The 50,771-nt window shown below is 38.1% G+C and overlaps 1 protein-coding gene and 1 long non-coding RNA gene across 2 annotated transcripts; one reads left to right on the forward strand and one right to left on the reverse strand.

Moving 5' to 3' along the window:
- Nucleotides 1-6,022: 6,022 nt before the first annotated feature.
- LOC309435615 lies at nucleotides 6,023-7,365 on the reverse strand. The gene is made up of 3 exons (XR_014183201.1): nucleotides 7,196-7,365; nucleotides 6,361-6,433; nucleotides 6,023-6,250 (listed from the first exon to the last, which is right to left on the reverse strand). It is a non-coding gene; the product is annotated as an uncharacterized lncRNA (long non-coding RNA).
- Nucleotides 7,078-46,656, forward strand: NSMAF (neutral sphingomyelinase activation associated factor). Its single transcript, XM_082044075.1, has 31 exons — nucleotides 7,078-7,406; nucleotides 17,560-17,649; nucleotides 17,748-17,826; nucleotides 17,920-17,987; nucleotides 18,075-18,111; nucleotides 20,925-20,975; nucleotides 23,328-23,399; nucleotides 23,777-23,824; nucleotides 23,958-24,010; nucleotides 24,521-24,650; nucleotides 25,587-25,658; nucleotides 26,535-26,643; nucleotides 29,165-29,341; nucleotides 30,269-30,348; nucleotides 31,761-31,851; nucleotides 31,946-32,009; nucleotides 32,130-32,181; nucleotides 33,197-33,317; nucleotides 33,610-33,741; nucleotides 35,572-35,614; nucleotides 36,110-36,273; nucleotides 37,406-37,514; nucleotides 38,864-38,922; nucleotides 39,622-39,689; nucleotides 41,312-41,379; nucleotides 41,613-41,736; nucleotides 42,487-42,570; nucleotides 43,584-43,734; nucleotides 44,123-44,225; nucleotides 45,221-45,330; nucleotides 46,294-46,656. The coding sequence occupies exons 1-31, from the start codon at nucleotides 7,354-7,356 to the stop codon at nucleotides 46,386-46,388; spliced, it is 2,757 nt and encodes a 918-aa protein (XP_081900201.1). The 5' UTR covers nucleotides 7,078-7,353; the 3' UTR covers nucleotides 46,389-46,656.
- Nucleotides 46,657-50,771: the final 4,115 nt, after the last annotated feature.

Raw genomic sequence — 50,771 nt, forward strand, 5'->3', positions numbered from 1 at the left:
TCTGAAATAAAATCTAACTCTACTGACTGGTGACAGAGGAGACAGCATTTTCCAGTTAAGAAAAAATCTGGTCTTGCATTCAGAAATATAGTCATATGACATCTGTACTATACATCATATAAAATATGTCAAGTTTCCTACATGGGAATGAAAAAGAAAGGGCCTTTATACATTTTTTCTGTTCTTCGATATAGGGTAAGCAGTCTGATTTGCTTATTCAGGCTTTGGCTGAGCTGATCTTGTATCTCCCCGGTTCATCACACAGTATCAGCTTTTATACAAAACTTGAGTTATCATAGTTTGCTCTCTATCTTTGTGGCTTCTGATTTACGGAAAGCAGGATATGGTCAAACAATAATTTAGCATATAGATCAAAGAAATATTACATGCTTGCATACATGTCTGAAAATTAATCTAAATTATGTTTTTTACTGAAATAAAATGGAAGCATGAATACTATTCTATTACATCTCTTCTTTGCAGCAAGAATGTTGTTGGATACAGAGTAGAAGTAGTTAACAAATAAATGGCCCAACATACCTGTTACTATTACCTATGGAAAAAATGTGGGCATTTAAAATATTCTTAGCTACCTAAGCAAATTAAACAGTTCAGTCCTGCAGCTCAGTTCTTCTTTTGCTTTCTTTTCCCTCCCCCACATCTAAGCAAACCACCTCCTGCCAGGGAAGGTACTTCCCAGCAGAACACTGAACCTGTTGACCAAGAAAGGGAGACTTGGGATTTTAGCACTTACAGAGTGGGATTTAAACTTCTGTTTGTCATAGAGTTTTATACATATGTATTCTTAAACATAATAGTCATATGCACTTGCTTACAAGGAAATAAATAAAACAATGTATGAATCTGCAAACTAACGTTCTGCCAACAACTCAACTTCGCCCATGCACAAGTAGGGAAAAGCCAATATTACAAGTTACTTCTAAAATTTCCATTTAAGCGATATATTATGGTTATGGATAAAATGGAAATCCGAGTTTAATCTGTAAGGCTGTATTTGTATGGTACTTCTGCATAACGTATCTCTCCTCAATAGATGCTCTCTTGCTCTTTCAGACTTTTTGGGTTTCCTCTCACCATCACTATCCAAATTTATTGTCATTATTGTTATATGAAAGACAGCTCCATTGCCTTGTGGACTATATATAACCAGTTCACTAAAAGAGTTTACTTAAAACACTGGCTATACAGAGAAATAATTCAACTGCTCATCCACCTTTCAAATTAACGTTTGTGGTACCATATTTAGTACCCCTACAGCAGAGCAGAGTGACTCATGCATCTAATGACATGAAGTATATATGGGTGTTGGAGGGGAACCAAGTCATCAGCTTGTTAAAGTAGCTGGGACAGCAAACGTGTGAGGAGGGATCTTACTTGACAAACATAATCAGCTGTTTTTCCCAGTATAGTTAGTATGAGTTCTAAAGCTGATTTGATAAAGAAAATATACTCTTTTCTGCTAAAATGTTGTTTCTGATCTTTTGATCTCACATGCCTTTAGAGAGACTAAAATAGTATTCGCCAGCAGTGAGGATATATAAAAGTGTACCAGATTATTTCTGGGTTACCATACACCCTGCGCTATTTTACATGTCCTCTTCAGGACACTCCTATAATCAAGGTCTCAGATCTCTCTGAGCAGTGTATTCCAAACCAGAGGCTGAGAATGCAGCCCTCAAATTCTGCATGGCTTAACCTATGGAAAAGAGCTGTTAGTAATGTTAGCAAAGGACTGCAGAGACGTAAAGGAGGTGTATTAACTACACAATCCTTCAATGTGTATGAAAATCAAATTAATTTGTAGTCAAGTATTTCATTTTATCATGGGCATAGTTCAGAGAGATTTCACTAGAAACATTACTTTTACATAAAATTGTCAATTTAAATTGCTGTGTAAAATAATTTTACAAAATTCTCTCTTCCTTGCCGTCACAGTTTTACTTAGAGAAGACCTTTAAATGCTGACACTGCAAATCCGCCTCCAGGATTGTTTTACTTCAGGTAAAACTGTAAATTATGCATTTGTTTATTGACAAAAAGTGGTTTAATTAAAATTGATTTTAGATAGGTTCAAAACAAACTTATTTGTGCACACATATAAATTGATTTACAACTAGCTCAAAAAAACTTAGACTTTAGTAAGAATAAGCTGATTACAAGCTAGTATAAATGTGTTCACAATGGAGCTTGCAATGGTCTGATTAAGGTAAACTTTACATAGAGATTATTTTTAAATTAGTGGAATTTCTGCATGTACCTCCAAGCCATCAATCAGATCAGGGCAATAAGTAAGCCATGGCACATCTAATTATTGTTGTCGCTGATGTTTTAGATTCTATTATCGTTACTACGGTAGAAGCAAGATTTACCAGTTAAGAATCTATTATTCTAGGCTGTGAATACATACACAATTAAAAGATAGCATGTGCCACAAAGAACTCAGAGTTAGCATCTCTTTTGCAGAATTTAGCCTGCCCTAAACTTTTGCTGAAAGCAAAACTATTAATCTTTATCTTTAGAAAAATGCTAACTTTACAAAACTGCAGACTTATTTTAAATAGTTTAAATGTCACTGAAAAACAGTGAGAGGTGGCTGTTATTTTCCATGAAAAAAATGCTTCTGTTTTCTGACTAGCTCTGGTACCAATAAACAAAAGTACTCTTTACCAGCTCTGCTTTTGGTTAATGTGTCATGGGTTGGCCATTGACATATCTTGCAGAATAAATACATTATTCGATGAATCCTTGAAATACACTCAGGAGTCTTTTATGCCCCCAACAATTCAGTGGGAACTTTACCACTGACTTCAACAGTTGAGGTTAAACCTATTCTGAACACGTCTGAAAATTCTCAATAGAACGGATTGACATGGAACACTTGAGCATTGTATTTCATGAAGCTTTTTAGGTACCTGGCAGACAGAGCTTTACCGGATAAATACTCTGAAGAATATGTGCTAGAAACCCACTGCTGTAAAAACCTTCACTAATAAAACTGTTGCACAGTAAGTATAGTACTACACCTGAGACATGAATCCTGTATTCACAATGACATTAATGCATATAGTGGGTAATATACATTCACACGTACTTCTTTGTACCCGAAAGAAAAATCTATGTACACCTTTAAGGTTGTGCTGACATGTGGGCGTTGCCTGATTTTAACCCTTTATTTATTTAAGATGGCACTAGCAGTGTGAAAATGTAATAGTTCTAGGTCTTGTCACTCTGATTCTTCCAATTATTTGTTCTCCATCAGTTTCACCAGAAAAAGGAAAATAAGCAGGGGTGCTTACCCAAAAAATACAAGCAAAGATGAAGACATCACTAGCAGGATTCTGGCAGAAATCAAGAATGGAAACTAGCCAGACTGACAGGATTATAACAGCACTTTGACAGAAGAAAGACCAATATTTCTATGAGGAGGATTGGTTTTTGGCCACTCTGTGACAAATACCAGGGTTAACGGCACAGATTTGTGAATGATTTGGCCTTAAGACCATGGGGTATTGTTCCATAATATTATTGCGAAGAAATAACGTTCATTCAACAAGGTTATGAAAGAGCATTTGAGGACAGTGACTCACAGACATGGGGAGGTGACCTTTTAAAAACATAGAAGGGGGCTTTGAAAGCGACCCGTTACAAAAGCTAGAAATAAGGAATCTTAGAGAGGAAGACAGGGTAAAGAAGTAGGCATTAAGAGACAAAACAAAATAATGAAAAAATCTTGGGATATTTGAAGTCAAATGGAAGAAAACATTGTTTCAGTAGCATCCCAGAGGTGCGGTGGCACACTTCAGTGATATTTGTACATAATAATGCTAAGGAAAATGGGCACAGGAAATCAGGGGAGGATGATTCATCTTGTATTGAATCCAGGAAGGGACAAAAGTTGCTGTTCTTGGTGAAAATGAAAAGGAGGAAGTAAAAGTATGTCATGATTGGGGTCTATTTTTCATAATAGATTATAGCTGTATTCAAAAGGAGGAAGTTGATGTTTTTTCTGACTTATTCTGAGCAACCAATAAAGGTATTCGAAAAGTTTCCAAATGAGGTAACAGTGGATTTCAATTACTTGGATACCAATTAGAAAAACAATATGGCAGGACAAAAAAGGTCCACCAAGTTCTTGTAATATTTTAGGGATGGTCTTTTGCTTCACGGGACAGAGGAAGTAATCAGAGGCATTAGCAACTCGGATTGCATGACAAGTAGGGAGGAAATCATTTCGATTTTAAAGGCAGAAGGTAAAGTGGGTGAAAGTGATGATGACACGTTTTACCAAATAGGCTTCCCTGCTCTAAGAGAAAGAGGAAGAAAAAGCACGATCACCCTGCCAACTATGGACTGCATTGTTATATAGAAATAGCTAAACTAGCTTTAATCAAGCCAGTCTTGGTACTAAAATCATGCTCATCATAACAGCATGCCATTCTATATGAGTTAATTAACCTCCTTTCTGTATGGTCTAGGCCTGAGCTCAGTCATTTAAAGCTAACCTAGATTTTCTGCAGAGAACAATAGACTCATTTTTAATTAAACATACAATAGCAAGCTATCTTGATGAGAACAAAAGGAAGCAGGGGAAGCTTAAGTAGACTGTGTTAACATCACATTAAGAGCTCTTCAAGGACTTGGAAAAAAAAAAGTCACAATAAGCGGGCACAACTGAAGAGTAACATAAAAGAATATGAATAAAAGAATAAAATTACAAAGCCTACAGTACAAAATGAGTGACAGGTAAAAAGGAGTATAAAGGGCAACAAGAAAATTTTCTGGAAATACATTAGAAGTGTCCAGATGCTTAGTTAAATTTATCTTACCATAGAGTTTAAAGAAGGATTGAGTTTAATCTATTTAAATTGTATATATTCAAGTTAGTAGGGCCTGAAGAATTTTACTTAATAATAGAGCAAAAATAATTTCTGAGTTCCTAAGATACTATATGGGTTCAAGGAGACTAGAAAAGGATAAAGAAAGTAGGTCCAAAGCTATCCAGATTAATTTTGATCCCAGTGGATACTCTAGGAGAAATTCTATGATGAAGAGGTTAGCATAAGTTGGTCAGGAACAGTTGCTCTCACACTAGTCCAATGCCTTCTTTTTTTTACAATCAATTTCACTCATTCAGTAGAAAAAGATAAAACAGTAAGTATCATAGATCTTGAGTTTAGTAAAATTTAGACACTGTCCCATGACAGTTTCATTAAAACAAAAATCAAAGGAAATACAGTCTTAATGAAACCACCCACCAATTGGTGTCCTGCCTTCAAAAATCAAAGTTGGAGAGCATTTTCTGTGAGATCCCATAAGAATCTGTTATTATTTCAGTTGTACTGAATATTTCCATTAGTGATCTGCAAGACACAACAGAATAAAGACATATGAAAAAATCTGGTTTTCACCAACCTGGGAGCTAGAAGACAGAATCAGATTTCAAAAGTAGTTTCATAACTTGATAAACATCTAAAGTTAGCAGCATGAAATCATCAAGGCTAGGACAAGCATTATACCTGAGAAGAACTTAAACATACAACATAAAATTCGGAGAGCTAGGTGGCAATATGTTAGAAGAGGTTCTAAGAGGAGGCTTCTGTCATGAGAAGAAAAGCAAGTTATTTCTGGGATGTATTTATAGATGCTTCTGTCATGAGAAGAAAAGCAAGTTATTTCTGGGATGTATTTATAGATGTTTCTGTCATGTGCAATACATGCGACATAATTACTGCGTTGATGCCTCAACTGGACAACTATAAGGGGCTTAATACCTTAGGAAAAAGGTCATACTGGAAAGAAGTCAGAGTAAAGTTTTAAGAATAAACCACTTACGAGTGCATTCTGTGAGGAAAGTGAACAAAATTGTTTAGCCTATGAGAAGATGACATACATATCTGCACATACAAACGATTGTATAAATGAATAAATACATATTTACACATGCATATTTATTAAAATATATGTGAACAAAGTAACAAATATTGTCTGTTTCCACTGGGAGTATGACAACAAAGAATGCGGCAAGGAAAATTCAGGTTGGATACTTGACAAATATATATTCATAAATACAGTTAGACATTTGTACAAGCTACATGCAAGTGTTGCAGATTTCGTTCAAACAGGTGCTTTTACAAATGGATTAGACGAAAGTTCTTGCAGATGGTACCACTGGTTTTCAAATGGTGATCTGTTGCCTCTTTAGATTCTGTGAACTACTCCTAAGAGGTCTCTGAAAGACAATTACCAAAAGCAAACCTCTTCTCAGTATATACACTTCTTGTATTCATGTTTATGGGTTCACAAATTGAAAATGTTTGAGTAACACTGATCACCACATACCTGATTCAGTCTCAGTGCAGAGATTGGATTAGACAATCTCTTGAGGCCCGCAAGCATATAATACTTTTTATTCCTATGTGAAAAATTACATCCCATCTGTGAATCGATTTTTTTACTTATAAAAATGCAAATAGCAGTATTTTTCTACCTCACAAGAGATCGTGTCAGTAAACATATTATAAATTGTTCAGACACAGTGGCAGTTATATGAACTAAAGTGTTTTATATGAACTAAGGGATTTTATTTACCTCCCCCTCCCATGGAAGTATTTTTAGGGTTTGAACACCTGACAGAACTTCACCTCCTGCCCGGGCAGCATCTGTCTCACGTATTACAGGCAGAAGCAACCTCACTGCAACATTATATATACGATTTTAATTTAAATGCAGGTAAATAAGGCTCTTTCACAAAGTAATGACGTGCGTCCTTCCCTCTGCACACACACGATGGTTTCTGGGCGGGCATCACCATCGCTGTCCGTCCTCGGACGCGGCCCACAGGCCGGGCCCCCAGTCACCCCGGGCCCCCAGGGGCCGCGTTTCCACACCCGGCCCCTGCTGCTGTGGGCTGAAGACACGGGTGGCACCTTCGTACCAGCAACAATAAAACCAGAACGGCAGAAGCTTTAAGGAAAGGAAAGGAGGGAGGGTGTGTGGGCGGCCGCGTTCCCGTGGTGAGCCCCCCCCAAGGCAGCCCGGCTGCCCCAGCCCAGGCCTCGCCGCCCCGGAGGCCCTAAAGGGCCGCAGAGACGTCGCAAGCCAGGAAAAAACGCAGAGTTCTTGGTGCCGTCCGGCTCCCTTTCCTCGACTGCTTGTGCCACCTTCCCCCGCCTACCCGGCGCTAAAAACAGGGCGGGCGCCCCCGGCCGGACCTGCCAGACCGGCTGCCTGCGGCCGCGGGCCGGCCCGCTCTCCCCGCCTCCCTGCGGCGCGGCGCGGCCTGGCCTGGCCTGGCGTGCTGTGGCGGCGACGGCACCGAGGCCGGGCGGCTCCATGGCTTTCATCCGCAAGCGGCGGCTAGAGCGGGAGCTGTACTCCAAGGAGAGGTGAGCGGCTCGGGCCCGGCCTCCCCCCGCTCGGCCTCGGCCCCCGCGGCAGGGGCGGGGGGTGGGGGCACCTCCCGCGGGGCAGCGCCGGCCTCGCCCGCTCCCTCGCCGGGGAGAGGGACCCGCTTCCCCTGAACCCCGGTCTTCCCCCTCCGCCGGGGCGGCCGGGCCCTCCGAGGCGGGGAGGCGGAGGGCCCGGCGGGGCGCCGCGGGCGGTGGGGCCGCCTCCAGGGAGGGAGCCGGCCCCGGCGGAGCGGCGGGACCAGAGGCCAGATACTGTGCTGGGCTTCACCCTCCTTGTTGTTACAGTTGTAACCAAATGGCTGGTGATTCCTGAGAGTTAAGGCTGAAACGGCTGTAAAGCGGACCTTGGAACATGTGAATGTCTCTCGCCTTGTGTAAACTGCATGAAATAGCATCTGGAGATTTTTATATATTTGTTCTCAGTTCTGTTAGTGCCATGGAGTCAAAGCTCTGCATCACTGTAGATGGAGTTTATTTTTTTTTTTTTCCCCTGAACATTATAATCAGCATATTGTCATCCCTTAAATTGCGGACTGTGCTGGCTCTTCAAAGTGTTAAATACAATAACCCCATTCCTGCTTTCTGACTGTAATCTCTATTTTGTGTTGCTGTGGCTAACCGAACATACAAGAAAGGCGTATCACACATGCTTGAGTACCTTGTGAATTTGCTCTCTTATTTTCAGCCACTGTCTGGCTTGCTTTTACATGGCTTATCTGCATCTGGGTTGTCACAAAGTTTCAAAACCCTTTACAATATTAATATTGCCATGTAGGAAGTTGGTATGAGGTGAGAGCAATAGGTCAGCGTGGGTCACACAGTGGAGGGACACGGGTGGTTTCTCTGGGGGGAGCAGGGCTCCCCATTTGCCTCCTGCTGCAGGAATTTGGGAGCCAGCAGCAGAGGGTCTGGACTGCGGACTGGTCCAGTTCCAGCCCTGGGCAAATCCCTGATGCAGGTCTGCGCAGCGCTGTTTCTTGTTGCTGAGAAAACCGCATGACAAAGAGCTCGGCTCACTTTGTCCATATAAATTCTGATTCATAGCCGTTCAGCCTGTAAAGCTGTTACAGCTTTTGAAGTGTTTTTGAACCACAGGCACATTCTGGATCACTTTTTGTCTTGTATATCTTCTCCTTGTTGCTTTTGGGAGCTGCTGTGGTTTCAGTCATGTCTGAGGGGCTGGAGGGAGAATGGAAGAACTTGTTGTATAGAAGGAAAAGAGAAGGATTTTTAATTTTGAAGTAAAAAATCTTAAGTATAGTAAAAGCTAGAAGAATGACTATAATAGCTCTGTTAATAATTTAATATAAATAGTTGTTTGTTTTTTGTTTGTTTGTTTTTTTTTAAGGTGAGAAAAAGGTCAAAATTCATCAGACTTGTCCCAAAGAACCCAAGTGGGATCAAAATCTCTTCTAAAAAGCCCTGAAAACACACCTAACATATCAATGTCTGCAGATCAGCATTACTGCAATTATTGAAGGTCTCTAATGATAAATATTTTTCTTTGCTCATATTTGGAAGCATTTTAGGATCTTATTATTTGAGTTTGTAATTTGAGCACTTCATGAAAGATGAGTCTTGTTCTCATTTGCACTGGCAGCTTGTCCTATCTAAAGTTCTGCAAACTCATTTCTGTGTTTATTTCTCTTGCCTAACTATCGTTATTTGTGTAAAGGAAAAGCAAATTTTTATATGTTTTGTACCCTATATGAGGTCTTTTCCCCTCCCACTCTTCCTATGCTTTTCTAGATTAGGCCATCTTAAAAACATTTAAGGGATTTAAAAGGTTTTGGGTTCTGAAGTATCAAATGAGAAATATAAAATTCTATTTCCTGTTTTCCTTAGTGTCCTGTCTTAAACAGCAAAAAAAAAAAAACAAACACCAAAACAACCAACAAAACAAAAAAAAAAAAGAAAAACAACAACAAAAAACAAATGACAATCACAAAAACAAACAAACCCAAAGCAAACAAAAAAAAATGAGCTCTTTATATCATTTAATGGAAGGAATAGCCTCTGAGAACTTTTCTCTTTGCCTTCTTGCTGGGTAGTTGTTAGAGAAACACCAATTCTTGCTTCAGAGCTTCTCTTGATTTTCATAATCTTGGTGTAAATATTTCCAAGTGAGATGATCAGGACTCTCTGAGGCTTTTTGGCAACTGCATTTCATGTGTGGTTTGGTTTTTTATTTGCTTGTTTGGGTCTTTTGTTGTTGTTATTTGTACATTGCTTTCTACAAAACTGTAAGCTATGAAAGTTCTGAGAGTACTGTGAAACTTAGTAGGCAAAAAGTTAATCTTCTTATGCAGTTGCTTTGAGGGGAAGGAAGATCAGATTGGTTTTAAGTGACCTGAAAAAAATCATTTCCTCTTAACTAGTTGGACTGCTATAATGTCTGGTTACATAAGCCTGCTTTTCTGACTATATGCAGTTTTTTAGAAGAAAACAAGAAAATACTGAAATGTCCTCTGTGTGCACACTGCGAACACGCAGCAGGTTGTATTTTACATGTGATGGAGCAAATCTATGTCCCTACTGAGCAGGGTTCATCCTGGCAGGAATTTTCCCTTCAAATTCATCTGATTTGGTAGACATTTATTTCACTTTGCCCAAGTGTTCAGAGTAAAGAAAGGTGAGTTATTATGTCCCTTTTTAATTAGTGTTGTGTGCATGCTTACATAATTTAGTCTTCAAAATATTCAGTATTCATGAGTAAGAATCCTTTTTTAAAAGCAATTTTAGTTGCAAAACTTCCAGTTAAATTATGTGGTGTTTGACTCAGGTTGTTGCTTTCTTTACTAATCAAGTTCTTGGTTCTGTTGGCACTGTGCCCAAGCACGGCCAAGTCAAACACTTGGTACAGAGACTCTCTTTATAATGTAGTTCTGCTGGTTTGTCTTGCACGCTGCTGGGATTCCTATTCGAGGGGTTCATCTCTTCTGGGAACGTTGCTCATACAAAGCAACTTACTGGCAGGATGTGGGTCTTGCGGGTGGATCTTTTGCATGATGGTCACTTGGGTGTTTTGGTAGTTAGTTTTTTTTTTTTTAAATCTGTAGCCTGTTTTTGCGCCATTGGGACAAAATATACATAATGAAGGCTTTTATTCAAACATCAGCAAATGAGTCCTACAGCTGGTCTATAGAAACTTTGCTCTTATTAGTAGGGGGTTTAATTTTAGCATTGGTTTTACATATCTATGGGCTGCTGCTGTATTAGGCTGGCCTGCTTTTTCATCCCTGGCAATGTCCTTCCCTTAACAGGGTTGTATTTTCAGTGTCGTGTCAAGTGGTTGTGTAGTGTGTTGGATCAACCACTTGAAATCCTTGTGTTCCAGTAGATTTCCAGCATGTACTTTTCTGATGAAGTGATGTAAATTATAAAAATTCAATTAAAGATTAAGAATTTAAAGCAAGATCAATGGAGCCCCTTCTCCTCTGAATGGTATAAATGGGATTTTTCCAAGACACTGGTTCCCACACATCAATGCCTGTGTCTGATTTCAACAAGTTTAGTGCTCCAGTTGGTGGGTGATGTTGGTATATAAAATAAATTGTAGGTTTGTTGGATTTTTTTTTTTTCCAGCCATGTTGTTGGATCTCAGATGAGATCTTTTCAGACTGAAGTACAGAGGGGCATGCACATCAAGCAAAGTAACAAGAAAATTCTAAAGTAGACTAAGCCTGATATAACCCTCTTTACTTGGAGTACATTTTATAGCATCTTGGCAGGACTTAGAGAACCCAGGCTGTCATTTGTGAAGTATGATTCACTTCTTTGTTGTATCCTATGAACAATGCTAGGAATGTTTGGGTACCATTTGGGTTCCCAAACATTGTGTATAGGGGATGACAATCTATAAGGTGAAGTTTTGCATGTGTTTTCCTGCTACTTAGTGTTATGCCTAGTTTTGCTATGCGTCTTGGGTTCTTGACTCATATTCCTCAGCCCTTTCCTGATTGGCAATTATAGGGGAGCTTTTTGAAAAAGCAAAAATAAACAAGACACTTTTAACTTTTTATTTAGAAAAGAGCAACCTTAGTTCTTCACTGCTTGGTTCATTTACCAGCCTTACCTGCCTTACCTGTGGTAACCCTATCTTTCTGCTGCTGTACATTGTTTTTGTTGGCAAGGTGCTTGCCTTTTTGGTTTTTTCTTCCCCTGAAGCTGCTTCTCAAACCAATACTGGTTCCCTTCACAAGAAAATACCTTCTATATCAGTTCCATATGAATTTTTCAGGTTTTCTTAATACATTTTTTCTAGGACGATGCAAAGACAAGAATTTGAAATAAGTCTTCAAGCAAAATTTTATTAGCATGGTTTAATTTACCTCTCACCTTAAGTGCTGGTCCTTACCTTTTAAGCTCAAACAGCTCCATCATACATTATTAAGAGATTAACTCTTTACCAGGTTTTGTATACTTCCAGCACTGGCTGGGAATTGAAGATGTTCCAACACAGAAGCTTTTAGGGCCTTCATGAAAGTTATCTGGGAGATGGGTATGACCATGTTATACTGATTATCCACAGCCTCTCCTCTGCCCCCAACATACACCACCAGACGGACTGACACAGCTGTGGCAGAACAATCTTACTTCTCTTTCAGACCTGGGAAAGTCCTTGTGTTCTTTAAAGTTGTCTTGTTTTTTTTCCATCTATGTGAGTTGTTATAACAGAGTTCTCTTACATACCATGCTCATCTCTCCTCCCCCCCCGCCCCGCCAGCTTCTTCTGCTGTCGATTATAGAATAGATACACAGTTTGCATTGAGAGCTGTAACATCGTAAGTGCCTTTACAGCCACCCAAGAGCTCAAGGCTCTCCCCTGGTGGCAGCGGTGCTACCAATTCACTTCATCCTGGAAAGTGAAACTGCTTCATTCTCAGCGTCTCTGACAGCAGAGCTGCTGCTCAGGCTTGCTGCCCTCTGACGGGTAAGGTCTCGTTTCTTGGCCACCTTGTTCTGCCTTTGACCCCTTCACATTGTGCCACCTCTGGTAGTTCTTGCTTTCCATGGACTAATTGAGGTTACTAAACTCCTGCAGAACTGTCTTGAGGAAACTCCACAGCACTGAACAGAAGCTTGTGTTCTGATCTGTCTGCTAATGTGGAAACTGCTTCAGTCAGAAGGGGGTGGTCTCCACAACTCTGAGTAGTTTTTGAGGCATTACGGGTTGGTAGGCTGTGTTGGGCCAATGAAGCTACTGAAATATTATTTTTTTCCTTAAGTTCCAATTTTCAAGTGATGACATGTTTTAAGAAAATAACTTCTCAGAAGTTTTCTGAAAACCTGTTTGCTATTGGCAAGACTTTGAGGATAAAAGAGCAGACTGTTAAGAAGAAATAATGTAAGGCATTGAACATCTTTTGAACTCTTACCCTTTGCAGGTGCTGTCATGGGGTTTGAGCTTTATTTGAAAGTCTTGTCTAATTTGTCTCTCTTTGTCATTTTCAAAATAATATATTGTTATGTTTTTTTAAAAAAGCAGTCTAGTATGTCAAGTTCAATATACAAGAGAAAATGATAAATGATCCCTGAAGACATGACTCTGGCTTACTAACCTGATAAGTATGTTGCAAGCTATTAAATAGCATGGTGACCAAAAAATTTGTGAACATAAACCTGTGAAATGTGTCTTTATTAGGAAGCTCGTGTGAAAGTATCCTGTAATACACTTTAAGATGGGAGTTTTATTGCTTGATTTCAAAGGTTTTTGCGTCAACAGATAATTCAGTTTCTTTCCAAGAGAACATATAATATTACCCTTCTCTAAGTAGATTTTTAATAGATGCTGATTAAATAATTTATACTTGGGAAGTTTCAAGTAACAATTGGGTTATACATTTTGAAAATGGATAAAAATGAACCACCTGATGATGCTAAGAAAAATATCTCAAACTTTATTCTTTTCTGTTTGCCTGAAACAGAGTAGTTTCTGATACTTGATTATTACTGCATTATAGGAATAAAGTGTTGGAGAGCAGCAGGCACATGCAGGAGATCCCTTTGCTTTTTTATTAAAAACCATGACTGTTTGTCTTAGAACCAGAACTGTTTTTTTTCAGATATTAGTTCTTGCTGATAATTTAAAAGGACCAAAAAACAGACTTTTTCATTTGAGGTATGATAGTATTTTAGTACATTTCCCAGTTAATATTTATGATTTGCTTTGGGGAGAAAAAAAGATATTTTAATAGAGTTCCTTTGGGGGGTGGGAATGGAAGTGGCAACTGCATTAATGAGGTCGTCCAGCCCTTGTCACTTGAAGACCACTTTGTCTGACTAATTGCTGAGTTCGAGGGTTGGGGTCAGACTCAAGGCTGGGAACAGGCTTTCTTAGTCTTCCTTGACTTGACATTGGCTTTGTGATCCAGGCTGTTCTTCCAGGGCGGTGTGGCAGGTCGCAGGCTTACAGTGTGTGCTGTTAATTACACAGCACAGGGAGCAGTACAACTGCTCAGTGGCTGAAGATCAAAATACAGCTCTTAACTGTTACAGATTCAATCAGTTTCTTGTACAGGGTGTCATGCATTCACTTCCTACTGTGTGGTGTGGGTTTTTTTGTTTCTGTGGGGTTTTTTTTGTTTTGTTTGTGTTTGTGGGTTTTTTTTTCTTCTGTCATGCATAAAATAAATAAATTACTATTTTAGATCGATACTAAGTGTGTGTAACAAACTCCTGTTGTAGGACTATGCAGCAGTTGATAGTTACACATTTTGTATGTCAGTCATCTTGATATCACAAGAGTCTTTGGAATACCTTCTTTAGCTCTTTGGAAGACAGCCTTAAGTCCAGCTGCTTAGTTTGACGTTGAAGATCCCATTGCTTAAATTGTATAGCTATTGTGATTGAATTCCTGTTATTTTCAGGCCTTTACAACACTGTGTTTACCTGCTGATGGAACACACCAGGGACTGATATGTTCCCTTGCTAGCTGTAAATACTTGTTAAACCTCCTGGTGGGCCTGAAGTATCATCCTGTCCAGTGACGGCTTGCAGGAGGGACCCTGTTTTTACAATAACTATCAGTGGCTCCACTCACTTTCATGGAAGAAGTCTGTTCTGTGAAGAAAAAAAGCTCTGACTGTAGTAACATCTGATGAAACTTGACTTTTCCTTTTTTTGACAACCCTCTGGGTCATTAACACAAACAAATGAATTTAAATACATATGCTGTCAGGACTGATACAAGTTGAGAAATTCCAGATATCATGCTTCATAATCTCCAAGGTTCATAATCAGCAGTAACTTGAATTGGTCTAGATTTGTTAGCCAAACACAACCAGAGGTTGAGATGCAAGTTTGAAAATTTTGATTCTACTTAGGGTATTCTAACTAGAATTTGAAAACTTTCTCGTAGAAACTAAGGTGAAGATTAACTATTGTCATGAGCAGCTGAAAGAGATCAGCAAGGGAAAAAGAAATGTGAAAAGCTCCAGGGAGTTGTAACACAGTGACAGTATCATGAAAAAGAGTGCAACATGGAATTGATCTGTGTCTGCAAGCAGTTGGACTCTAGGAAAAAGACCAGCAACGTTTCTTATTAGCTTATGATCTTCTTCCTGGCAAACATGCAGACAGTGACATCATATGGTTTGAGGGCTACTGTATGGCCAAGAAAGGTGGAATTTTGAAAGGTGCGGGTTTTGTGACAGAATCTTTGGACAGGCCATAAGTTTATCCCAATTGTAATGGATACTTGAGGAGATCAGAGACTGAAGATTGTGTTTGTGGAGATTTGATGTCTGACTCTGTCCACTTGCAGAAGTGACTCGTTGCAGCCTGAAAGATAGGAAAATGCAGTTAGCATAGATGCATTTGCAAGTAGGAGAGTAGCAACAAGCACAGAAATGCTTGTAAGAGACTGCAGAACCACCTAGAAGGTTCTCTGAAGAGCATGGGGGGAAGATAAAATGTGGAAAATACACGTGGCTTATGTGATGTGCAATGTTTGGAGGAAAATGCTGTAAGAGCTGCCAGCACTACAACCCTTTTTCATGACAGCAATGCTTAGATCAGAAAGTGAGTATGGGAGTGGGAGGTTGCTGGTGTCCACCAAGGTATTCTACAGCAATGCTGTCTCTGTAAAACTGGTTAGTGAGTAGACATGTGGAAGAGACAGGAAGACTAATAGCAAATGGTGAAGTGAATACTGCCAGTGAATATATGTAAAAACAAAGAAACATATAGTTTCCCATGGTACCTAGTTAGCCTATCTGAAGAATTTACCTTGAGTTTTTTTCATGTACTTTGTGCGTTATATTTTTTTTTTTTTTCATGAAGTCATTGGATTCAGCAGGAGTGAAGACAACGCCAAGGGAAATGTACCTCAAATCTTTCCCAGTAGCCCATGGCTTCGGATTTTGGGAAGATGAATTGATGTATAAAGTGTTGTGTATAAAGACAGAACAGTTTCTAGGGGATGGTTATTCTGAAAGGTTTGAAAGAGAACTCTCTTGGTTTATGTGTTTTTTGGCTTATGCAAGTATGATGTAGTTACTGTGAATAACAGAAGCAATGTTTTGATGTAAAAACAGCCTATCTTGAACATATGAAGGGTTCCTGCATTTACCAGAAACTTGAGAGTCATCACTAGTGCTGCCAGCAGGTGAATTTGGGAAAAATGTCAGGAATTTGTCAAAAGAAAAGGTGGAGACAAAGAGCCCAAGAATGAAGAATTTCAGAAATACGTTCAGTTGAAGAGGATTTTTTTTTTTTCAAACAAATCTGGGTATTACCTTTGTTCTTAACTTTTTTATTTAAATATTTTGGCTTGTGGATAATAAGCTGAATATATATGCTTATATACTAGAAAGAAAAACATACTGATGGTAAATTGCTCTTTATCCTAACACAGCTTTATTAAAAAGCTTTCAAGGTGTGGTAGGACTTACTAAACCAGAGGTTGCAAAATCCCAGAAATTTTAAGTTTGTCCCAGGTGATTTCAACTAGATGATTTGTTGAAAAATGGGATTTAAAAGTAACTGTGTGGAAGTTGCTATGGTTTCATATTCCTCTCCCCACTTAGCTTGTAGACTGCTCCTAGTGAAGCTTTTTTTCCTCCAAATGCAGAGCTAGACCTTCTATTTTAGCTTCCTGAAAGTGAGTGATCAAAATAAATGTGAAAAGAATGACTGGCTACTTCAAAGGCACCAAGGACTCAGAAACCTGGAAATTCAGTTTACACCTGTTGACAGGACATGCTTTCATAAGTGGCAGTAAGCTTGAAGAACAGACTTGTACGAGAAACAGAAGGCAAGTGAAGTTATTGTCTTCTGGGAAAAGATACGTGAAGGATACATTAATATCTCCATTGGAAACTGGAGATATTCAAGAACCATACAACAGCAGCCACTGGGGTAGAGGCTGAAGAGACTTTTTGAGATTTGTGTTGAATTTTCTTTAGTTTCCTATGGCATATACTGCTCTAACTCATATATTTTCTAGCATTTTAACATCATTTGTTTCTCAGTGACATCACAAAGTGTCTGTTTTCAAGAGGGGAGAGGAAAAAATAATACGGTTTTGAAAAAGAAGTGGAGTGTTAGGACAAAGTGCCTTGGAGACATACAAGCAGTTTTGAGTATACAAACCCACTGTTACTTGTAGTTACAATAAACCTTTATATGTTGCGTTTAATATAACAGACACAACACATCTTACATGAACAAGACGTATTTTCCAATAATGCTATGTTGTTTTTTTTTTCTATTGTGAAATATGCTATTTAGTACATTGAGTTCATTTTGTGAACTCTTGACATGTTCACCGCTATTTGAATACCACACTGGGGACACTTGGCATTTATTGGCATTGTCATGGGCATTTCTTGTGAAGCACATCACAAACACAGTACTAAAAGCTCAAAGCGTGGATATGAATAAATACTAAGTACTTCTGCAGATCAGGCCAGTGCTGCACACAAGCTGTTGTACGTCCAGCTGAAGTGATATAATATGTTTCTGCTCCTCCTGCTGTGCCAACTTTGAAAAAGTTAATTTAAATTAATACATTCTTGAGGTGTGGGGTATATGACAGAAGACTTCCCGAACACTTGATAGATTTTATTAAGAACATTCACTTTGATGGTGTTTTCTTTTTGAATAAATAATATTTGTTTATTTCTAGGTTTTCATTGCTTCTTCTTAACCTGGAAGAATATTACTTTGAACAGCACACAGCTAATCATATTATAAACAAAGGCTGCAGAGATGAAAGGTGTGAAACTTTTACATACATTCACTTACTGGAATTGTTCTAATCCCATGTGTATCTAACACATACACAACTACTTTATTTTTTATTGTTCGTTTTAGAAAATTCAGAGGCTCTCTAAAAATCTGTTCAAAGTCAATCATTTTTGAACCTGATGACAATATCCAACCCATTATCAAGGTAAGCAGTGCAAACTTAACATTTCTTGGTAACTTAAGATTGTCTTTAAAAATCTTTTTAAGAAAGAGTATGTATTTTTGTAACGTGTTGCAGATACCACTGAGAGACTGCATTAGTATAAAAGCCCCAGAAGACAATGAAACAAGTAACCCTTTTACACGGTATGTGAATTTGAGTTACTGTATGTGTGTTTAATTCTTCTTAAAGCTGAAACACCCAACTCTTCAAATATCTTATTTACCTTTTAGGGATACATCTGGAAGGTTTTCTGTTGTGTGTAATCAGGTAAGACCTGTATGTAACAGATTCTTGATGTATAAATGAGTGAGGTAACATTCTTTAATGGTATCTTTCTCGAAGCTGGAGTCTTAGGGTGGGGGGTTAACTGGAAACGGAGCCAATTAGTGTCAAAGACTTAACATTAATGTGAAGCTATTGATGGTAGAAATTTCAAACTGTTAATGACTTCATGAAGTCATTAATATGATAAAGTGAGCTTTTTGCACTGTGCATTTTATAATGGAGCTCAGGGCAATTTTAGAATTGAATGAAAAAGGAGGATAGACTCAAATTAAACTGATTATTAATCATCATTTTGACCTTGCTATATTGCTTTCTTCTACTTTCTGTGGTGTGTAATGGCCAAGCCATCTTGACCTTGTGATTCAACTTTGTGAAAACATTGGACTCTTGCTCTATGTCCACCAAATAAGTATGAGAAGTTGTCCTGAAATCTGGATTCAAGTTTCATTCATGAGTTGTGGCTAACTTTGATATGTTCATGCTTAATTTTAAGCAAGGGATTATATTTCAAGCTTTGGTAAAGTGCAGCTGATAGGTGTTCCAAAGCTGTAAAAGTTTCAAAAAAACTGTTCGTGTTTTAATTTCAGGAAAAAACAGAGCTGAGGTGGGAAATATCCTTTTAAACATTCTAACATATTTGTAAAATCTGTCTTTAGTAATACCTAAAATTGATACCCTTGCTCAGTTAGGTACTGCTGCAGTTCAAAATGAACTCAAGGGTTTAGTATTGTCTATGCTGGAGAAGTCTGTGAACTGTGTTAATTCAATTTTGCAACAGCTTCTGTGCAAAGTATTGTGTAGTCAAGTTTTCTTGTCTTGGCAGTTTTTTTTTTGTGTACTGAGTGTTTTTTAAAAGGTATTTCTAATTGTTCCATGCATTTGTTCCACCATACATCAGTAGAGTATGTTCTGAAGAACAAATAATGATAAAAATATCTAATTGGAAAGGAGAATTAACTTTGAAAGTGGCAAGTGTGGTTAGCACCCTCCACTAACATCCCCACCCCCTCATCATGTGTGGTTTGCCAGTCGTCCTTCTGGGTCTGGGGAAACGTTCTAAAGTAGTTTGATGGCATGATACATGCTGGTATTTTGTATAAAAGGCAGAGGGACTTTTGAGGGTGAAGTACTGGCTGGTTGTACTTACGATAAATCACTACCTAATTATGAATGTTTTTTTCTAAGTAGAATTTCTGCCTTGTAGGAAACTGCATGTAACAAATAATTGAAACATCTTAAACGTGTTCGCCGTTTCCTTGGGCTCAAGACAGTATGCATAGCTGGATAAGAAGCTTCACTTTATGTAACAGACAACTTAGAAACTAATGGCTATATAATACAGCAAATGGAAATAATAATTGGAGATGATTTCAGTATTTTTTTCTCAAGATAAAATTGGGGAAAAATCCTCCAAAATAGGAAATTAATACATTATGCTAAAGTTTTTGCTCGTTCCATATTTTTTTGTTTTCATTGTCTACTTTTTCATGTAATTTGGGGCTCTCAGCATAGAAAAATGTTTAATTATCCTGCAGAAGAGTGACCTGAGTGTAAAGCAGGTGTCTGATTCATATTCTCCTATGACCTGATTCAGGTCTGTACAAGCTGATGTCAGATGAAGGGCACTAATTGCCATTATTTTTTAATGTAGCACTTAGAGGCATGCTGAGCTTGTCTGAGCGTACCGCTCATGTTCTTCTGGCTGGATGGTTCTGTGAGGGGTTGTTTGGTGACGGCTGGCTCTGCTGTCCGCTGTTGGCACATGGGAAGGCTTGTGGGATGTGGGAAGGCTGAACATGCCAGAAGGCCTTTGACCAGAAAATGGTACAGCATGTGCTCTCTTGAGAGTTTAATATTTGCTCTTGGTTTGAGGCTGCTGCCACAACACCTTGGAGTGGAGAACCGCAGGCGTGGTGCCAGCTGTAGGAAGTAAACTGAGGTACCCAAAAAGGCCCTTTCATTGGCCAAGTCTCTTGGGCCATGGAGTAGAAGACTCTCTGGTAACACAGTCCAGTGTGTTTTGTGCAGTTCAGAAACAATCCTGAGTCTTATACTCAGGCCTGAGATTTGACAAATTTGAGCTGCTCTATGAACAGAGCAAAGCCATGACTGACTTCTGCCTGGTCATCTTTCAGACAACATATAGTAAGACAATATCTACAAATCAATGTTTGAACAGTCAGGCCTTTCTATAGGAGTTGAGAGAATGTTCTGAAGAAGAGATTGGTTTTATGTGGGTTTTGGGGAGGGGAGATCCTCTCAGCATCAGAGAAATAAAACTGTTCAAAAATATGCTGCTGGATGAGAGGGGAAATCTGGTGTTTGTGTTGGTTGGAACTGGAAGTGAAAGGTCTGGCAGTGGAAGAAAGGGTTCATTTGAGAAGGTTTACAAAATAGTTTATGTTGTGAGTTACCCTTGTGGGGTAAGGGTCAGAATCCTAAGGGCATGAGCTACCAGAAGAAAAGAGGGGGAGGATCCTCCCATTGAGTGGGGTTAGACCAATCTCTGTGCTTATTTGCTTTAATCTTGCGAATCCTCAGAGGTCATATGATTAGAATAAAAACCCACTAATAAACTGCCTAGGTAAGTAAGCATCTGAACTACAGATGCTTGTGGTTAGCTGCTATAAAAGGTCATTGTTTTTCGGCAGGTTATCTGGGGTAACCAAAGCAAGATACTGCAACCAGTGTTTTGCTTGCTTAAACAGCATTCTTAGCTTTGTCTTTATCAGTACTTCTGATTTATTTTGTTATTTTTTTAAGGATTGAAACTGTAACATCTCTTGCTCTTTCAGGTTTTTCTCATTAAAGAAAGAAATATTATTGCACCCTATAAAACAGTAAGAGTAAGTATATATTTTTTGCCATTCTTAGCAAACTAATGTTCTGCAAGGATTCATGGTCTTATTTCTGAAAGAGTAAGATAATTATCATTTGAGGAATACATTAAACATTAAAAAAAAAACCCCACAAAAGTAATTGAAAGTAATTGTTCATATTGATAAAACGAGTATCTGAATTCCTTCATAATAGGTTTGTGATATTTCTTGGAGGACATACTGCAGACTTGGCATTTGCTATTTACCTTGATGTGCAGCTCTGTGGGCTCAACAGTCACAGCTGGCTGCTGGTATTTCAGTGGACACCACATCCTGGCTAAATGGGTTCTGCTCACACCCGATTGGAGAGATTGCTAACTGATATTTCCCAGCTGAGTGCTTCACAGTTCAAAGAAATGGCAGAGAGGGCTGCTGACATCAGAAATCAGACCCTAGTTCTTGTTGCTTTCTGCTGATGAAGCTTCTGAGCCTGGAGGCCTCAAGGCATAGAAGGCATAGGTGCTTTTCACATAGAATGCAAGATGGGTTAAGACACAAACACGAAATGAAAATGCAGAGTCATTAAACACCAACTTTTTTTGCCCAAGAATTAAAACAAAATTATATTTCTCAATGTACTTGTTCAAGTAAAAAATTTCAAGAATGATGGAGACCATAAATTTTCATTTCTTTAATGAACAGAAAAGAAGCAAGAGATTATGTCTGCTCTTTCAACGACTGCTTTGCGTTGTTTTTGTGATAAGATTTGTATCTGAAATAGGCCTTTTTATTTTCTTTGTTTACTCTATGCCATTAATTCTTCATGTGTTGAACCTGTTTTCTAGCCCTATTTTCTGCTTTGTCTCCATGTGCAAAAATTTTGACAAGACAGGAAAAAATAAAAGAATCAAAAGGGCTATTTGAAAGGCTTTTCACTCTGTTCTCTCCTAAGTCAAGATTCATTCATACCTAAAACATTTCTGACAGTCAACCATTAGATTTACTTCACAAAAGTGCAGCTATGTTTCTGCGTATTAAAACAAGAAATCTAGCTTGCCTTCGATCATTTCAGATTTTTTTTTCCTGTTTCTGCTAAATATCTTCTACTTGAATCATTGCCAGTTCCAGGTGCATCAGTGAGTGTTGGAATTTGGGAGTACATTTTATCTTCCATGTCTGGCATTGATTGTTTCAAATCAGTTACAAAATAGCGAGCTATTGTCTTTGCATATGGCTGGAGAGCTATAGCAAGAACTGCTCACAAAAGCTTTTAGATGGTTGGTTGTGAGTAATCCCTGTAGACCATCCACTAGTGTTTCTGAGGGCCATGCTTTCTCTGTGGAAGGAAAATGGTGCTCTGGGTGAAATGTTACAAGGCTTTTGTCTAAATTGCTACTGAATTTCTTGTCTCCCTTTACTCCAGCTCCATTTGCTTTCTGAAGCGTGCTTTCCACGGGAATTGCTGTCAGTTCAGCTCAGATCACATACGTTACACTGAAGATCACCTAGATTTCTATGCCTTCTTTCTTTCAGTTTTAAATTAATCCAAATGTATCCACTGATCAGTATCTTGATGTAGACTTACTGATCACCTTTTTTTTTCTTTGGAAGTCTAGCCTGAGAAATTACAAAACCCTACAGAAATGTTTTGATACAATTTTATACTACATTCAGAGTCCATCAAGGGATCTCCCCACCTTTGCGAAATATGAGTTATGTTTAAGAATTATCATCAGTTGATCCATGCACACACTGTTAAAATACTTAAGTCAAAACCAGAAATATGTACTATGAAATAACACTTAAAGCTGGGAAAACTTTGTGGAGGAAAAAAATGAGGATGCCACATACCCTGAGTGATGTGTTAGTGAGATTTTTATAAATGACTAGTCAAAATAAGTTGTGATTGGCTTTGGGACCTTTCAGATCAAAACTATTTATGTAGCGGAGAACATCTATAGTCTAGTATATAAAGATTTGATGGGGTCGTATCTTTTGTCTAAAAGATATGTAGTAGCTGTTTAAATGTAATATGTCATTTGCTAGTTCTATATTTACATGTGTTTAGCTGATATTAAAGTAGAGCAGATACTAGTTAGACATCTACTGATATTTATACTGTATTAATTTGTTCATTTGAAAGCTATTATGTTGTGTTGTATTAAATAACAGACTAAATACGGCACAAAGAGCTTACCACAGGGAAGATGTATTTGTAAAGAAAAAAGTAAGGTTTAACAACTGCCTTTGGAATGTTTTGGGTATACTGCAACCTTCGATACTTTGGCCAGGTTTTAGATATTTTGATTTTAGTTTAAACTTTTCTTCCACTGAGCTTTATTTTAAATTCATTTGTAGTAAATGTTGGTTTTGGTTTAGGGTAGAACAGAACACTTGTTCCAACTGGATGTTGCTGGGAAACTAGGAGACGTTGTGCAAAATCTGCATCAGGTATGTGGTTATTTGCTATGTCTACACATTTTATCACAGCATCTTTTTTGATATTTAATGGAGAACTTTCTCTAAATATTTATTCTCAAGGTGAAATTCTTAGAATATCTGTTTTTAAAATATAGCAGTTGAACACATCTGGTTGTGACATGTTGTAAGCTACCTATATTAGCTTTTGCTATGCAGCATGGTAATGTATGGACAAAGTAATAACATGACAGTAGCAGTGAACAAACGTTTCATACTTCAAAAAGAAATAATAAGAGCTTTTTTAGTACTCTCTCATCAAGAATGCTAAAGCCCCCCCAATTGCTATTGACTTCTGAGCTGTGTGGGAGATCTCTTTGCTCTTTCACTCAAAGCTCATTGTTCTCTAGCTTTACAGGGCTTCTTGTCTGGATAAAATGGGAGACCAAGCTGCCATGGTAAGTATCTGATTATTTCTGATACCACTGTTTAATAATAAAATTCTGATATTGCCATTTAATAATGAAATTCTAATTGCATTTGAATCAGATTGCATTTGAATCTAATTGCATTTTTTTTCCTTCATATTAGATAACTGCTATATTGCAATCGCGCTTGGCTAGAACTTCATTTGATAAAAACAGGTATCTTTCTAATCATTTTCTACTGGGAAATGATTTTCATCTTGTTGATTTAGCCTACTGCATTAGTACTTAATAGGTGCTTGTTTGGGCCAGCGTAAGTTCTCTAATTCAGAGAGTTATCTTCTTTGTATTCTGAACCATCTGGAATGGAGAATGGGAGATACTGTGTTGTGAACATGAACATGTTACTTTTTTATGTCTCCAATCTATTCCATAAATCTGTGAACTCGTTGAAAACTGAGCATCAGGATATGCCAAATAAAGCTCTGTGTAGAAAAGTCAACTGGTTTGCTGCCAGATGGGTGCAGAACGTAGTGCACTCCTTCTGGAGTGCCTGTTAAGGTAGAGGTCTCAACAAAGGACTTTCTTCATGTCTAAAATAGGCTTAGTGAAGTCCCCATTCTGATGTCCCAAGGTTATAGGCTAACCTAAAACCTTTATAAAGAATGTAAGGGTAGCTGTCCCTAAGTAAGATCTGGAGGTAAACTTACTCCCTTTCTTCACTTGTAGATTTCAAAGCATTTCTGAAACGCTGCATATGGAATGTAAAGCAGAAATGGTGACGCCACTGGTGACTAATCCAGGGCATGTGTGTGTTACTGATGCTAACTTGTACTTCCAGCCTCTTAATGGATATCCTGTAAGTGCCTCATAGACTGTCTTGCATATGACATGAGCACGCTGCCCCTCTGTATTTTTCCTCTTAAATGCTCATGGAGCACATCTACCAGAAGACTCTATTTTCAGTTACAATCAGGAGCTCCTTAGTTTTCCTTGGAGCTGTGCTGCTCTATTGGCTTCAGCATATTTCTACTTCTGAGGCTCTACTCTGTGCTAACTTGCCTAAAGTAACCTCCTACTCACAAAGTACAAAATGTCCTTTTCTCATTCTGTATTAATATTAAAGAACACTTTTTGTAACATTTCATTTAAGATAAATGTCTTAATCTTACTCTGTGGTGCTGTTCCTACCTAGTGAGAACTTTATGTATGTTTATATTGGAAGATCTTAGCTGAGTTTTCTATTAAACTGATCATTTCTTTCTCTAGAAGAATACTGTCTGCATGTCACAGACGGATTACTACTTTGAAACTTTGACACAGAAATAGCTGTGATAGTCTTAGCAGGCCACTAATAGACTAAAAGTATGTCCAGACAATGCAAATGTGTTTTGCAACGAAAGATGACAAAATGCCATTTAATTTTTGTCCACCAGGTGGTACCATTGGCAAACAGTTTGCCGTGCAGCCCAGGGGCTTCCTTATTTTTAATACAATTTATTGTATTCTGCTCCTCTCTTGCATGATTATTGTAACAGGCAACAGATTCTCTATTTATTCTTAAACTGCTTTGCTACTCACACAAGAACCAACAGCAAAGACAAGCTTCCTCTTTTTAGTGTAACTGCTTAGCACCATTGTTCCACTGCTAAAATGACATGAGTGGGTACTGTTTTCGTATTACTAGTATCTCTAGGCAAGAGAAACTTGATATTGACTGGAGAGGTTAATGTAGAAGAACGTATACACTCTGGAATATCTCCATCTTTTCTTCCCTCTCCCTAACCCCCCACAGAAACCAGTAGTACAAATAACACTGCAAAATGTGCGTCGCATCTATAAAAGAAGACATGGCCTAATGCCACTGGTAAGCTCAAATATATCTATATTTATTTTTTTTAATGTCTTGCTGTATATATAATTTCTTAAAATGACCAGCTGAAACTGTGTGCATCATTAGGTAGAAGCTACATGTTTCTAAACACTCTGGATTAAGTAGTGAACCGCACTCAAAGATCCTTTCTGGTTTTTAAGTGTTGTAGTTTTCCGTATTGTCAAAAAGATGAAAACAGGAAGAGTGAACCCTGTCAAGGATGAAAAATTTCTTTCATAAGCAGTCAGTGTAGGAGAAGAGAGAAGGGAGTACCTCCAGGGAGCAATTAATTCCATTTATCTCAAACACTTATCTTGGGGTAGAATGAATTGCTCTCTCATGGTGTATTTTCTCTCTGGATTGATTCATGGAGGGAGCTTGATCACTGGTTCAGGTTGCGGCTAATGTGGAGTGATGAGTCCCGCTGTACGTGGCTGAGGGATGGATGATCAGAGTGCTGCAGTGGAACCTCAGTCATGTGCTTTCACTGTTTGCACTGAAATATCAGTCTTGAATAAAATTTTTGTCTCAAGACATTTAAACTAAATAGACATTTAACTCTTGGCTTCACTACATTGACTTAGGACAAAAAAGCATATTACCTGTGCTTAATCAGTCCAGACAGAGCTAATCTATGGACAGCTATAAATCTACATTTGCTCAGTTGAGTGTAAACTGAATGCTTGGATAATAGGACATAGGAAAGGTCAAAATGTTAGACCTTTTTGGCAAAACTGCTACCCAGTTTAAAGTATTAACTTTTAGATTTTAGTAACTGGAATATTCTATTTAAAAAAAAAAAACCCATGAATATTACAGCTTGTCAGTAATTACTCTCATTTACTTTCCCTTCCTCCTTTAACTTCTAAGGGACTTGAAGTATTTTGCACAGAAAATGAGCTATGTTCTGACATCTACTTGAAATTCTACAACTATCAAGATCGAGATGAGCTCTATTTCCTTATTGCGACATACATAGGTTTGCAGTATTTCTTTATTAATGTAGTCTGTAGTACCTTGTGAGGGGAAATTTGTCTGGGTTTTGCTCTGTTGATTTGTGGAAAGAATGAGAGGAATAAACAGATGTATTAACCCTAAAAACTTTTGATAGAAGTAAGCAAAATTCAACGAATGTTGTGAAGCTGCATGTATTCTGTTTGTGTTTGAAGAGCTGAGATAGTATTAAGGTGAAACTAATTGTCTTGATTTGCAACTAGATATGCACTGTTGTTTAATATGCTCCTCCCCCAAAAAGGGGTGGCAAGGGGGAACAAACTCAAACCACTTTATCTTCAAAGCAAAGGGTAAATAAGATTGACTCAACTAAATTGTATTTTGCTGAAAGAATATAGACTAACTTGTGGGTGGATCCCCCCGGCCCCCACTTAAGTCCAAGTAAAAACCCTTTTGAGAATGTTCCTGCAATGGGTGGATTTCCAGGGCACACACAAATACCTGAACTTGCCTTGATGTTAGCAGGGCTTGATGAAGATTACTGTTCTGAAACAATTAAATTTTCATTTCTATTAGATCTTGTATGCATTAAATCCTAGAAAGTAATACATATCTTTTGCAGATCATGAACAGAAACTTCCTAAAAGGCTAGTGTGTCCTGGGGGAAAAAAAAAAGGGAAAAAGCTAGCAGATTTTCTGTGATGCTGCTACAACCGACACACTGAGACTCATGTTTACCATCAATTTTGAAAGTGTTCATGTATTTTATTATTATTTTTTTTACTCTTTGATTATACCACAAGGCTAGTTCTGTTTTAATGAATTTGCTTGAATATCAGTTGACATTTTCCCCACTTCACAAAGCAGAAAGGCCACAAAGAAGTGATCACCTGAGAATCATTTTAGTCTTTTAGATTTAGAAGAAGTAGATTCTGAGGTGATTTTCTCTGTTATTGAAATAACTGCATGCTGTTACCCTGCTTCAGACTTTGTTTTCTGGATAGCTTTCAAAGGTGAAATTTCAAGGTGCAGATGAAGATGATGATGTTGTTGCTGAAGTTCAGAAATAAAAAATGAGTGAGCCCTTTCTCTAAAGGTGTTTGTAGCCCCTCAGTAGCTGTCTCTGACAGCAGAAGATCCTCTCTTTGAAGGTGTTAACACTTTTTGCTGGTATAATTTAAGGTGCTACGGTGAATGGAGGATTGAGTTATATTTTTCCAGCCCATGCTAAGCTAAAATAGAGGCCCACCACATCCTAATCTGAATTCCTTCTAGTTAATAGTTGTAGTGATAATATTAATTTGATGTTCAATAGAAATCCTAATTCTTTAGCTTTGTTTTGTAGCTTTGAGCAGCAAATGGTGGTAAAAGCTATTTAAGGATTTTAAGTAGAAGGAAGAGCAGCCTGTAACACAGATGCAGTGGAACAAGCATACAGAAGTGTGTCGTGTAACGCTTTGTATGGCAAGGATGTGGTTTCACTGCGATTACTTCATGAAGAGGCTGATGATGGTTTGTTGCCATCATACCACAGTTGCAGTCCTTCAATTCTGCTGTTGCAAGTACTTGCCAAAGTGCTGTAAGCTGGATCAATGGAAGGAACAATTAAAAATAACAATAAAACACTTCTCCATGCAAAACCATTCCCCCAGCCCACTATTTCTCTTGCTACTCACAGGACAGACAAAAATAATGATTATGATATCTCTTTAATTTCATTTTAAGCTGGACCAATGGAAGGAACAATTAAAAATAACAATAAAACACTTCTCCATGCAAAACCATTCCCCCAGCCCGCTATTTCTCCTGCTACTCACAGGACAGACAAAAATAATGATTATGATATCTCTTTTAATTTCATTTTAAGATGGAGAGACAGAATGAATATTAGCAGGTCAATTTGTTGTACAGCAGCATACCTTTCTGTTGTAGCTATTGAGCATAGTGTAATGAAGTATTGAATTTATTGAGCAACTGCCTAGTGCTTCAAACAGAAGCTCTGGGTGCATAATTCCTACTTTCTTGAGTGGTAGTCAAGTTTTATCTTCCTTTAGTCTCTCTGTTTCAGTGGTTCTGAAACTGGATCCTACTTGCATACAATGTGACTTCTTTCTAGAAGTCATTGTTAGTGGGCATCCTTAGTTGTCCAGTAGGAAAATATAGTTAATTTTTTCTTGGCTCTAGCAGAACTACTTCTAGAAGTTTGAAGTCTTAAAGGTTGCCTGATTGCCAGGAGAGCTGTTCATGGTCTGCAAATACTTTTCTATACCTCCATAAATCTTTCTTTCCTATCCATTGTTTCCATGTTTGGTTTCAACACTCCTGCATGATTTTTTTTTTGAATGCAATTTAGGCCTGTTTAAACAGATCTTACAAGATGTATAAAGTATGGTAGCTATTGAAACATAAAGTTAACCACTTAATTCTGGCTTGTTCTTTTAAACAACTTTGTCCTTAATCATTTTATAATACCTTGCATAATATTAATCACTGTATAAATTGGGAGCGGAACTCCAAACTTCAAAACTCTTAATGTTTTGTTTTAGAAAATCATATAACAGAGCATACAGCTGAAAGTTATATGTTGCAATGGCAACGAGGACATATATCAAACTACCAGTATCTTCTTCATCTCAACAATCTGGCTGACAGGAGCTGCAACGATCTCTCCCAGTATCCTGTATTTCCATGGATCATAGCAGACTACTCTAGTTCAGTATTAGGTATGTGTATACAAAAAGGCATGTTAGTGTATCATGTCCAACCTGAACTATTTTGGGGCAGGGGGGATGTAAGTTACACTGTGTAAAGTTCATGGTACATCAAAATGCACCTGGTGTTAGCAATCTTGGGTCTTTTCTTGCGCATTTACCCTTACTCTGGAGTTCAGTGGACAAAACACCTCACCTTCTTCTGTTAAATATTTCACTTATCCCATACAGAGTTTGTACCAAGCATCTACTTGATCATTTTGAAAATCTGTGGTCCTGGGCACTCAGACACTTTGTGATTTCAGTAAATGCAAAAGAACCAGTAAAATAGCCTCTTGTGGAACAAGCTGGGTGCATTGAAATATATAGAATCCAGGTGTTCTTTTACAGTTCTCAGCATTGGAAGTTTAAATAAAGAGGCTAACAAGGCTTATGCCTAAATCAAGGGTCTTTATGCAATGTGTGTTGGATGCTTCTCCTTTTGGGGATTCTGTCCCTCAACAAGGAGTAGGGGAATCTTGTGGTGTTCATCAGCGCTGCCTCAGACACTTCAGTCTGACTGTTTGGTGGGGTTTAACTGTAGCGTGACAGAATAGTTAATTAATAGAAAGAAGATTCTAGCTGCTTTTGTGCCCTGGGTAGCAGGATTCATGTTGACTAGGTGATATTAGGTGCAATAGCTGTCACATAGATGTAACTACTGGGTCTTAAGCAAGAGGTTTGAGGTTAAGCCTACTTGAAAGGAAGGCAGTAAGTAGCTGTTTACAGTAAGACTTTCATTCTTTCGTAGTTAAGGAGCAGAGAAAATTACTAGGGGGGACTCTGAGTTTATTTTTTTGTTTGTTTTCTTGTGGCGGTTTTTGTTTGTTTTTTAAAATACTGATTAGAATATATTCTTGTCTAGTAGAAACAACACATTTAACTATGGGTTTTTTATAGATCTGACAAAGCCTGAAACATTCCGTGACCTTAGTAAACCAATTGGTGCCCTGAATAAGGAAAGGCTGGATAGATTATTGGTATGTATATCTTGGCTTTTATGTGTTGCACACTTTGGGCCTTATACATATTGGCAATAAAAGGACCTCTGTGAAGCAAGCTGTGAGAACTATGTAGTTATCTAAAACTAACTATAAACCTTATCAGAAGCAAACTTGCCTATACACATATCACATTTATTTTCAGCTTGATTTCATCAGTGCTGATTTTGTCAGTACTAATTTAAAGTGATTTGAATCCGTTTCCTCTTTCTTAGTACCGCTTCATATGTATGCACTTTTATTTGTTTTACGTCATTTTTCAAATAAAATCCCCAAGTCCATGTAACTATTGTAACTGCATTTCTGTGGCAGGCACTCAGATGCTATAAACATATTTGGAAATATAAAACTTCAAGCCCAGTGGGTTTATATATGTCATGTAAAATACATGTATGAATTAAACAACACAAAGAACTAGAATTCTTAAGTACTTCCTTTTAAGTAAAATGCTGAATTTGAGAGAGAATGCTTCCAAGGAAGGAGATCTGTATCCATGGAGATCAGAGCACCAACTTGAAATTTCCACATGCAGATAATAGTCCACAGACTTTTTCCATTTCTCAAAGTAGTCAGTTGTGGTTTTTTTTTTCCATAAGCAATGAAACATATGGTTACAGGCTTAGAAGGTTCTTGGTTTCTTAGTTTTTAATCCTTTGTATTAAGTCATTGTCGCCTATGGTAAGTTAATTGCTCCAAAACCATTTACAGAATGTAACTGTATTTAATGTTTCAGAATCTTTATTAGTTCTTAATGAAGTATTAGGAAAAAAAAATATCACCAGATTAACTTTTTTATATTGACAAAAAAGATTATTTCAAAATCATAAAGCTTCCTGAGGTTGTGGTGGGAAAGAATATGATTAGTATTAAGTTTCAATAAGAGTAAATAAAGTTTTCTCTCGAAGATCTGACTGTTGCCTCAAACTGTTAGCCACCTCATACATAGTGCAGTAAAAGTAACTTTGTTTAGATGATTATAGGTTTTACAGATCACACCTAGGAGCTTCAGGCAGGAGGGAATCTTCCAGGTTGAATTGAGTCAATATGTTCTTACATCCTCATTAAACTTCACGTGAAACATGAAAAGAAAGTCTTTGCACTCCTTTGAAGTTGAGTCACTGCAGTTACAAGTGAAAATGAGTGGGGAAAAAAAAGCAGAAAACATGATAATTCTGGATGATAAGTTCTAACAATTTTTTTGCCTTATTGATTTACTGATCTGATTAAAGCCAAGTGGTTGTTAAAACTGAGAGGTTTTTTTCTCATTGGAAAAAAATAGGGTAGTCCTAATCTGTGTCTTTACAAAAAAGTAGCAGGTATGTGTTCAATGTTGAGGGAAAGCAGGAGTGCTGATTTTAAACAGACCTCTCTTTCTTCTTTACATGTTGCAGACACGTTATCGGGAAATGCCAGAGCCCAAGTTCATGTATGGGAGCCATTATTCATCTCCGGGTTATGTTTTGTTTTACCTTGTTAGAGTTGGTAAGGCAGCTTTTACGTGCTCTGTGAGCAGACAGCTACCTCCACCGTGGACAAGGTTTGGAGGAAACTGATGGGGTTTTTTTCTTCTCCTTAGCTCCAGAATACATGCTGTGTCTGCAGAATGGAAAGTTTGATCACGCTGACAGAATGTTCAACAGGTTTGTTTACATTTTGTCTGTAACTAGTTTGGTTTTGTTTTCAAATGTGCGTCAAGGGAGTGCAAAGCCTTAAAAAGAATATTTTTTTTAAAGAAATGTTGATTGGTATGTGTTATCTAGTCTTGCAGAAACCTGGAAAAACTGTTTGGATGGTGCAACAGATTTCAAAGAGGTAAATAGCTGGAAAATGATGCGAGTCCTTCTTGGTGTCTGTGCTAAATTTTCTGTTCTTAGATGTCTCCTGTTGATTTGAGAGTTTTGGGGTGGGGTGTGTTTGCTTGTGGTTTTTTTTTAATTTTTGTTGTTTGTGTTTTTTAGTTGTGTAGGTTTTTTTGTTTGTTTTGTTTTAAGGCTCTTGACTGCATTTTATGACTCCTTTAACATTTGTAACTTGTTCCTTCTCTGTAATTTCATGATTGCTTGTCTGTGTTTGCTTTCTGGCTTTTAGTTTGACAGAAGTGTCATTGTGAATGTTATTGCAATAAGTGAGAATTACCAGAGTGGATTAAAGCTGAAAAGATGCAGTTTTATGTATTGTCTGCTGGAATCTTGTAAGGATTTGTTGTATTACATCTGGTTGAACTATAGAAGTATTTTCTTAGTTATTTGAGCCTTATAAAAACTATAACTTGTAGAATACATTGAGAATGATTAGCTGTCAGACAGTAAGTGCTGGTAAATAATGTCTCTTTTATAAGGAGTTTATATAGTGGTACTTTAAAAAAAAAAATCTATCGTTAATCATTAACTATAGTGGTCTTTAAATAGTTGACTTCTGAAACTTTTGTCACCATGCAAGTTTTATTCTAGATTTTTTTCCTTGACTTTTACCTGATGTCTTAAAACTTAGAAGGTACCTGTGCAATGATAATTCTGAAGATACTCTTAGCTATTATGGATCTGTATGTCACATATTACATATTAAAAATACTTATGCCACTCTGAATTTAGCTCAGAGAATTGCCTTTAAGGTAGTCAAGAAGCCTGAATGTAGTTAAGAGGATAATGGGGAGAAGTTTCCAGTGCTTCTTTACTGACAGAGAAGAAAGCCTGGAAAAATTACTACCCAGCTGTGGGGGCTTGACTTAGGAACTTTGATAACTTCTAGGTTTTTACTGATTGTATTCTACTTAAGTGATCAAAGCTAAGCTAATCTCAAAACTTTCTTTTTTTTTTTGGTCTTCCAGTTAATTCCAGAATTTTATGAAAATGATTCTAGTTTTCTAGTAAACAGTTTGAAGTTGGACTTGGGAAAAAGGCAGGGTGGAAAGATGGTTGAAGATGTAGAGCTTCCCCCTTGGGCATCAGGTAATGACACCCAACTTCTTACATTATGAATTAATTCAAGATTATATAGATTCCTGGGATGGTGGTTCTTATCTCAAATTTGCATTCCATTTCCTTTTGAAGGAAATTTTGCTTCAAAACATGATGTAATTAATAGTTGTATTTAATTTTTATAGCAAATTTGAGGATTGGTGTGCAGTGTTGGGTTGGGGTTTTTTTGTTTGGCTGTTTTTTTCAAGAAGGAAGATGAACAGAGATGGATGACAATACTGAATGGGATATCTTCTCCTTTAATTAACCTTTCTCTTGCCAGGTCCTGATGACTTTCTTCAGAAGAGCCAAGAGGCTTTAGAAAGTCAGTATGTATCAGAACATCTTCATGAATGGATTGACTTAATATTTGGCTACAAGCAGAAAGGAAGTGAAGCAGTTGCAGCTCACAATGGTAAATACATACTTTACAGAAACAGGGGAAAAAAAAAAAGGATGCTTTAATTAGGCAGAAATGGTAAATAACAGCATATCTGTAATGCCCGATTTCTTTTGAGTGTTCATAACTATGCTATGAATGCTTGATCCTTAAAGGAAATGCAGTTCTTCGTTACTGGAAATAATCTTATCTAGTAAAATCTGTGGCCTGCGTGGTGACTTGCATCTTTGAAGATGTACTTAAGATGGTAGGCAAGAAGATTCTACACCCCTGCTGTTATTTGCTCACACAGTGTGGTGTGGCAATGTAGTATGGAATTAGTGTTTCCCAGTTGAAAATGGGAGTCTGTAGGGTCTCCACACAAACATGTATTTAACTCTCCTATGCTGTATTTGCAGTGTGAGAATTTAAATGTGATATATTTTTTTATTATTGTTATTTTTCCCCCTGCTCCTGAGAGGACTGGCTAGGGAAAGAAGGGGCTAATGGGTTATAGCTCTTTAGGAGCAAGAATGAAGGAAAAAGTGTGCAGGTGACCCCATTTGTCCTTGGGTACTACCGCAGTAGTATATAGGCCTTTTACTGTACACATGGAAAGTTTCACTGTTTGCAGTCTTATTCTGAAGGTGTAAGTAGCTGTGGTAGATGCTTACAAAAGGAGATGTTGTTATGTGGTTGCTTTGGTGATGTGTTTAATTTATCTAGACCAAATAGTAATATGAATGATGAACGTATTGAGCAGTCTGATATTTAACCACGTATGTTACTACTCAATAAGGAAATGTCTTCTTGGAAAAGAAAGATTAGCAGATCAGACTTATAGGGTGTTTATTCCCGCAGCCCTGATCCTTTTGAAGGATTACAGGTAACAATATTGAGACAGTTTGCACTTAACAAGAAAAAATAGGTTTAAAAATAAGACATTCCTACAACAGTGGGGAGGGAAGGAAAAAGCAGCTCTTCGTTTTCGTTGTCAGTGCTTTCTACTTCCAGGGTAAGATGTGGTTTTTCTTGTTCTGTGTGTGTTTTTGGGCTTTTTTGTTTTGTTTTTTTTCTGTTTTTGTTGTCATTGGGGTTTTTTAATACGCTTCTTCACACGTCCCTAAAACATGATTGGCTGTATTTTAGATTTTTGGAGTTTGGTATCTGATCATACTGTGACCATAAATGTCAGTTACAATGTGCCAGGGCCTTTGAATATTGCAAATTGGCATTTAAATTATGGCACCTATATTTTTCTCTCAAATGAGAGCACTTTTTATACATAATGTACTTCTGCTGCAATGGATTTTTATTAGCATAATGAATTGCCGACACTTAGGTAGATAAGAGAGGCAGAAGGGATCTGTGTGTGAATGAACTTATGTCAAAACATAAGGTAGGTATTGCTTTGCAGAGGCCCCAAAGTAATTCACTGTGTAACTGCTAGCCTCAGAACAAATGAACAAATTACCAGGTAGACCTTTATAATTATTCTTTACTACATTTTGTTACCTGTCTAGAAAATAACCAGAGATCCGATTATGAAACTGTGCTTTTCTTTCTTTCTTTACTGGGGAGGGATAGTATTTAATGAAGCTTAAATAAGTCATCCTTCCTTTATGGAAGGACTGGTTTCTTCTGAAACTTTCTCTGAGTCCTTTAGAAATCCTAAAATATATTCAAGTAAGAAACCCAGGATTAAAACACAAGATCTCAAACTCCACAGCCTGCTGAAACAGCTTAGTTGCTTAAATATAACCAGGCTGAGTAAAAAATACAACTTCTTTTATAGTAGATATGCAAGGCAACGAAAATGAACCTTGAGTATATACATTGTACAAATAAACTTTTTTTTTCCTCCAGTGTTTCACCCATTAACTTATGAAGGAGGAGTGGATTTAAACAGGTAATTAACAAGAATCAGAATGTTTGTGTTAAAGCAGTTAGCTGAATTTCTCAGTATCCAGATTATCTGTGGGCTGTAAAAGTGCTCTGTGTGTGAATGGTGTAACTCTTCGATTTTTATACTCCCAAACATGCAGACAACCAGCATCAGGTTGTCATTTTTAGCATGCATTGAAAGGTTCTTACTCGAACATCTCTTCAGTCTGACTTTTGTGAAATTGCTGTGGTTTTGGTTGGTTGGTTAGGTTTTGTTTGTTTGTTTGTTTTCGTTTTGTTTTGTTTCTTTTAATCTGCAAGTATACTGTCACTGTACATAAACAAAATCATGAAGCTGTCATGACTGTCCATCACATCTCTGGTAAATCAGTTCTGTAAGAATTTGTGATGGCCTGTAGTGCTGTAGTAACTGCATGTGCAGGCTCATGCTTCCAGGGGAGTGGAGGGAAAAAAAAGCACTCGCCTACTTGACTTAATCAAATGTCATGTTTTTGTAAAGTATTATGGACCCCAATGAAAAAGTAGCTCTGCTGACACAAATCTTGGAGTTTGGACAGACGCCAAAACAGTTGTTTACGATTCCTCATCCCCGAAGGATAATACCGAAGTTGAAAAGTTTGTCTCGAACATCTAGTCACAGCGTTTCCATAGCTGAATCTCCAGGTAAATGTATAACAGATAAACTGATGATGTAATGGATTTGTAATTTTGAGAAGTTCCATATCTTTCTCCCACAGGATCTCATTATATAACTCTCTTGGCTACTTTCCCTGTAAGACAATTCAGAATAGATCCATGAACTGTTAAAGGAAATCTGACAATACCAGCTTGGAATTTGAAAACAGGGATGTTGTGCTGCATTTTTGCCTTCTGTTCATGTGGTCTCCTCTGGGACTGCTCAACCTCTGCTTTTGAAGTTGTGGAAGGTCCATCACCCCTGGCCTTTCATGGCACATCAAAATCAAGTTAATAATGACAACAGCTCCAATGACCATATCTGCAGGCATTCTAAATGATGTAAAGATCTGTTCAGTTTTTGGAACAGGGATGTCTTTGGAGTGGCTTGGTCTAAATAAACCCTAAGAACTTAAATTAAGCATCCAAATGTCTTACCTTTTCCATGACTTGGATGAAAATCTGTAAAGAAAGTACTGTTTTCCCTAGATACTGTGTAGGGACTATGTTGACTGAATAACTGTCTTCAAGACAAGTGTATGCGTGTGTATATATATATATATATATATATATATATATATATATATATATATATATATGAAAGCTGAGGACAGGCTAGAGCAGGTCAAGAGAAGGGCTACAAAGATGATCAAAGGACTGGGAAGTCCGCCATATGATGAAAGGCTGAGAGAACTTTTCCATTGGGAAAGTTCTTGATACCTCCATGGAACACCAAAACATCTCTGCTGAAAAGTCCTTCGTTTGGGATGTTGTGTGGTGTTGTTGTTTTGTTTGTTTGTGTGCGTTTCTTTTTTGTTTGTGCGGGTTTTTTTTTTTTTGTTTCCCCATATTGGAAATGTATTCGGTAAAGTCTCCAGTTTAATAGCCCTAGTTTGAGGAGAAAAATAATATTTTTGACTGTGTAAGGCTGTGCATTCAGGAAGAGATTTGGAAAATAGTGATCTTGTCGCTCTCTGCATTAGCCAAAAATTCTTACTCCTTGGAACTCTGCATGATATCTGTACTTTCATATTTATGTTTGCAACTTCAGCTACCTAGTTATTTGAAGTCTTTTTATTTTCTATTTGTGATGAAACTTTATTGTGGCATTTTATTGCAGTTTCTCCAAATGAGGAGTCTTTTGAAGATTTGACAGAAGAAAGTATAACACTTGCTTGGAACAATATTGCCAAACTAAAATTAGATGAGCAATATAAAATTCACAAAGAGTAGGTACTATTCTTTTCACAGCCAAAATTGTTCTATTTAATGGGGGTGGGGGTGGTATCTGCGTGTCAAGCTGAATGATGGGTTAGGGTCTAAGGTAAATATTTTCCTTTGTGGAACAGCTATTGATTTGATTGTGTAAAATGAGTTTGAGTATATGATGGGTTATCAATCCAGAAAAGGTATTTATCAGCTTGATTTTTTTTTTAATTATTTTTTGTTCCTAATTCAGCAGATATTGATTACCCTTCTCTAAAACAGTGATAGCAGCAGCCAAAGTCTTCCATTTATGTATTTATCTATGTATAATCCCAGGATGACCTCACTTCTTCATCTTGCTTGATTTGAAAGCTTAAACCTCTTAAATTCATCTACCATATACCTTGAGCTGCTGCTGTATGAGCAGTTTGCCAAGTCTCCAGCTACAAGTTTTCAGTTAATCCAGATACAAAACTACCGTTCTGATGGATTCCTGGGGAGCTGTGAGTTGGCAGGGGCACTTCAGGTGAACTTTGGAAATACCTAACAATGCACAGCAGCAGCTGTATTTTAAAGAACAGATTTTCCTTTGGCCCCTTCCCTTGTCCTAGTGGCTGGACTAGTAGCAGGGTTTCTTGCTACCTGAAGTGCAACTACTTTCTTGGTGGCTGTAACTCAATCTAGAAAAGAAATATTTTCTTGTCTATAAAACAAGGTAATATTTGTAGTGAGAAAGGGTCTCTGTTACCAGATTTGTTAGGGTTAGGAAAACCTTGATCCTGAAAACAGACTGGAATTTCAGCTTCTGATTTATTTTTTTTTAACCTGAAGACTGCTGAGGGAAAAAAACAAACAAATAGAAGCAGAACTGTATAGCAGAATTTTGGCTGTGCAGAATGCTCTGTGCTTCCTAATAACTAGTTCCCTGACGTAATTTATGTGTCTAAATTTCTAAACTATGTTGACTTCGCCAATGTCAAGTTTGAGGAGAAAAGACATGCAAGTTCTGATTTCTGACATACGAGGTGTTCAGTATCTGCTTGTAGGCAGGTTCCTGACTTCTTGTAGCTCATCCTGAATTGGAAAGACTGAATGTGAAACTATTTGTTCGCTCATGTGGCCATGGTCATTCTGATGAGGGTGAAGTTCTTGAAGAACAATATGGGAACCTGTACTGGTGTTTCACATATTATGTCAAGGTATATTTTTGTCTCTAGGCATATAACACACCATTGTAGTGCTTTTCATCTCTTTGCATGTCTTAGCTCTTACAGAGATCAAAGAATGACTTTCAACTGTAGTTGATTTGCAGTAGAGTGGTTTAAGTTTCAAAACTTGTGAAATGACCTATAAGCTTACTTGTATTAAACAGGGCAATCACTGGAATAGCAGTCACTTGCAGTGGGTCGTCTGTTTTCACTACTTCCCAGGGTAAGTATTATTGCAGAGGTATTTACTAGAACCTGCAGTGTAAATGCAGGCTAATGTTTTGTGAACAAAATAGCATGAAACTCTGAAATGTAGTTAAGATTGAATCCCATTAATATCTTCCCTGAGAGCAAAATGAAGACATTAAAGGGGATATTTCTGGAATCACTGAGTTCTAGGTTTTTTACAGGCATGAAAGGAGTGGCCCTAATCTTTTGCCAAAAATCAAGATTCTTGTTTTCACTTCATGCTCAGTTCCTTCTCACTGTTTGAGGGAATTTCAGTGTTTGAGTGGAGGTTACTTCTGCTTGGCTTTTGGATCATTGCCTTTACAAGTCACCTATTATAGAAATGAAGTTAAACATATATTTCCTGTAATTATATAGTTTAAATTCATTATTTTTTTAGGTTTTAGACCACTTTGATTCACTGATTTCAATATTATCTATATCTAGGCTTAGGAAGTTGGTAATTTCTCTTTTTAGATACCAGAATTACCTTAGATGGGCATGAGGAAGTCCAGCTGTAACTAGTTCCAGGCTCAAGTCAAAAGCTTTTTTTTATAAGGGTTTCTCAAAGACTATGAGAAACCTGTACCTGCTTTTCCTAGTAAGATATCTGAATATTCAAACAGGAGCAAAATTACTAGCTTCTATAATATGAGACAGTTCTTTTATCTTCTATTTTGTCCATTATCCCCAGATTCAACTTTGAAGATGTTTTCCAAAGAATCAAAAACAATCCAGAGAAGTGTGTCCTTTTCAAACATGGTAAGTTGCTGTTGAAATAAAAACAAGATCACTGGGAACCTTCTGAGAGCTACTCAGAGAAATGGCTCTTGGCACTACATCACTGTCTCTTTTCTTCCCCTGCCCACTCAAATGGATTGTGTGTGAATAATTCAGCAGAGTGAACTGAAACTCTTGTCAGGCCTCCAGGGAGACAGAGAGCATTCTGCAAACATGGACAGGGAGAATTAAATGGCTGCACTTTACTTCTGCACTATAATAGTTCTGTTCTGAGTTGCCCTGCTATCCAGGGAAGGTCTCATGGTAGACAAAGCTAATTTGGCATGAGCAGAGGAGTCTTCCTGAACAACCTTGAATTGCCATTGGGACCAGGATCACAAAGCTTAAATTCCACCCACATGCTCAGATCCAGCATTGCCTTGCTGCTCCCAAGTGTTTGAAGGCTGCAAGTCAGCTGGCAGAAAAGAACAAAGCACAGGGAACAGAATCCATGCTGGGGAAGTTTGAGCCATCCTTCCCCAATGAGCAGTGATCTCAGCAACCTCCGAACAACATTTTTCCCCTGCTTCTGAAACAGAACTTGGAAAGAGATTCTATATTGGATTTTCTGTGCCTGAGCACAGACCTGGGTCATAGAGATTAATTCCCAGTTGTCATGTTCAGAGTCCTTTATTGAGGCAAGACACTAGCATATGTCAGCCTTCTCTGTACCCTCATCTCTAGGGGGAACAAAAAAGGCAAGTGGGATGCTCAGACAGAAGCCATAGCATGCCCCAACAGGTCCCCAAATAAGTTACAGGAGCAGGACCCTCTGGTCTGCCATGGCACACAGCAGGTAAATCTAGATACAGCAATTCCTCATGCTTTAGCCAAGGTAAATTTAGGAATGTCGCTTCTTGATACTGTAAAAAGGGAGCTCTTTGCCTAGGCTAAAAGTCAGCTTTTCCTGTGGAGGCCTTGTATACTTTTTTTTTTTTTAATTGCTGTTCTCCTCTCTGTAATTTGAGTGCTGATCTGTTGCAGCAGTGCTAGAAGCAGTAGTCTTTTTACAGTCCAGGAGCATACTGTTTTTTAGAACAAATATAAAACATGACTAGTAATGATACTAGTAGAAGCACTGGGCTGATTTTTCTTTCCCCTTGCTGCTTCCAGTGATGGTAATGTAGCTAAGCAGCTGTTTATAAAGGATGTTAGAAAATGTTTCATGCTGAGAATAGTAGGAATTAGATTTGTTGTTTGAAAGAGCTGAGCTGATAAGTAACAGTCATGGAGAAGAAACAGGAAAAAAACCATTCATTTTTACTTTCTGTTAGCTGCCTACATCTAGAATTGACAGTAGCTTACAAGCTGAAGAGCTGACCTAGTTTCTCCTAAGTAAGGAATTACATGCCACGTAATTTTGAAAAAGGAGGTCCAACGGTTCTGCATGTTTCTGAACTTCAGTGCTCCCTTTATATTTACCGGGAATTAAGTATTCTTGCTGTCCAACAGTAAGGTTTTGCTTGATTAGTGTCCATAGAACACCTGTATGTGGTTTGTATAGAAGATAAAAATGCTTCTTGTTATCCAAAAGCATGTTAATGTACTTCTGTTTGATTTGACATAAGAAATTGAACACAGTTTTGTTTTTTTTTTTCTTACAGGCTTTGTCATCTTGTCTAACCTTACCAGGAGATACCACTGTCATAAGTTCTTCATGGGACAATCATATGTGTGTATTTACTTCCTTTTGACTTTATTGAATTACATTGTATACCTTGGTTGTCATATTTATGGTTTTAGATAAAGATACAGAAATTCATTGTTAAAACACAGTGTCTATATTTTTAGTTTTTTCAGTACATTCTGTTAGAAACTGTAGAAGCAAAGTTATTTCATCTATTTAGAAAAAAAAAAGTTTAAGTTTTCTGAAGACATAATGCCTTTATATCCTCTTCCTGTTAGATATTTTTATTCAATTGCATTTGGAAGACAGCAAGACATCTTAATGGGACATGATGATGCAGTCAGTAAGATCTGTTGGCGTGATGGGCGTTTATATTCTGCATCTTGGGATTCCACTGTGAAGGTTTGCATATGAGATTTTTATACTTCAATAACTATTTAAAGCCAGCGCTTTGTAATATTGATGCAGGCAGATGCTTTGGAGTGGATGTGCCTGGTGTATTAGAACAATTACTTAGCTAGTATCACATTGAGTTTATTTCTAGAATTTCTTCTTCATATAGCTTTTTCTCAATTTTGTTTCAAAGCTAAAGGGTTACTTTAAAGAAATGTCATTGATTCTAACTTACTCTAAATGTGGGGGGTTTGGAGGAAAACTCTATTTGTTGGAGGATATGGAGTGTTTTGTGATCTTGACTGATGGTTCTGTTTGAGTGAAATAGGCTTCTAAAATGTTTAAGTTTAATAGTTTTGTAGCTTATGTTCTTCAGCTAAGTGGACCAGGAGCTTGCTAATCTGAAGAGCATGCCTACAGTTAGGTGGAAAGATAATTTGGAAGTTAGAGACAGGAAAGAATTTCCCAAAGCCTTCTACGTATGGCTTTTTGGTAAGTATACATTCAGTACAGTGATACACCCATATTTAGGTAGGCTTCTGTAAGCTACCTGGAATCAGCATAATCATGTTTAATATGTGGTTCTGCTTAGGGTAAACAAGTTCAGGTGCCATTTATTGTTCTGTGTTCTGCCACGTAGGCAAGGCCCACAGCTGACATGAGCCGCCCTCCTTGTGATGTGAGAATTCAGTACTGAAGAAACTCACCCAGAGTTACATTAATGCTTCCGTGAGTGAACTTAAAATATCTGTGTTGTAGGTGTGGCACTGTGTTCCCGGAGAGATCTCGAGCAATAAAAAGCACCACTTTGAACTGCTTGCGGAGTTAGAACACGATGTTAGCGTAAGTATGTGAATAGAGATATAGTATTTCAGAATATGGAAGTTAATTGCTCATTAAAATAAAAGTCAATATCTAGTGTTAAGGCACAAGGATTGGGTTAGAGGGCTGAGGGCTTGTGTTGTTTTGGGAAGTGTGTGTAGGGGGTTTTCGTTTTATGGGTTCATTTTTTCAGTCTGTGTCCTGTGGCAGTGTCCTCTGCTTCCTTGGTTGAAAAGTCCACACCTGGCAACTGAAGCAACAGCATAAACAGTGGTTTCTTAATTTACTTTGCTCAGCTTGTATGTACGTAGTTCCAGGGGATAACAGGGAGGGCTGAGATTTTTGTTTGTTTGTTTGTTTGCTTCTTTGTTTTTGAAAACAGACCAATATTTTCCAGGTATTTTCATTGTTACTGCTTCTTTTTAATGTATCTTTGCCAAAGGCAAGCAAATGAAAAGGAATGAGTTGTTTACCATGCTATAAAGTATATTACTGAATTTCAATGTAAATATATAAACACATTGTGTGCAGTGAATCATAAACATGTAACTGCACACTCTTATTTATAGCCTCTTACGTCACTCTAGTAGGATATTTATTAATAGATTTACTATGTGTTAAACCTTTTTAATATTGAGATTTTTAAACAGGTCACAACATAGGCTCATACTGAAATAGTTCTGGTAACATGTAAGAACTGTACCCAAGAGAATTGGAAACAACTGACAGTCAGGAAGTTCTTCAAAAGTAAAGAAGAAAGTCTTCCATCTAGATGGGTACTAAAAGTAGTCTGAAATGTCAGTTTGCATTTCTGATTCTTCAAAGAAAAAGCATTTTAAAATATCATCAAAGGCACCAATCATATACTTTTTATAGGCACAATTTTTAATAATTTTACTTAATAAGGATGTTACATAATTAAATGTAAAAGCTTTTTGTAAATGAAATGCCATCTTATGGATAATAGGCTTGCTTTGTGTATGTTTAAAACCTGTCTCAATAATAGAAAAATCATGGGATGTTTAACTTCCTAGGTAAATACAATTGACCTTAATGCTGCAAATACTATACTAGCATCTGGAACCAAAGAGGGTACCATCAGTGTGTGGGATGTTACTACAGCAACGGTGCTGCACCAGTTGCCATGTCATTCTGGGACTGTGTTTGATGCTGCTTTTAGTCCTGGTACGTTGGATTTTAATTTTTGATATGTTTGGAGATTCAAAAGGAATCTCATTCTTGATATCATATAATATACCTTTGTTATTGGAATTACTACTTTAAGGGGGATGGTGAGATGTTTTGGATTAACAAGCATCTCCATTACAAGAAATTTCTTAGTTATACACAAGGCCATACTGGACTATAGACCAGTTGAATAGACTCTGAACCGATTTTGTTTATCATTGCTTGCTTTAAGACTTAATTTACAGTATGCTATCTATAAGTAAGTGGGTCAGGCAATGTCACATCTAACGTGCTGGACCACAGACTGCTTCGGGAACTAGAACTGAATGTCTAAACATGCTTTTCTGTTGTTGTTTCTTTTGGTTGCTTTTCTGCTTTTGTACAGACAGCAGACATCTACTCAGCACAGGAGAAGACTGTTGTTTTAAAGTAATAGACGTACAAACTGGAATGCTTATATCTTCAGTAACTGCTGATGAGCCACAGAGGTAATTCTGAGAACAATTATGATTATGAAGCTGTGTGGCCGACTCAGTTAACTGTGGAAATGCTTGATTGTTGGTGGTAGCAGAATGGAAAGGGCAGGAATACTGGCAACTTTGTTTTATCAAATTACTTTTGAAAGTGCAAAGGCTGACACTCTACCATGTTGTGCAATTATGGTCAAACTTTCCAAATTGGGACAAAATCTGTATCTATATAAATAACTTGCATTCTTTCAACAACTTTAACTTCCATAAAAGATGATGAGAACTGTAGCTAAGCAGCTCTTCCAGCAGCTCAGCTACTGAAATTTCTAACAAGTAGACAGTTCTCTTACTTGAATCACCTCTGTCAACAGTCTTTATTTTGGTTGGGTTTGGGTTTTTCTTCCTTTTTGTTTTGATAATCTAGGTAAAGATTGGCTGTTACAAAGAGTGATCACTTTTTCCACAAAGCAAAATGCATAGAGTTCTCTATGGTTTATCAGGAAAACAAATTGAATGCTTACTCAGTTACTGGAGTGAAAGCGTGGCAGCCAGACACAGAGTACACTTGCTTTCTTGTGTGCGTATATACCTAAATATATATGCATATGCATGTGTCTATATATTTTTTTTCTTTATCTATTTCTCCAAAAGTCCTCTTTGCACTTCACGTAACTTTTGGGAACATGAAGCGACAGAAGTGAAAGTGGTGGTTCATGAAAGCACTTGGGAACTCACGCATGTACAGCTGACCTGGTCCTCCTCTGTTATGAGAACGTTTCCTCCTCCTGCCAGGGAAAGTTCTGGCTGGGCCTAGGGCAGTCAGAGAAGCAAGTTTGGGTCATGACCCTTTAAAATAATTTGGGAATAACCTTTCCAGAAAGACTGTGAAAGAGTAGAGTTTCCTTCATTTTCATACTTACATTTTCAATTATTTTTTGGCTTAGTCAGTTTGGAAATGTTCAGCACTTATTATACAAAAGCTTGAAGTGAACTGATTTCAGACTTGCTTGCAGGTGCTTCAAATGGGATGGAAATACCATATTGTCGGGAAGTCAGTCTGGTGAACTACAGATTTGGGACCTTCTTGGAGGAAAAGTTGTTGAAAGAATCAAAGGACATACAGGTATGCTTGAACTATTCATATTCTCAAATTGAGTGGAAGGTTCCTATTTTCCAGATCTGTTAGTACTGAAAAGTTTGAGAGTCATCTGCTCAGTGAGTGGGTTGTTGTTGATATTAGTGTTAACTTGGAACACTAGAACTAGAAGTAGGTCCACATGAGCCTCCAAGGAAATTTTGTAGCAGTGGAGGAATATTGCTGTTCACAAGACTGACCAAAGGTAAATGCCTTAAGATTTTTCTAATTCACACAACATCACAAAAGTCAATATTTTTCTACCTCATGGCCCTAATAAAGTGTAGTATAGGCTGCACTATATACTTTGTCAAATTTCATCAGGACTGCGAGTCTAACAACAGGTTAAGTGCACTAGAGAAATTGTTTTGGATGGGGTTTTACAGGCTTCTTAAATGCATCTGTATAGTCTTCAGTACATTAGCAACCCGGATGCATGAAGGAGAAAAACTACATCAGTTTTATTCAGTTTGTTTTTCAAGGCTGCCTTCATGAACAGTTAGTTCAAACTTCCCTACTATAAGCTTGTATTTGACCTGTATAGAGATCATTCTGTAGCTGGAGGAATGTTTAGAAGTGGGCTTCTAGGCATAAGCTAGATGTGAATACACCATTAATACAAGAAGTCCAAATGGTGGAGTGAAAAATCTAGAGAAACCTCCTCCTGTTGTCTCCATGAATCCCTTAGCCAGTGTGCCATCTGCATTCTACGCTGCCACTGATGTTGTCCCTCCGGTACCCAGAGTCAGCAGAGGCCACGTACCATGAGATCATTACTGTGAAAAAGAGCAGCCACCTCGCAGCCTACTAAAATTCTTCTCAGCATATGTGGTGTGAGTGTAATCCAAACTAATGATCAGATGATCCTAAACTCTTAAAAAGGTCTGTTCCATCACCTTGAGTACCATTTGCATTTGGATTTACTTGTTTGTTTGGTTTTCTTTCCCATAGGTGCTGTAACATCCATGTGGATGAATGAACAGTGCAACAGTGTTATTACAGGAGGGGAAGACAAACAAATCATGTTCTGGAAACTGCAATACTAAGAAGTGCCTTTCCCTCCAGATATTAAAATGAACTCTTATTTTAAACCAAACCTTTTAAAGGAACTTTAAAAGTGTGCAATGATGGATGCTGAAGTTCGACCAGATAGGAAGCTTTGTTCAGCTACAACTTTCTATGTTATGGTGACTTCACTGAGAGCTCTTAACTTCCCTAGTGTATGCATTTGTTTTTCATGGACTATTATGCTGAAAATGCTTGTCTAAAATTATATCTGAGATGAAATTAAAGACCTATTTTTCTGTAATTAAAGAGCTCTTAACTTGCAGTCATTGTTTGATTTGCGTAGAATGCATTGTAGCATGCTGTTGGAACTGGTTTCAAAGAAGCATTTGCATTCTTGAGTCTTTAAGGATGCTTGTGACTAATGCCATGTCTCACGACATAATGTATGTGCCTCTTGTGTAGCAAACCTTTCTTCCTAGTGAAGAGACAGACAGTGGTAAACACTGATTTTGATGCTAAGGCACCTCTTGTTCTGAGCAGTGGTCAGTCTGACCCACTATCTAGTCTTCCAATGTGGCTGTTTGCAAAGACATGGAGAAGAATAAGAACATAATCTATATTGCTTTTTCCTATTGAAAACCAGCACTAATGTATTAGCCTGAAAGGAAGCCATGCATTAAATTGATCCCCTACCAGGGAGCAGTTACACATATATGTAATGTCTTGATATAGATCTTCCTGGAATACTGTACCTGAAGTTAGTCTGTCGTGTCTTATGCTCTATTACTACTGCCCTTCCTCACTCTGTCACTCTCCTTCTCTTAAGAATCTTCAGCATGTTCATGGTTTGTTTGATGTTCTCAACCTCCTTCAACTCAAATCATCTTTGGGATGGAATTTAATGATTGATAGCATTTAAAAAGAGCTGCAGCTCCTGGGGTTATTTAATACCTTGTCGTCTTAGTGACAAAGCAGTGTTGCACTAGGCTTATGTTCTCTATAGGACTTAAGGGTATGATTTCCTGCAAGGGGCCATCCTCAAGTTGAAGACTTGAAATAGTCTTTAAATGGCTTATTACAGCAACAAGCAGCTGCAGTTCAGATGTTGCTCCAGTGTGACCCAAAATCAATATTTATTTCTCTGGTGTTCTCTGCTGCTGGTATTATAAGAAGCCCTGTTGCTGTGTCCAGGACAAGCATTCTTCTAAACTGTATTCAGTCAGTCCTTGTCCATAGACATCCTGCCTTGGTTTTTACACTTCACACCTATTTCAGGGCACAGCTGTTTCTTTAGCATTGTAAAACAATTCTTTTATGGTTGGGGTTGTTTTTTCATTCCCTTAGGTTTTTTTTTTTTTTATGCTGGACTTTGAACTTTTCAATAAGGTAATGGAATGATGTTAAAGCAAACTGGCATTTCAGCTGCATTACGCACTTGACTTAGCAAACAACTGAATTTTTGTGTAACTAACGTGTGTAGTGAAGGCACATGTGGTGAAAGATTAGGCCATGTCATGCATGCCTGCTGTTACCCAACTTACTGTCACAGCAGAATGTTTGATGTCTGCCCTTTTTCTTTACCTTCCATTATATTTATTTCTGAAATGTATCTGTGTGTAAGCAAAGACAACGTCACAGCAACCCACATTCTACACTTCTGTAGAAATATCTTGGGTGATTTCTGGATTGCACTGAAAGCTTTTTTTATGTGTTGTTTTAAGTGTATCTATATTGCTTGTTTACCTCCACCCTGTTGTATTTTTCCCCTGGCACACAAAGCTTAGGTTTTTCTGCACTACAGTACCAGCCTGGGTTTAAAACCTTTAGCACATCCTACTTTTGTATTCTGTTCCTGGTAATGTGCAGTTCTGCAACTCAAGTTGTACTCCCCTGTGCTTGAAAATCACAAAGGAATTACTCAAGCAATAGTGAAGTACACACCTTCACACCTGTTTTCTTGATGCTGTTGTACCCAAATTTGGGGCACAGCTGTGCTCCTTTGTCACTAGGTGGCCTCCTACTGCTATAAACCAAGGAAAAGTGACCCTGAAGTTTATTACCTGTGACTTCAGGAACCTCAAAGTGAATATACCCTTAACTGACTTTTATTTAAGTACAGCTGTACACAATACATAGCTATTAAGTGAATCTGAGGTTTGCTTTCTGCTGCAAAGCATCCTCAAAAAACAGAGCCCTCAGAGAGCCATTTCATTGCTTAGAGCAGCCTTAGTTGTTTGTTCTTTTTTAAGGGGGGAATCAAGTTAACCCTATTACCTAGTTATATCAGCAGTGTCCTTTTTTTTAAGCAAGCAGATGTGTGCAAGAAATTATGTATAGACCAATATTTTCTTGTAGCATAACCCAGTTTGTCTTCATGAATATAACCATAGCTTACTCTTCAACGCAAACTGGTTTCTGCATGAAAACAGGTTTTTAATTAGTTCTTTTGCTTCTGGTTGCCACATACTACAGCTGGAGGGAAAATAGTACTTGCACTGAAGTTCTACCTCTATATTAATTCCAATGGATCTCCCCTCTAGCTAGAGCTGTCTGCCTGATAAAAATAAGTTTGGATTCTTCTTCCTCTGTATTTGTGTTCCTCCAACTTGTTTTTGTTCTAGTTTACTTTTAAGATTTAGTAGACTTAATAGGAAATCACAAGGTTTTAGATTTGCTTCAATAATGACTTCTAAAGAAGCTTGAATCCTTAACAGAGCTGGCCCCTGCAGAATCATCTACTCTTAAGTAAAAACTGGTCAGATGCAGAGCTCAGCATTTCAATCATACATTGTTTTGTGCTCAGCAAACTTGCTCCCCAAGGAGCTCAGAGATGACTGCTACAGGGCACAGGCCCTATGCCCATAAGGCTGAATCATAGCAATGTTAGATGAAGCCACCAATTACTGCCAGTAAGCGCTCGCTGTGGTGGTTCCAGAGACATATCATTTAGTAACCAAACAATCCAATTAAAGTGAATCCCAGGATGAATTTGATCACCACTACAGCCTGAAGGAGTGTAATGATTTTCCCTCATATACCATAACTGAAAAATTCATTTGAGAAACAAGAAGCTACAAGGCAGACTCTTCTTGGCAGGCACAGCTGAGTTCACACTGCTAAACAGTATTCAGTAATCCCAGGTTGCACAGCTGAAACCTGGATCAGAGCTTAAAAAAAAAAAAAAAAAAAGAAAAAAAAGGAAATCACTCACCAAAACTGGTATTTAATTTCATATCACTTAAGTCTTAGTTGAACATGCCCTAGGCTGGGGTTGACCCTAGCCAGCAGCTAGGCCTCCACTGAGTTCACACAGAATCACAGAATGATTGGGCTTAGAAGGGACCTCTGGACACCATCTAGTCCAACCCACCTGCTGAAGCAGGTTCACCAGAGCAGATCGCACAGGAATGTGTCCAGGTGGCTTTTGAATGTCTCCAAACAACAAGACTCCACAACCTCTCTGGGCAGCCTGTTCCAGTGTTCTGGCACCCTCAAAGTAAAGAAGTTTCTCCACCTATTCAGATGGAACCTCCCATGTGGCCATTGCCCCTCATCCTATCGTTGGGCACCACTGAAAAGAGCCTGGTCCCATCCTGACACCCACCCTTGAGATATTTATAAGCATTGATGAGATCCCCTCTCAGCCTTCTCTTCTCCAGGCTGAACAGACACAGCTCTCTCAGTCTCTTCATAAGAAAGGTCCTCCAGACCCCTCATCATCATCTTAGCTGGACTCCCTCCAGTAATTCCTTGTTTTTCTTAAACTGGGGAGCCCAGAACTGGACACAGTGCTCCAGATGCAGCCTCACCAGGGCAGAGTAGAGGGGGAGGAGAACCTCCCTTGACCTGCTGTGCACACTTTTAATGCACCCCAGTTCCTTACTCATCTGCCCCACAACAGGATGGGTAAGAGAATCAGAAGGGCAAAAGCTAGGAAAATTTGTGTGTTGAGATAAAAGACAGTTTACTAAGTGAAAAGAAAAAAAAAAAAAAATGAAGTGGTGCAAAAGCAATCACTCCCCACCTCCCAGCAGCAGCAGACTGATGCCCAGCCAGTCTCCAAGCAACAGCTAATTTGGAAAGACTCCCCCCAAATTACTGCTGAGCATGATATCAAATGGTATGGAATTTTTCTTTGGTCAGTTTGGGTCAGTAGTCCCAGCTGCGTCCCTTCTCAGCCCCTGGGCCACCCCCAGCCTATTCCTGGAGTCAAGGGACAGAGCAAGAAGCAGAAAAGGCCCTGACACAGTGCAAGCACCACTCAGCAACAGCAAAAAAAATGGGAGTGTTACCACCACTGTCACAAGCATCAAAGATGGCACCACACCAGCTGCTGTGGGGAAAGTGAGCTCCATCCCAACCAGACCCAGTGCACCCAGCAAGCTGCGAACAGCCTTAGAATGAAATTGCAGCTATGCAAT

The sequence above is a fragment of the Streptopelia decaocto genome (assembly GCF_964273445.1).
Source record: "Streptopelia decaocto genome assembly, chromosome: 2".
In the NCBI taxonomy this organism is placed as follows: Eukaryota; Metazoa; Chordata; class Aves; order Columbiformes; family Columbidae; genus Streptopelia; species Streptopelia decaocto.

Coding starts and splice junctions, on each gene's coding strand:
- NSMAF (XM_082044075.1), top strand. CDS start 7,354: ATGGCTTTCATCCGCAAGCGGCGGCTAGAGCGGGAGCTGTACTCCAAG. Junction 17,988..18,074: donor ACAAGTAACCCTTTTACACG/GTATGTGAATTT, acceptor TTTACCTTTTAG/GGATACATCTGGAAGGTTTT. Junction 36,274..37,405: donor TTCCATAGCTGAATCTCCAG/GTAAATGTATAA, acceptor ATTTTATTGCAG/TTTCTCCAAATGAGGAGTCT.